Raw genomic sequence first — 72089 nt, 5'->3', positions numbered from 1 at the left:
GGTGTCGGACTGTGTCTCATATCCCCTGGATCAGGGACAATGGAGAGTTGTTAAACCTTGATGAGATGGTCACATAGGTAAATCCAATTTTCTCCAACCTCACTGCGTGGGAACTAGGGTTTGGAACGGTGGAATTTTCCCACAAGCAGAACAAAATATGTAGTGTGGGAAGAACTAGGTTTAGTATATCTAAATATAAGGTCAGTGCTCTTGGGTTCCAGGGCTAAATATAGCAGTGTAGCCATTCAGGCTTGGGCTAGAGCCTGGGCTCTAAAACCTGATGAGGCGAATCAGTTGACCCAGGCTCTGAGACGTGCTACAGTGCTGGGGTCTTTTGCTGTGTAGAAGTACCCCGAGCCAACTTGGGCGGAGAGACTCGCAGAGACAAGGAAGCTTGGGCAGGAGCAGAGGGGCATGCTTTCGTGGCAGAGGAGTCCTTCTGAACTGCAGGACCATCTGAGGAAGAGGGAACCTGACTGCAGCAGAGAGAGGCTCCATGATTGAGAGAAGAAGCCATGTGCAGGAGGAGGGATCCTGGATTCCTTAGAGGACTCTGACCTAAAACCAAAGAATGCTCAAGCAGTGAGGAAACGGAGACAGGGAAATGCATACAGCTGTACTATTTTGTCTTGGTTTGTCTATTTCTTGCACTAGCTAAAGTAAAGAGCAATTGGATTTTGGAAGCCTTACAAAGCATATGTGTCTGTCTGCTTCCACTACCATGTGTCCTGGAAGAGATGGAGTGTAAATGCAGAGTACTCACAAGGTTGGAACTCAAGGAAATGATGTGCTTACGCTATTGGGGAATCGGGGTGGGGGGGTCAGCAGTGGTCCTGGAGACCTAAGGCAACTGGGTTGCAAGATCCCATTTCTTTGAAGGGGTAATAGAGAGTCTGGTCCTCGGAATCGTGCCAGAGAGACCAAGAAAAGATACAGTGCTATAGCCTCCTCAGTCGAAGGGAAGCTTAGGAGCACCCAGCAGCCTGGTGAATGTTCAGCTGGGGGAACTCTATCAGAGCTGTGACGGCACTTAGAGTAGTGTGGGAGGAACTAGGTTTAGTATATCTAAATATAAGGTGCTCAAGGAACATTTTTGATTAATAGCTGCATTTATAAGATTGGTCTAAAGCAAACCAGAACAATCAGACGGGGCTGCGGAGGTCCAGGAACGGTTGCTGTGTCTGGAGTGGCTAACTCAGGAGAAATGCAACTATATGCCCTCTCACCTAGTGGTGACGGCTACTGATTTCAGTTATCTTTTTTCTAGTCAGTGGCTCTGTGCTCATGTCCCTGCCCAGAAATGCATGTGAAGAGAGAACAGGAATGGAGTGATGCCTCTCCTAGTGAAGGTCCTTCAGTCCTCAGTGTTCTGGTTTTGTAACAGTCTTTTCCCCTTCACTAGCAGTTGACCTTCCTCCAGATACTCTGTATATTGTTGCTTTCAAAGTTCAGAAGGCTCCAGATAAGATAGGCTGGATAGAGAGCCCCTGAAGTTAACACATTAAGTGGTTAACCCCTTTGTTATGTGCAGTCCTTCATATGCAAAATCCAATGGTTTAAGGACTGTTTCACATGTTGGCCCCTGGAGTATTTAATTTTTGGGATACAGTGTTCCCAGTGATTTTCATGGCACCTGTGTCTGTACATGTCTTGGAACATGTACTCTGAGTTAAATAAATGGTTAAGTGTTATTAATACATCAGAGCCACGTTTTGAGCCTACGGAATGGAACAGAATGAGTTTCACACCGGTTGTGGGTTTTGTGGGTACAAGTGTTCACAGAATTGCACTTCCCTTTAAATATATTTTTTATAGCGATTCAGCACTTTAACTATATGGCAGCCATATGGCAAATCATTCCCAGCCATGAAAGAAAATATGTGCTGGGACATAAATGTTGGGAGGTTAACGGTGAAAAATTCAAATGCGTAGCTCTTGTAACAGTTGCCACCGGAGATACTGTTAAATCTCTCAGATCATTTGGCTTTATTTTCTACGCTGTGTGCAAAGCATAATATAATACCTATTACCTTGTGCCTCTACTCAACATGTGGCCTCACAAAAGCCTTGCCCCAATGACCGTACAATCTAATATTGACCGATACAAACAAGGATTAGGAGCAAGGGAGGGTATGATGTTTTACATGTAGGAAATGGATATAATTTCAACTATATACCTGCCCCACTCATTGGTGTTTTCAGTGTGGACTGTGATTTGTTGGTTAGAACAGTGGTCTCCTAAGTGGGGTGCGCGCACCCTAGGGGGTGAGCAAGAGGATCCTTCGGGGTGCACGGCAGGAGGAGCGTCGCCGGAGCAGCGCTGCTTTGGCAGTTCGGGCGGGTTTTATTTTTTGCTTGGGGTGGCAGGGGGTGCGTGATCAAAAAACTTTGGAGACCACTGGGTTAGAGAAGGGAACTGTAAAGTGTGGGCCCTGGGTTCTATTTCTACTTCTCTTGCATATAACCCTATTAGGAGACATCAGATGGCACTGTTACAGATAATATTACAAGTTTTATTAATCTGAACATATAGGACTTAGACCATGATGAAATGCCTATTGTCAGATGTGGTACAGTTCTCCTTTCTGGTGATGTGCTCAGAACAGATTTTAGGAGCTGCTTTAATGTCTCTTTAAGTCAGAATCACTTTCTTAACCTATATGCAGAAACTATACTTATGTCCACACATATAACTGAAACATTACAGTCCTCAAAAATTACATCACTGGCTTGCTATGTGACCTAGTCCAAGTCCTTGTAGCCTCTCTCTGCCTTTTTGTTACCCTTCTGTAACAGAAATACCTATCTAACTACCTCATAGTGGTGTTGTGATGTTTACTTAATGTGTCTTAAAGCTTTGTGCAATCTTTGAATGAAATGGTTGTCTCTGTGTGCTCCACTTCAGGTGCACGGGTGCCCCATACACCTTCGATCAGTGATTTTTGCTAGCAGTGTCCATTCAGCCCGCACATATGCCCTACACAGTCTTGTGCCCCGCCTTCAGGCTGTGAGGGAAACTGCTCTCAGTCCCTTTACAACTGCTGTGGCTTGAGATGGAGCTTTAGTGTGTCTGCTTTGAGCCTGCCTCAGCTAAAAGTTTTTTTCTCCTGCTTGTAGTTTAGATTTAGATTAGCTAAGTTGAGATGATCCATTTTATTCCTCTCCCCTCCCTCCGGGAGTCTTGCCTTCATTGGAAGGGCATAGTCAGCTCACTGGGGTTGAAATGCTGCCTCGCTTGCCGGAAGCTATCCCACCCCAAGTGCATTCGCTGCCTCAAAAGTGTAACTTATGTCTGGCCCTTAAATCCAAAGCAAGGAAAAACTGGGAGATTAAGTTGAGGCTACTAAAGGTGGCGTGCTCCCTTAAGCTCACTTCAGAGCCAGGTGAGGAGAACTCCCCTGAACACTGGTCTCTGGGCAGATCCAATGCCCCTTTGACCTTGGCTCATCTCTCCCTGGTAAGGGAAAGACTCCAGACATGATCTTGAAAGGTCATAAGAAGAGGAGCTCTGACTCGCTTCCTAAGGAACTTCCTCCTAAAAAACCTCTCACAAGCTTCAACATCTCAGCTTGGTACGGTAGAGGCAAAGAACTTCTCCAGTACCAGCAGGGCTGGAAAGCCCTGAAGTTCCAAGAGCAAAAACAACTCTGACTGAGGCTCATGACAAAGAAGGCAAGGAGAAACATTCTTCCAGACTGGTACTGTAGAACTCAGCTTTACTGTCAGTACCTCCCCAGATGGGTACCATGCAAGCCTAAATGTCTGACCCCATCAGCACCCAACTTGGTGCATTCTAAATCTTTAGTATTGTCTACCCTAGGGACAAATACACTGTCAGGTTGGTACCGACTCTTCATTCGGTACCACAAGAATTCAAATACTCAAAAGATTTATTGGTGGCTGATGAACTGGAGTCTCCACTACTTATGGGTACCAAGCTCTGCTTGGTACCAAGACCCACTCAATCACTGTACTCCCGTATATCTCTGATTCACCACCCTTTTCGGCTGGGGCTCCTCCACTGGACGACACATCTAAAGGACAGTGATAGAAGAGACTGAAAGGTGCTCTCTATCTCAGTACAGGGCTCTCCTACCCGTCCATACAGGAAGCCACTCTTTGATACCTGCAAAGGGAAACAATACTTTTGGGGAAGACATCATGGGTGGTGGGACTAGCCTTAGATGCCACCTCCTCTCCCATATGGCCCCCCCACAACGGCCATACTGGGACCCCGGGTGGCATACAGACAACAATTTTCCAAGGCTCCAAGTCTTGCCCACCAGGAAGAGAGAGAGACACACACACAATCCCCTTCACCCCGGCCCATTCCTCAGGATGAGATATTTGAGGTGCAGGAAGCCAGGGCAGATAAAGAGGCTACCACTCCAACTTCTATATCCTTGTCATCTCCATATGAGGTGGTTATGCCTCCACCACTGTTTGTGGCTGATGATTTCCAGCAATTTCAGGACCACATAAAACAGGTGGCAAATGTTCTGCAGATACCACTTGAAGAGATCAAGGAATTATAACATAAGCTTGCGGACCAGAGTTGTGTTACCTATCAATGAGGTGCTTTTGGATCCAGCGAAGACCGTTTTTGGCAGACCCCAACAACAATACCGCTAAGTTCTTCGAGTGATTGCTCATGTGTATTCCACAATAGCTGTGCATGCTCGCCACGTGCACTGGTGCTGGAAGTTTTTCCCCTAGCAGTACCTGTAGGTGAGTGCCCTAGCGACCCCTGGAGTGGCGCCTCCATGGTGCGGTATAAGGGGTGCTGCGTGCTCCCCCCACTCTCAGTTCCTTCTTGCCGCCAGTGAAGGTGCTTCGGAATTGCTTTGCTCCAGCTTTGTTGTAGCTCGGGCCCCAAACCTGCTTGTTCGTTCAGTGCATGGTACCTGTCAGTACCTCCCCAGATGGGTACCATGCAAGCCTAAATGTCTGACCCCATCAGCACCCAACTTGGTGCATTCTAAATCTTTAGTATTGTCTACCCTAGGGACAAATACACTGTCAGGTTGGTACCGACTCATTTAGCTAGTTACATTTAGCTAGAGCGCCTGGGCCGGGGCATGCTCCGTGACCCGGGTTTTAAGTGGTGCGACACTTGTAGGCAATCTATGCCAGTGAGTGATCCGCACACGGACTGTATACGCTGTTTTGGGGGAACCCATCTCAGCGATCGCTGCAAGATTTGCAAGCCGTTTAAGCCTTGGACCAAGAGGGAAAGGGATGTTAAGCTCCGGGCTGTTCTGGAGTCAGTTCTGACCCCAGCTCCAGTGTGCCGCTCTGAGTCAGCACCAGGCACCGCAGTGTCAGTGTGCAGCGACCCTTCAGCGCCATCGACTAGTCGGCGCCGCTCCCCGTCCATGGGGCATGCCAAGAAAGCTAGAAAGAGGCCTTCTTCACCACGGCATTGGAGGAAACCTGGGACAGAGGCTAGACCCATGTTGGGCAGTCCTCGATCCCCACCGGCCTCTAGGCCTCCGACTCAAGTTGAGCGGAGTAGCCCGGCCCATTCGGAGCAGGCCTCCCGGGATGTCCGGAGGCCCTGCAGGCGGCCCGGGATGTTATGTCCATGCTGATACCAGGAGCACCGCCAATGTCGGCCCCGCACTCCAGTGGGAAGCTGCCGCTGGGATCTCCGTAGTCACCCCCGGCTAGGTACCGGTCTCGGTCGAGGGAACGTTCCCGATGCTGTTCGCCGCCCAGCGACCATTCAGGGCAAAGTCCACGTGGATCGCCCTTGATGCCCACCAGGCTGTCTGGTTGGGTTCCGTCTGACCAAGACTCTCGGCACCGCTCCACCTCGAGGAGCGAACACAGACGGGACCGAGGCAGACGTCGCCAAAGGTCCTCGTCTCAGAGGGGCTATCGCAGCCATTCGGCGTCCTGCTCCAGGACCCTGCCACGGCACCATCTCCGTAGCATCAATTGCCGGTGTCTCACCGTTGTGGGTCCACCCGCCAGAGCCAATCGCGGAGCAGCTGTTACCCATGGTACTGGTCCTCCACATCAGGATCGCGGTCCCATGGTCGGCATCACTCCTGGTGCTCCCAGTCCAGGGAGAGTGGCAGGTCATATGTCAGCCTGGCCTCCCTTTGTAGTCCATCAATGCAGTGGCACCGGGCTCTGTGGCCGGCCCAATAGTACCAGTGGGCACCATGGCCCCCGACGCAGCCTCCGGTGGGGGCTTGCCTGGTGGACAGAGCCTCAGAAGAATCATCGGCCTCCCTCTCCAGACCTCCAAGGAAGAAGTTGGTGGGATGTACATCCTCGGCACTGTGCTTGGAGACTGACAAGGTGGTCGACCCTCTGGTGCCGATGGACACACAGAGTACCACGCCGGCCTCCTCACCCTCCCCGGATGAAGTGATTACGGTCTCTCCTCCTTCCGTCCTATAGGAGGACTTTAGGGCCCACCATGAATTCTTAAAAAGGGTGGCATCAAACCTCCACCTCCAAGCAGAGGAGATGGAGGGGCTCTCGGACTCCCTGTTTAATGTGCTGTCCTCCTCGGCACTGGCCAGGGTGGCCTTGCCTCTCCGTAAATGGGTGGCGAAAATTTCAAATGCCCTGTGGCAAACCCCGGCCTCATTTGCCTCCATCTGTAAGACAGCAGAACACAAGTATTTTGTACCCACCCAGGGGTATGAATACTTATACACCCACCCTGCTCCTAACTCCCTGGTGGTCGAGTTGGTCAACCACAGGGCTCGGCAGGGCCAACCAGCCTCTACCCCGAAAAATAAAGATTGAAGGAGGCTGGACTCTTTTGGAAGAAAAATTTATTCGTTCTCGAGCTTCCAGTTATGGGTGGCAAGCCACCAGGCTCTCCTGGGCTGGTATGAGTTCAGTCTGTTGGGCTCCCTACCCAAGTTCAAGGACTCCCTCCAGGAGCGCAACAGGAAGGAGTTCAAAGCACTGGTGGAGGAGGACACAGCGGCTGCCAGAGCAACCCTGCAGGCAGCTTTGGATGCAGTGGACACGGCCGCGCAGTCCATGGCCTCAGCGAAGGCCATGAGAAGGGTGTCATGGCTCCTGCTCTCTGGGCTGTCCAGTGAGGCGCAGACCTCCCTGCGGGACCTCCTGTTTGACGGCAAAGCTCTGTTTGCGGAACAAATGGATACAAAGCTGCATAGCCTGAAAGACTCCTGCACGACTCTCCAGACTCTGGGTCTCTATGTTCCGGCTCCGGCTAAACCTAAGTTCAAGCCACAGCAGACTCCCGCTCAGGCCACCCATTCCGAATACGAGACCGCTTATAAGAAGTCACGGGACTATAAGAGGTGCCCACAGAAGCAGTCTCAGCCTGCCCCCCAGCCTGGGTCCTCCAAGGGCAAGCAAGCAGGGAAAAGGTGGTTTTGACAGGACACCTGGCAGCGCCCTGCCAGTTCTCATCAGGGATCCACCCTCAATAAAGCTTCTCTTCTCCAATCCGTTTTGTGTTTTCCTCCTGGAGTGGTTGCGGCTGACCTCAGACCGATGGGTCCTCAACACCATCTCCTGGGGCTACACCCTCCAGTTTACTTCCTCCCTGCCCAACCACCCCCCTCCCCATCTCTCCTGGGGACCCCTTGCATGAGGCTCTACTCGAGCAGGAGGTGGGGTGGCTCCTGGGCCTAGGAGTGGTGGAAACGGTACCCGGGGAGTTCAAATGCAAGGGGTACTACTCCCGCTATTTCCTTATCCTGAAGGCCAAAGGGGAGCTCAGGCCCATCTTGGACCTGCAAGGCCTGAACCAGTACATGGTGAAGCTCAAGTTCCGCATGGTCTCCCTGGCCTCTATCATCCCCTCCCTGGATCCCAGGGACTGGTATGCCACCCTGAATCTGCAGGACGTGTACTTCCACATTCATATATTCGAGGGGCACAGACACTTCCTCCATTTCACGGTGGGGCAGGAACACTACCCGGTGGTTGCCCCGATCTAGCTTATTCTGGACTACCTCCTTCACCTTAGAACCCAGGGCCTGGCGCCCTCGTCAGTCAAGGTGCATCTGGCAGCCATATCGGCCTTCCATCTGTCGGTGCAGGGCCACGCGGTATTCTCCCATGCTATGACTGGCCGATTCCTTAACGGGTTGGATCATCTCTTCCCGTATATTAGGCCCCTTGTCCTGCAGTGGGACCTAAACCTGGTGTTGGCCTGTCTCACGGGGCCCCCGTTTGAGCTGCTAGCCACGTGCTCCTGGTCACACCTCTCATGGAAGGTGGCCTTCCTGGTTGCGATCATATCGGCTAGGCAAGTCTCGGAGCTCAGGGCCCTGCCTCTGAGCCCCTGTACGCGGTGTTTCATAAAGATAAGGTCAAGCTCCACCCACACCCTTCGTTCCTCCCGAAGGTGGTCTCCGCTTATCACATGGGTTGGGATATTTTTCTGCTGGTCCTTTGCCCCAAGCCTCATGAGTCCAGTGAGGAGTGCTGCCTCCACATGCTGGATGTGAGACAGGCTCTGGCTTTCTTCCTGGAGCGTACTAAGCCATTCAGAAAGTCCTCGCAACTGTTCATCGCTTTGGCCGAGCGCCTGAAAGGTCAGCCGATCTCCACTCAGCGGCTCTCCAACTGGATCACCTCATGCATCCGTACCTGTTATGACCTGGCGGGAATCCCTCCGCCACCAATTGTGAAGGTGCACTTGACTTGGGCGCAGGCCTCGTCGGCTGTCTTTTTGGCCCATGTCTCCATTCAGGACATTTGTAGGGCTGCCACGTGATCTTCAATTCACACGTTTAGCTCGCACTATGCGATCGTCTCCCAGACCAGGGATGACGCCGGGTACGGCAGGACTGTGCTCCGTCCCGAGAGTTTGTGAACTCCTACCCACCTCCAACAGACATAGCTTGGAATCACCTATTGTGGAATACACATGAGCAATCACTCGAAGAAGAAAAGACAGTTATCTTTTCCGTAACTGGTGTTCTTCGAGATGTGTTGCTCATGTCTATTCCACATCCCACCCCTCCTTCCCCTCTGTTGGAGTTGTCTGGCCAGAAGGAACTGAGGGTTGGGGGAGTGCGCAGTGTCCCTTATACCGCATCGTGGAGGCACCACTCCAGGAGTTGCTGAGGTGCTCCCCTATGGGTACTGCTAGGGGAAAAACTTCCGGCACTGGTGCACGTGGTGAGCACCCACACCTATTGTAGAATAGACATGAGCAACACATCTCGAAGAACACGGAAAAGGTAACTGTCTTTTATAAACATGCAAATAAAAATATTATGTCCCCACCTAGGACTCCAAATTTTTATTCTCTCACAGCCCCTCCCCCCATCACCTAATTCATTGGTGGTGGATGAATAAGGGAAGGAACCCACACCAAGGTGACCGTGTGTGACAAAGACCAGGAGCACTTGAACCTTTTTGGATGGAAGTCCTACTCATCTGCAACACTATAGTTTCAGAGAGTGAATTACAAGGAGATCATGGCAAAATGTAATTACACAAGTTAGACAAAATTTACTGCTTTTATTGAGCACCTTCCATTGGTACAAAGAGAGCAATTTCAGGCCGTCATTGCTGAGGGACAATCACTGGCCAGGAAATCCCTTCAAGCAGCCCTAGATGCAGCAGACACCTTAGCATATTCCATCTCTATGGCAACAGCAGTTATGTGCAGGGTGTCCTGACTCCAACTGTCTGGCTTTCCCAGAGAGGTCCAGAGCACTGTAGAGGACCCTTTGATGGTCTGAAGTTGCCTTAAGAGGCAACAGATATATTCCTGCATGCTTTGAAAGACTCCATGGCTACATTATGATATCTGGGAATTTACAGCCCTACAAACAAAAGAAAATTCCTGTCTGGTTCAATTCTCTGGGTTCCAAAGACCTACTGAACCCCCAGAAAGAAACATAGATTCCAGAGAGAGAGAATCACTCATCCACCTGGCCCAAATACTCAGCTGGCATCAAAACGCGAGTTTTGATGAGTTGATCCAGGATTTGAATCTTCCCCATTCTTTATCTGAGATCTGCAGAGCCATTTACACAGCTTGAATAAACTTTACTTTGAGGGGTAACCTTCAGAAGAATCCATTTCAAAGGTTCACTGAGCTATAAAAGAAAGGGGCAGAGAACCCAAGTTCTCTCTTTCACCTAGGAAGACAAAGGAACCCCTAGGAAGACAAAGGAACCAGCACTTTAGACTTCTGGAGGGGATCCTGACCGAGAGGGTGGTCAGCCATTGGCTGAGGGACTGTGGGTGAGAAAAGTAATCTTGAACAAAGCCTGTACCTTGCTAAATTAAGTTTTAGACTCTTAGATGCGTGTTTTCATTTTTATTTGCTTGTAACCATTTGTAACTTTATCTTTTATTCTTGAACTTGCTTAAAATCCTAGCTTCTTTTGTTAATAAACTTTTTACTTTTAATCTAAACCAGTAGTGCTGTGTTTGAATTAAAGTGAATGTTAATTCTAGTTAATGTGGCAAGATGTTGGGTTTTGTCTTTTTAAATTAACAAATGGACCTTATTATTCCTCTGAATGTTGCAAGAGAGAGGTGAACATTGCAGAGCACATGGGTTTGGGAAAGTTCGGGACTGAGGGTATGTTGGGGTCACCTGCTAACATTAACCAAGTCTGATAAAGACAAGTGTGTGTCTGTGATAACTGCTGGCAGACTGTTGGATTCAAAGTTGTTGAATCAGAGCTATACAGCTCACAGAACACCGAGTGTATGCTGGCTGGGTGTCCCCTAGGCTGGGAGCCACAAGTAGCAGAAGCATTTTGGGGCATCTAGGGTTATAGTACAAGAGGTGACGCAACCTACCACGGGTCTGAATTGCATCCCAAAGTGTGACTCTACGGGAAGAAGAAGATAAGGTTACTCACCTTGAACAGTAACTGTGGTTCTTCTAGAGATGTCCCCCTATGGGGTTACCTTCACACTCTAGGACACCCCACCTTTACCCTTCCATGGGCTTAAGACATAACCCCATTGATTTAGGCACCTCAATTTACCTTTCCCTTCCGTGAGCTCCAGCTGAAAGGCACCCACCCTTAACTGTCCTGGGCTCAGGGCATACTCTTCTGCAGGATCTTTCACCAGTGAAAGAACCTTAGACGGTAATATCTTTATTCTCTGTTTATTAACAGTTACCAAAACAGAATCCACATGCTAAGCATACAATGGTCACTATTCCCAATAAGACAGATGAACTTTTCCTGACAGCCCATCAGCATCAGGTTTTCTGGGGACTCTAGCTTCTGCACAGTGTAATTGGCAGAGTGTTATCATAGAATCATAGGACTGGAAGGGACTACGAGAGTTCATCTAGTCCAGTCCCATGCACTCATGGCAGGACTAAGTATTATCTAGACCAGGGGTTGGCAACGTTTGGCACGCGGCTCACCAGGGTAAGCACCTTGGCAGGCCGGGCCAGTTTATTTACCTGCTGACGCAGCAGGTTCGGCCAATCACGGCCCCCACTGGCCATGGTTTGCCATCCCAGGCCAATGGGGGCGGTGGGAAGCCGCGGCCAGCACATCGCTCGCCTGCGCCGCTTCTCGATGCCCCCATTGGCCCGGGACGGCAAACTGCAGTGAGTGGGGACCGCGATCAGCCAAACCTGCCGCGTCAGCCAGGTAAATAAACTGGCCCAGCCCGCCAGGGTGCTTACCCTGGCAAGCCGCATGCCGAACGTTGCCGACCCCTGATCTAGACCATTCTTGATAGGTATTTGTATAACCTGCTCTTAAAAATCTTCAATGATGGAGATTCCACAACTTCCCTAGGCAACTTATTCCAGTGCTTAACCACCTGACAATTAGGAAGTTTTTCATAATGTCCAACCTAAACCTCCCTTGCTGCAATTTAAGCCCATTGCTTCTTGTCCTACCCTCAGAGGTTAAGAAGAACAATTCTTCTCCCTCCTCCTTGTAACAACCCTTTATGTACTTGAAAACTGTTATCATGTCCCCTCTCAGTCTTCTCTTTTCCAGACTAAACAAACCTAATTTTTTTCAATCTTCCCTCATAGGTCATGGTTTCTAGACCTTTAATCATTTTTGTTGTTGTTCTGTGGACTTTCTCCAATTTCTCCACATCTTTCCTGAAATATGGCACCCATAACTGGACACAATACTCCAGTTGAGGCCTAATCAGCGTAGAGTAGAGCGGAAGAATTACTTCTCATGTCTTGCTTGAAACACTCCAGCTAATACATCCCAGAATGGTTTGCTTTTTTGCAATAGTCTTACACTGTTGACTCATATTTAGCTTGCGGTCCACTATATTACCCCCAGATCCCTTTCTGCCGTTCTCCTTCCTAGGCAGTCATTTCCCATTTTGTACGTGTGCAACTGATTGTTCCTTCCTAAGTGGAGTACTTTGCATTTGTCCTTATTGAATTTCATCCTATTTACTTCACATCATTTCTCCAGTTTGTCCAGATCATTTTGAATTTTAATCCTGTCCTCCAAAGCACTTACAACACCTCCCAGCTTGGTATCGTGTGCAAACTTTGAGTGTACTCTCTATGCCATTATCTAAATCATTGTTGAACATATTGAAAAGAACTAGACCCAGAACTGATCCCTGCGGGACCCCACTCATTATGCCCTTCCAGCATGACTGTGAACCACTGAAAACTACTCTCTGGGAACGGTTTTCCAACCAGTTATGCACCCACCTTATAGTAGCTCCATCTAGCTTGCAAATTGATTGCTTAATTATTTGCTCCATTATCTTTCTGGGTACAGAAGTTTAAGCTGACTGATCTGTAATTCCCCGGGTTGTCCTTATTTCCCTTTTTATAGATTGGCACTATATTTATCCTTTTCTGGTCTTCTGGAATCTCTCCTGTCTTCCATGACTTTTCAAAGATAATTGCTAATGGCTCAGATATCTTCTCAGTCAACTCCTTGAGTATTCTAGGATGCATTTCATAAGGCCCCGGTGACTTGAAGACATCTAACTTGTCTAAGTAATTTTTAACTTGTTCTTTCCCTATTTTAGCCTCTGATCCTACCTCATTTTCACTGACATTCACTATGTTAGATGTCCAATAGCCACCAACTTTCTTGGTAAAAACCGAAACAAAGAAGTCATTAAGCATCTGCCATTTCCATATTTTCTATTATTATTTCTCCCTTCCCTCCCCCATTGAGTAACAGGCCTACCCAGTCCTTGGTCTTCCTCTTGCTTCTAATGTATTTGTAGAATGTTTTCTTGTTACCCTTTATGTCTCTAGCTAGTTTGGTCTCGTTTTGTGCCTTGGCCTTTCTAATTTTGTCCCTACATACTTGTGCTATTTGTTTATATTCATCCTCTGTAATTTGACCTAGTTTCTACTTTTCGTAGGATTCGTCTTTGATTTTTAGATAATTGAAGATCTCCTGGTTAAGCCAGGGTGGTCTCTTACCATACTTCCTACCTTTCCTATGCAGTGGGATAGTTTGCTCTTGTCCTTACTAATGTCTCTTTGAAAAACTGCCAACTGTCTTCAATTGTTTTTCCCCTTAGACTTGCTTCCCATGGGATCTTACCTACCAACTCCCTGAGTTTGCTAAAGTTTGCCTCCATTGTCTTTATTTTGCTATTCTCCCTCCTACCATTCCTTAGAATCATGAACTCTACCATTTCATGATCACTTTCACCCAAGCTGCCTTCCACTTCCAAATTCTCAACCAGTTCCTCCTATTTGTCAAAATCACATCTAGAACAGCCTCTCCCCTAGTAGCTTTCTCCACCATCTGAAATAAAAAATTGTCCCCAATACATTCCAAGAACTTGTTGGATAATCTGTGCCCTGCTGTGTTATTTTCCCAACAGATGTCAGAGTAATTGAAGTCCCCCATCACCACCAAGTCTTGTGCTTTGGATGATTTTGTTAGTTGTTTAAAAAAAGCCTCATCCACCTCTTCTTCCTGGTTAGGTGGTCTATAGTAGATCCCTACCATGACATCACCCTTGTTTTTAACCCCTTTTATCCTTACCCAGAGACTTTCAACAAGTCTGTAAAAGAGTCATATCCTCCTTCCCTGTTGGGGTGACAGCAATCCTCTGTAGCTGGATAGCTTCCTCAGCCTTGGATGTCTCCATGTGAATACTCTCGAGGAAGTAGGCACGAGATGGGCACGGATGCTCCTCAGCCTAGCCACCTCCTCCTGTAGCTCTCCCACCTGCTTTCTGAGAGATTCCACCAGCAGGCACCTTTCACACTGGATGGTCCCCCCAGCCTGGCTTTCTGAGAGTGGGAAATGCAGGCCACAGTCTCTGCAAATCCACACCAGGATCTGGGTAGAGGTATCCATGGTTAGGTTGTCTGTCTGGATACAGGTGCAGGTGGAGGAGACAGGAGCAGCGTTGGCCCTGGTAATGCGCCCTTCCTAGCCATGGCAATTATATTACAACTCCCTCCTATAAACTCCCCTGTTGGCGATCCCCTGTTCACTAGCTCCTCTTGGTCACTTAGCCTCTGGCTTTTAAGGCCTTCTCTCCTAGGTCAGCCCTACCCCCTCGTTAATCACACAGGGGAAGGGTGATTGTGAGGTTGATCAAAGATGATCAAGGATGATCCAGGGAACAAAAGCTCACAGTCCCCAGACACACAATCCCAACTAACCCAGTAACTGAAATAACTGACAGGTCTCAGAGTGATAGCCGTGTTAGTCTATATCAGCAAAAACAACGAGGAATCCTTGTGGCACCTTAGAGACTAACAAATGTATTTGGGCATAAGCTTTTGTGGGCTAAAACCCACTTCATCAGATGCATGAAGTGAAAAATACAATAAGCAGTTTATATATTACAGCACATGAAAAGATGGGAGTTGCCTTACCAAGGGCGGGGGTCAGTGCTAATGAGGCCAATTCAATTAAGGTGGGAGTGACCTATTCTCAACAGTTGACAACAAACTCCTTGTTGTTTTTGAAATAACCGGAAAGAGAGAGAAAAACAAACAGCCAGGCAAACTCACTCACCCCAAAGTTAGTACTCGCAACTTGTTCGTTCAGCAGGGGGATCTCCTTCTCCCCCTCTCACAGTCGCCTGTGTGTGGTCCCCTGTTCGCCCTGTTGAGGTCTGGCAGCTCTGAACTTGGGGCTGTGTCCTGGAGTTGGTTCCAAAGAACTTCCTTATGGACCTTCCTTTGTGGGACTTTGCAGTAGAGACTAAAGTAAGGGCGGCTTGCCTGCACAGCCCTATATAGGCTTGGTGCGGGGCACTAAGCTGTGTAGGGCACATGTGCTGGCCAAAGGGACACTGCTAGCAAAGAATGACAGTTACTGCACAGGGTGAGTAATCTTATCTTCAAGTGTGCACACAAGTAGGCCCACAACTTTAACTTTTTAAAAACTGCCTGACTTGGCCAGGGGTGACAGAAACTCCCTTAAAGGTGAGGGGGGGCCACCAGCGCCCGAAACATGGCCCTTCCCTCACACCGTCCCTTCTCCCTGAAGCCCCACCCCTGCCCCACCTCTTCCCCCAAGACTCTGACCCCTGCTTGTTCCTCTTCGCCTCTTTCCCCCCGTCACTCAACCTTATAACCAGTAAAAAGTGGTGGAGCCATGGCCCCTGGTCCCCTGTAGTCCGGTGCCCCTGGACTTCTCAGTAATCACTGCAGTCCAGATAGATGGCAGCTTGGATACTTAGAGAATGGCTATCACCAAAACAATAATCTTTGTCAATTAAAAGCTCCAAGCCATATGATGTCAGTATTGCCAAGGCTGGTCATCTGGAAAGCTGAAAACACATATTTTCCTTCACCCAGTAGTTTTTGTGCATAGGCAAGTCCATGTGAAAATGGGATAGCTCATTTTGGAATAAAGAGATTACCAGCTAGAATATTGGAAACTTACCATATTTTAATGTTTTACTCATGTCAAAACCATAAGTGTCAGAGGTAAGTCAGCAATTCTCAGTTACGTATCATGTGAACATTATGTTTTTTGTTCTTTGGAGTCCAGTGCAGCCAGATCTATCCCTGTTTAAATCCGAGTACATGATCCAAATTTTGGGCAAATGGCCTGCATACAGTGCTGATGGAAGCTAATCAGATGCTCTGTAGGTGATTTGTGCTTGCACAAGGCACAGTTCTCTTTACCCACAAAAACGGATATTGCACTTGAAAGTGGTATTTGTTTGTTTTGGTCCTGTGGCTTCATAATCACACTTCACCCTCCCCTCTCCATCACTTCTTACAAATACTACAACAGATCATTAAAAAAAAAAAAAATACCAGGCCAAAGATGGTACAGAAGCCTTGATTCATGAGCTCTCACTTTCTCCTTTACTGGTGTATGGTGATGTATAACTTTTTCCTTTGCTAGTGACTTAGTGTATGTCTACATGTATTGATGTTGAACTGCAAACTCCATTTTGTTTTGTGAGCACCATTTTGGTTGTAAGACTGTCCTGGGGTTTCTCTGATGTCTTTTTGCGTCCACCTTGGACTGGAATTCCATGAGGTGTTGAGAGAGGGTGAATAATGCAGCATGATCAAGGTCACTAACGATGCATGACTTTTCCCTAGCAATATAATAACTCTGCTAACGAGGGTGGGCAAGAATCCAATTTTTCTTGTCTGGACTTTAAGTGGGTGGTAACCAAGCAATGAATCACCTGATAGTAGCTTTGGGGCTCACCAGGGGGTCCAAGATAGAGTGGCCTGGAAGTTATAAAAGGACATGACTTGCTCTTAGTAGGTATCTCTTACCAACTAGAACAAGGAGGCAAGACTAGGCAGGAGGAAAGGAGGGACTTGGGACTCTGAAAAGACTGACCAAATCTCAAAGGGCTCTTAGAGTTGTGAGGACACTGAAGGGAAGAGTTTTATGTACATTTGTTTATTTTTGCTTGCATCTGTAAGGCTCTCATGCTTTATCTCACTAAAGTGTGTGTTTAGAAATCCGTTTCCAGAATCTCTATTACTTGCTTTCATTGTCACACGGTCCCCAAAGAGGGAAACAGTGAACGAGTGGGTCCACAGCTTTCGTGGAATTTGGGGAACATGTCCCAGCTACTAGGGAGGTTTAGGAGAACTGGCACTAGTTGTAGGACCCAGGCAATTGGACCACAGGGTTCCCACTGCCAATAACTGTGTCAGATACAGGGTCTGCACCTGGAATGTGTGCCTAGAGACCCAGAGCCTAAACTCTGCCCAGCCTCAGCAAGCCAAGAGCACATGGGACCCAAAGTTAGCAAGTGTTAACCCGAGGGAGCTCATGCAGGATTGTAACAGCTGTTCTTTTGGTTTTGCTGATACAAGTCACTTGTGTCAACTTCCCCCTGCCCAGATAACCATCATGTATTCACAGTTGGTTCACTGGGCGGCTATCTTGCTGTGATCACTGCCTTACATTTCACTAGAGTGTTGACAATTGCATGTCAAAAGTCTGACTTTCCAGTTGGCTTGCAGGTATGATTTGATTCCCTGCCTAAGTATGTTGCACCAACGTCATCCCTGGAATCGGTGTGGTCACACTGTGGATGAATTTGACCTCACTGTATTTGATCTAGACTCTCCCCAAAAAGAGGGTCTTTATCAGGCACAGTGGGTCTGATGGATGCTGGCAATCTGGCTAATGTCCGCCAAAGACCTTCTCATGGTTCTAATGTATTTCTATTAAGTACACTTACAATCATTGTAATGGTCCTTAGTCCTGTACTGTACCATATGTTTTTACTCAACATCTTTTCAGATTTCCCACCTTCCTAATAAATCTAGCTCAGAATTCACAGTGGTTCCTGAGGAACTGAGCAACGAGAGGGTCTGAGCACAAATTGCACATCAATATGCCAAGTAAGATGCCAAGCAAAGGGATGAAATTAGTGAAAGAATCAATTGCTGGTGGTCTCTTCTTCCCATTTCTCTTTAGAGAAGCTGATTCTTCCCATTGCTTTTGAGAATGAAAAAACTGCTTTGAGAAAAATAAAACCGTTTTAAAAGTTTTTCATTCCTACGAACTGAAATGGAAGCCGCGCCTACCCGTACCCTACCTGTTTGTATTTGGTTGGCTAAAGATCTCTTTGATCCTTTCTCCATCACTCCTGCATGCCTGTGGCCCCTTCCTTCACCCTCAACTCTCAGGCCCTCATCTGCATCCTCACAACTACCCTTCCCCCTGGAGATCTCATGGTAAGGTCCCACGTTTGTTAGCCATTTGCTGGCCTCTGGTTCTACTTTGGGGTATACAAACTCGGCGCACACAAAATTCACTCCCTAAGCCTAGTAAAAAGGCTAACCAAGCTGTAGAGCTTTGCAATGGGTTATTCAAAGGTGTATGGAATCTCTAAGTGGAAAGTGTTGAACAGAGGTGGGAATAGTGAAGATGGGGAATATGTTTATTGCAGGATTATCGGGGGGGCAGGAACGTAAAGTCAGAACAGTTGTGAGGCATTTCTTGATTAGGAGGAAAACTAAGTGGTTTTAGCTTACCATTCAGCACTCTTCATGCTATGCCTCAGCTTTCTGGATATGGGATCACTGAACTTAAACAACAATTCTCTGCTTATTTTCCTCTGCATGGAAAATTTGGAGCTAGATATTATGGAACGCTTCCCTCATAGTAACCTGAATCAAGCTAAGAAAGCAACAGAGGGTCCTGTGGTGCCACAGGACCCTCTGTTGCTTTTTACAGATTCAGACTAACACGGCTACCCCTCTGATACCTGAATCAAGCTAGCAAATCATGTGCTCTTGTGGACTTCAGGAGGAAAATTCATACAGACATTTTGCGGCCATCTACATTTTTATGTAGCAGTCACTTGAATTTTAACTCTGGACACTATGTTCCTTTATCAGGGCCGGCTCCAGGCACCAGCTAAGGAAGCAGGTGCTTGGGGCGGTCAATACAAAGGGGCGGCACGTCCGGGTCTTTGGCAGCATTTTGGCGGCAGATCCCTCAGTCCCTCTCTTCCTCTTTGAGCTGCCGCCGAAGAGGAAGGGAGGGAGTGAAGGACCCGCCGCCGAAGAATGGAGCGGTGCAATTGAGCTGCCACCGAAGTGCCATCGATAGGCTTTTTTTTTTCTTTTCCTTCTCCCTCCCCATCCTGCCACTGGGACGGCAGAAAACCTGGAGCCAGCCCTGTTCTTTATACCAGGAAAGTCTGCCATTGGTTCAGAACTGGAGAATTATCCTACCCTCAACAGCCTGTAGGTGGCCACTGCAGACTTTCTAGCTTTTCTGTAAAAAGGCCTTTCAGTTTTAGTATGTGGTTTATAGTTCTCATGAATATGCAAGTCTGATAGCAATGGGTACAGCCAAGCATGTGAACCCAGAGCTCAAGTCGTGCATGCTACTTTCTGCACTATTTAGCTCTACTGGTGAAATTTTACTCCAAGGGTTTCTGCTGCAACAATCCCTACCTATGATGCTATTCTTGCACTTTTGATCCACAGCCCTATGTACTTCAAATACGAAGGACAAGGTTATATAAACCATTTAATTAAAGCCATATTTGGACAGCTGAATAAATGTCCTGATGTTGAGAATTACTGAGGTCAATGGAAATTGTCTGGCATCTGTTGGGGCAGCCACTTGTTTAGGTGCCTAACTTTGCCCATCCAAGTTTGTTCAGTTTGGTTTAAACTCCTAGGAATGGCAACATTTTCCACATCTAAATTGATGAAATATTGCAAAAAGCCTCATTTGAAGGTTCTTCTGATCAGTTCTAGCAACCCTACATTTCTCCTTCAACTGCTTGTCATAGACTTTAAGGTCAGAAGGGTCCATTATGATCATCTAGTCTAACCTCCTGCACATTGCAATAGACCCCCTAACCTCTGTGCCCTGGTCTACGCTATGAGCTTAGGTCAAATTTAGCAGCGTTGGATCGATTTAACCCTGCATCCGTCCACACGACGAAGCCGTTATTTTCGACTTAAAGGGCTGTTAAAATCGATTTCAGTACTACTCTCCTGATGAGGGGATTAGCGCTGAAATCGAACTTGCCGGGTCGAATTTGGGGTAGTGTGGTCGTAATTCGACGGTATTGGCCTCCGGGAGCTATCCCAGAATGCTCCATTGTGACCGCTCTGGACAACGCTCTCAACTCCGATGCACTGTGCCAGCGAGCTTTTAAATGTCCAAATGCACATTCTACCACCATTCTGCACTTGCTCAGCCTATAGTTGAACAGCTCCTGACTACTGTCCAGGCTGCCTGTGTACGGCTTCATGAGCCATGGCATTAAGGGGTAGGCTGGGTCCCCAAGGATAACTATAGGTATGTCAACATCCCCAATGGTTATTTTCTGGGCTGGGAAGAAAGTTCCTTGCTGCAGCTTTTGAATCAGACCAGAATTCCTGAAGATGCGAGTATCGTGTACCTTTCCCGAACATCCCACGTTGATGTTGGTGAAATGTCCCCTTGTGATCCACCAGTGCTTGCAGCACCATTGAAAAGTACCCCTTTCGGTTTATGTACTCGCTGGCTTGGTGCTCCGGTGCCAAGATAGGGATATGGGTTCCGTCTATCACTCCACCGCAGTTAGGGAATCCCATTGCAGCAAAGCCATCCACTATGACCTGCACATTTCCCAGAGTCACTACCCTTGATATCAGCAGCTCTTTGATTGCATTGGCTACTTGGATCACAGCAGCCCCCACAGTAGATTTGCCCACTCCACTGGTAGCTGTCCGGCATTGCAAGCTTCCACAGGGCTATCGCCACTCGCTTGTGAACTGTGAGGGCTGCTCTCATCCTGGTATTCTAGTGCTTCAGGGCAGGGGAAAGCAGGTCACAAAATTCCATGGAAGTGCCCTTACGCATGCGAAAGTTTCACAGCCACTGGGAATCGTCCCAGACATGCAACACTATGCGGTCTCACCAGTCTGTGCTTGTTTCCCGGGCCCAGAATCGGCGTTCAATCTCATGAACCTGCCCCATTAACACCATGATGTCCACATTGCCGGGGCCCGTACTTTGAGAGAAGTCTGTGTCCATGTCCTCATCACTCTTGTCACTGCGCTGCCATCGCCTCCTCGCCTGGTTTTGCTTTTGCAGGTTCTGGTTCTGCATATACTGCAGGATAATGCGCGTGGTGTTTACAGTGCTCATAATTGTGGTGGTGATCTGTGTGGGCTCCGTGCTATGGCGTCTGCACTGAAAAAAGGCGTGAAACAATTGTCTGCTGTTGCTCTGATGGAGGGACTGACAACATGGCTTACAGGGTTATCACACAGAATGGCCCCCTCAAGGATTGAACTCACAACCCTGGGTTTAGCAGGCCAATGCTCAAACCACTGAATTATCCCTCCCCCCCACTATTCATGGAGGGAGGGAGAGAGGGGGGAACAAATGAATACAAAACAAATCTGGTCTCTTTATTGTTTTGATCCACTCCATCTCTCTTATACATCTTAGGCTGGCAGCAGACGGTGCAGTACAACTGCTAGCCATTGTTGTTTCCTGGCTGCTCGCCAGAAGACGGTGTACTACCACTGCTGACCATTGTCATCTCCCATTTATGTCCAGGTGCCCCCGACCGACCTCACCGAGGTCGGCTAAAAGAGCACCCAGGAGACGACGGCTACCAGTCATAATGCACCATCTGCTGCTAAAAGGCAATGAGCTGCTGCTGTGTAGCAATGCAGTACCACGTCTGGCAGCACCCAGGAGACATACGATGAGCTGAGCAGGCTCCATGCTTGCCGTGGTATATCGTCTGCATGGATAACCCAGGAAAAAAGGTGAGAAACGATTTATTGCCGTTGCTTTCATGGAGGGGGGGGATGATGATATTTACCCAGAACCACCCGCGACAATGTTTTTGCCCCATCAGGCATTGGGCGCTCAACCCAGAATTCCAATGGGCGGAGGAGACTGTGGGAACTGTGGGATAGCTACCACAGTGCAATGCTCCGGAAGTCGATGCTAGCCTCAGTACTGTGGACGCACTCCGCCGAGTTAATGGTCTTAAGTGGAGACACACGCAATCGACTGTATAAAATCGATTTCTAAAAGATCGACTTCTATAAATTCGACGTAATTTCGTAGTGTAGACATACCCTGTATGAGTTACTGAAGTCCTCAAATCATGATTTAAAGACTTCAAGTTATAAAGAACAGGAGTACCTGTGGCACCTTAGAGACTAACAAATGTATTAGAGCATAAGCTTTCGTGAGCTACAACCCACTTCTTTGGATGCATATATGCATCCGAAGAAGTGGGTTGTAGCCCACGAAAGCTTATGCTCTAATACATTTGTTAGTCTCTAAGGTGCCACAGGTACTCCTGTTCTTTTTGAGGATACAGACTAACACGGCTGCTACCCTGAAACAAGTTATAGAGAATCCACCATTTACACTAGTTTAAACCTGAAAGTGGCCCGTGCCCCATGCTGCCAAGGAAGGCAAAAAAATCCCAGGATCTCTGCCAATCTGACCTGAGGGGAAATTCCTTCCCAACCCCAAATATGGCGATCAGTTAGACCCTGAGCATGTGGGCAAGACCCACCAGCCAGACACCTGGAAAATAATTCTCTGTAGTAACTCGGAGCCCTCCCTATCTAGTGTCTCATCAATGGCCATTGGCAATATTTGCTGCTAGCAGTTGCAGATCAGCTATATGCCATTGTAGGCAGTCTCATCATACCATCCCCTCCATACATGTATCAAGCTCAGTCTTGAAGCCAGCTAGGGGTTTTGCGCCCACCTCTTCCCCCTCCCCCATTCTCCTTGGAAGGCTATTCCAGAACTTCACTCCTCTGATGGTCAGAAACCATCATCTAATTTCAACTAAACTTGTTGATGGCCAGTTTATATCCATTTTTTCTTGTGTCCACATTAAATAAGTCCTCCCTCCCTGGTATTTATCCTTTTGATGTGTTTATAGAGAGCAATTATATCTCCCCTCAGCCGTCTTTTGGTTAGGCTTAGCAAGCCAAGCTTTTTGAGTCTCCTCTCATAAGGTAGGTTTCCATTTCTGGGATCATCCTAGTAACCCTTCTCTGCACCTTCTGCAGCTTGAATTTATCTTTCTTAATCATGGGAGACCAAAATTGCACTCAGTATTCCAGATGAGATCTCACCAGAGCCTTGTATAATTACTCCTGGGGTAATTCTGTGCCACTGTGCACATGCAGAATTCATGTCCCCTGCAGAATTTTTTTCTCCACAGAAAATACATTCTGCCAGAGAGGTGCTGCTATTATGTTTTTTACCACTCAGGAGCTGCTGTGGTACCAGAACAGAGATGGCTGGAGAAACCAGCACCGATAAAGAGGAGGAGAGGCTTCTTTCCTCACAGCACCCTGCCTGCAGGGCCAGGTGAGGAGGAAAAGGATAATGGATGGGGAGGGGTGGGGAGAGACAGAGCAGGGCACATGGGGCTGCCAGTGGGTCACATAAGCTGAGGTTCAGAAGGGCTAGTGGAGGGGACATACTGGGACAGGGGCTGAGCGGGAGTGCTGGGAACATGGGGACTGGGGGAAGCGGGTGGCTGAGTGAGAGTGCAGGGACACATGGAGACAGGGGCAGCTGAGTGGGGTGCAGGGCCACATCGGGACAGGACATATGTGCCTGACTGAATGGGAAAAGCTAGGGGTCAGCCAGGGTCTGCATGGGGGGAGGTTTCCCAACTCCCTAACCCAATCCTTCTCCCCACAAAAAAATTGTTCCATACTTCTCCCACCCACATCCAACAACCCTCCAGGGTCACTCCCAGGCTCCTCAGCCCCTCCTATTACCCCTGACTCTCCCAAGCCTTTGCAATGCTTCTGGGGGATTGGGAAATATGTTTCTGTATTGTAGTTTAAATGAATTATAAAGTTCTGTATTAATATGCCTAGTAAGGAATCTATTTGTCAAAAAAATATTTCCTGAATCTTTTTTTGTTGTCTGTATTGTTACTGACATACTTGCTGACAGATATTTTGAAATAAACTGTATTATTTTGACAAAATATACAAAATTTTGCAGAATTTTAAATATTGTGTGCAGAATTTTTAATTTTTTGGCACAGAATTTTTAATTTTGGATGCAGAATTCCCCCAGGAGTATATAACAGTATTAACACTTCCGTATCTCTACTGGAAATACCTTCCCCGATGCATCCTAGGATGGCATCAGCTTTTTTTCACAGCCACGTCACATTGGAGGTGTATAGTCATCCTGTGATCAACTGACAAACCCAGGTCTTTCTCCTCCTTTGTCACTTCCAACTGATACATCCCCAGTTTAAAGCAAAAATTCTTGTTAGTCCCTAAATGCATGACCTTGCACTTTGCACTATTACATTTCATCCCATTTCTATTACTCTAGTTTACAAGGTTGTCCAGAACATCTTGTATGATATTCTGGTCCTCCACCATCCTGCAATACTTCCCGACTTCGTGTCATCTGCAAATTTTATTAGCACACAACCACTTTTTATATCAAGGTTAGTAATAAAAATGTTAAATGAGATTGGTCCCAAAACTGATCCCCGAGGAACTCCACTAGTAAACTCCCTCCAGTCTGATAGTTCACCTTTCAGTATGACCTGTTGTAGTCTCCCCTTTACCAAGTTCCTTACCCAACTTTCAATTCTCATATTAATCCCCATCTTCTCCAATGTAACTAATAATTTCCCATGTGGAACTGTGTCAATTGCTTTACTGAAATCCAGGTAGATTAGATCTGCTGCATTTCCTTTGTCTAAAAAATCAGTTATCTTCTCAAAGAAGGAGATCAGGTTGGTCTGACATGATCTACTTTTTGTAAAACCATGTTGTATTTTATCCCAATTACTGTTCACCTCTATGTTCTATGTGGTTTTCCCCAAGGGTCAGTCCTAGGACCAATCCTATTCAACTTATTCATAAATGATCTGGAGAAAGGGGTAAAAAGTGAGGTGGCAAAGTTTGCAGACGATACTAAACTGCTCAAGATAGTTAAGACCAAAGCAGACTGTGAAGAACTTCAAAAAGATCTCACAAAACTAAGTGATTGGACAACAAAATGGCAAATGAAATTTAATGTGGATAAATGTAAAGTAATGCACATTGGAAAAAATAACCCCAACTATACATACAATATGATGGGGGCTAATTTAGCTACAACAAATCAGGAAAAAGATCTTGGAGTCATCGTGGATAGTTCTCTGAAAACGTCCACACAGTGTGCAGAGGCAGTCAAAAAAGCAAACAGGATGTTAGGAATCATTAAAAAGGTGATAGAGAATAAGACGGAGTATATATTATTGCCCTTATATAAATTGATGGTATGCCCACATCTTGAATACTGTGTACAGATGTAGTCTCCTCATCTCAAAAAAGATATACTGGCACTAGAAAAGGTTCAGAAAAGGGCAACTAAAATGATTAGGGGTTTGGAACGGGTCCCATCTGAGGAGAGATTAAAGAGGCTAGGACTTTTCAGCTTGGAAAAAAGGAGACTAAGGGGGGATATGATAGAAGTATATAAAATCATGAGTGATGTGGAGAAAGTGGATAAGGAAAAGTTATTTACTTATTCCCATAATACAAGAACTAGGGGCCACCAAATGAAATTAATGGGCAGCAGGTTTAAAACAAATAAAAGGAAGTTCTTCTTCACATAGCGCAAAGTCAACTTGTGGAACTCCTTGCCTGAGGAGGTTGTGAAGGCTAGGACTATAACAGCGTTTAAAAGAGAACTGGATAAATTCATGGAGGTTAAGCCCATTAATGGCTATTAGCCGGGATCGGTAAGGAATGGTGTCCCTAGCCTTTGTTTGTCAGAGGGTGGAGATGGATGGCAGGAGAGAGATCACTTGATCATTACCTGTTAGGTTCACTCCCTCTGGGGCACCTGGCATTGGCCACTGTCGGTAGACAGGATACTGGGCTAGATGGACCTTTGGTCTGACCCAGTACGGCCGTTCTTATGTTCTCAATTACTTTCTCTTTCAAAATTTGTTCCAAGACCTTGCATACAATTGAGGTCAAACATACAGGCCTGTACTTTCTTGGATCACTTTTTCCCCCTTTCTTAAAAATAGGAACTATATTAGCAATTCTCCAGTCAGAAGGTACTAGCCCCAAATTTACAGATTAATTAAAAATCCTTGCTACTGAGTTTGCAATTTCATGTGCAAGTTCCTTTAATATTCTTGGATGGAGATTATCTGGGCCCCCTGATTTAGTCCCATTAAATTGTTTGAGTTTAATTTCCACCTCAGATGTGGTAATTTCTACCTCCAGATCCTCATTCCCATTAGCCATCCTGCCACTACCTCTAACTCTTCATTAGCCTTATTAAAAACTGAGGAAAAGTATTTGTTTAGATGTTGGGCTTTGCCTAGATTATCTTTAATCTCCACCCCATCCTCTGTGGCTAGAGGTCCCACTTCTTCTTTCCTTGTTTTCTTTTTATTTATATGGCTATAGAACCTTTTACTATTGGTTTTAATTCCCTTTGGAAGTTCCAAGTCTGCTTGGCTTTTAGCATTTCCCACTTTATGACCTCCAAGAGGTAGCTTTCCTTGCTGATCCATCCCCTCTTCCATTCCTTGTAGGCTTTCTGCTTTCTCTTAATAACCTGTTTGAGATGTCTGCTCATCCAGGTTGGTCTGCAACCCTTCTCTACATATTTTCCCCCTTGCTTGGGATGCAGGCTTCAGATATTTTCTGCAACTTTGACTTAAAGTAATTCCAAGCCTACTCCACATTCAGATCCTTGAGTTCGTCAGTCCAGTCCATGTTCCTAACTAATTCCCTTAGTTTGCCCTTTTGAAATCAAGGACCCTAGTTGCAGACTTATTTTTGTTTATCCTTCCATTTAGTTTAAACTGAATTAGCTCATGATCGCTCGAACCAAGGTGTCCCCTACAACCATTTCTTCTATGAGGTCCTTACTACTCACCAAAACCAAATCTAAAATGGCATCCCTCTTGTTGGTTCAGCAACTACTTGGTGAAGGAATCCATCAGCTATCGCATCAAGGAAAATTTGAGCCCTATCATTATTACTAGCACTTATCCTCCAGTCTATATCTGGGAAGTTAAAGTCTCCAATAATCACACAATTCCCAGTAGTATTTATTTCCTTAAAAATATTAAAGAGGTCTCTATCCATATCCAAATCAGATCCTGGGGGTCTGTAGCATCCCTTAGCACTAGCCCAGGGGAACCTCTAGTAGCTTTCTTCCCCAAAGTGATTTTGGCCCAAGCAGACTCTGTCTGATCCATTCCATCACTTCTAATTTCTTTATGGTCTACCTCATCATTAATATCCAGTGCTACTCCACCACCTTTACCTTTATTTCTGTCTTTCCTAAACAGCACATACCCTTCACTATCTGTACTCTAGTCATGACTACTATTCCACCATGTTTCTGTTATCTCTATAATATCTGGTTTCACTTCATGCACTCCTAACTCTACTGTTAATAGACAGGCATGTTGCACTATCTTACCTTTTATGCCACCTTCTTTATCCTTGTGCTGAAAAGAGTATAAAACCCAAACACTATGTCATGGGAAATTTTGTGGAATCAAAGATAGAAAAAGAGGTAAACTTGGTTTGAAGCTGTCAGTAATTCAAGTGCACGGGCACAAGCCGATGATGGGTGATTCTCCAAAAGATTAGTTGCTGTAATTTTACAAATGAGCCTGTGCTGCAGACATTGCCATCTGCCTGCATCCACCTGTTGGCTCTAGTCTCATACTTGGAGTGTAAGCGTTTATACCTACCCTTTGTTTCCTATCTTTTAACCAGTTTCTTCTACTCAACTCCCTGGGGGTGGCCCTGAACACAAGTGAAAGGTCGAGGGTGCATGCTGTTTGACTGCTGCTTCTGATAACATTTTCATGGTCAGAAAGGGGGAATTCAGGCTAAGACTCTTAAGAGAAGAGGAGTGGGCTAGGGGTGAACAGTTCAGGGCTGTGGGCTGGATGTGGGATGGGGAAATTTATTCAAAACTAAAAATGTATATAAGCTACATGTGTGCGTGGACATGAGAACCTTATCTCTGTAATAATCCTACTTCTCTTGGGTCTTGGCTTACCCGGACTGTAAATTCTGGTACAGGGAATGTGCCTTTCATGGTTTTAGGTGCTCAAAAACTAGTTAGACTGGCTGATGCCTTGTACCAAAATGAGTTGGTCTCACTCCAATACCCAGTCAGCGGGTATCTTAATCAGAAATCAGAACCACAACTGGTGAATCACTGGTTGTCTTGCTAGAGAGGAGATAGACTGAACGGGTGTGGAGCCTGAACTGTTCTCTCCAGTAATTCCAAGTCGGGTTCTGACACAGTGACAGAAGAGTGTGAGGTTGCTTGCACATGTATCTGTTTGGATAGAGGACTTCAGTACCTAGACACTCCACTGATAAGAGCGATAATACTAAACCCTAAGAAAGCCAGACTTCAGCCTTGAGGGCTGACTGGCATTTTCTGTGGTTCTCTCATGCATGCTTAGAAGGGGAAAAATGGCTTGTTTTTCAAAGATACTAAGCACTCACAATTCTAGGTGAAGTCAGTGGGCGCTCTGTGCAGGGCCGGATAAACTTTTTGTGGGCCCGATGCCAAACATATTTGTGGGCCTCCCTGGGGAATGAAGGGGTCAGGGGCAAGAGCACAGCAGACAGGGTGGATTTGCTTTAAATCATGATTTAAATCACTAGTCAGGAAGACTCGATTTAATCATGATTTTCTACATAAAAGTGCATTCTTGTTGGTTGTTATAACTTCAATACATATTCACAACTCAGAGATAGATCTAGGTTTCATTTTTAGAAGGTACACACTATACATTTTTAAACAGGGATTTATTTTGAAAACTTTTCAGATTAGCTTTACAGCTATATCAGAAAATGAATGATTGTTTGCTTATTTCATTTACCAAAGGTAATGGATGCGGATATTTATGAAGTCATTGGGAGGTGAACTATCTCCAATTCAATAGGTTAATCATTAATATTTGGAGGATTTTCTTGCCATGCTGTATTAGGAGGAGAACATCACCAGACAGACATTTAAATTGTTTTATTTAACTAAAACAACAACGTTAAGTATTCTGGATTTTTTTCTTCAACAGCAAACATAATATTTTAACAAAAAGTATATGTCCCTTGCTTCTCACATTTATCTCCAGGCTTCTTCTGCTTGTCCAGATCTGTTCCGCCCCCAACAATCTTTTATTCATTGAACTTTTTGACTTTTAAAGAGAGGTTAAGGGATTCACTCTGTGTACAGAGGGACAGTAGAGTTGAGGTCTGTTATTTCTCACCTCTATGTATTATTTATTTATTTAAAAACATGTTTGCTGTTAACAAGCATGTTACCTCTGGAGACAGAAATCCAGAGTTTGAGAACTGCAAAACTCAGCATCTCTGATGGTATCTTCTAGACTGAGCACTGAGTCCCATTGGGTAGATAGAAAGATTAATCTAAATAATCTATGAAGCCTGTGGAACCCAATAAGATTGGGTCCCTAATCCATGAACTATTAGAACTCATTTACAAAACTTTTTTTAAACATTACATGAATATATTGTCTCATACTATAGAATTGGAATTTATAATCCCTATTCCATGATGAGACATAATATATCTTAATTAAAACTATCTTTAGATAGGTTTTTTCCTCCAAAATCTGATTTAAATAAAAAAATCCGATTTTTTGATTTTTTTAAAAAAAAGTCATTGATTTTTATCCACCCTGACAGCGGGGCACGGGGGAGGGGGAGGATTGGTCCCCAGCTGGAGCGAGGCAGGGGCAGGGCCACCCAGAGAATTCAGGGGGCCTGGGGCAAAGCAATTTCGGGGGCCCCTTCCATAAAAAAAAAAGTTGCAATACTATAGTAACGTATTTGGAAATGTAAAAAATAACTGGTGAAATACATTCAAAAATTAATTTGCAATAATTTGAAAATACACTAAATACATTATTTAAAAACATTAAATGCTTTAATGGTGTATATATACATTTGCAATTACATAATGGGCTGTTGCTGGGTGATGGTGATGGTTGGTGCCAATGGGCTGTTGATGCCTGGGGGTGGTGCTGCTGTTGCCCAGGGCTGGGTGGGGAGCTGGGCTCTAGGTCGGGGGTGCCCGGCTCAGAGGGGCTGGGCTCGGAGCTGGGGGTCAGGGCAGTGGGGAGGATGGGGTCGGGGGGTGTCCGGCCCAGAGGTGCTGGGCTCGGAGCTGGGGGTCAGGGCTGTGGGGGAATAGGGTCGGGCGGTGTCTGGCTCAGAGTGGCTGGGCTCAGAACTGGGGGTCAGGGCTGTGGGGGGGATGGGGCCGGGGGGGTCTGGCTCAGAGGGGCTGGGCTCAGAGCTGGGGGTCAGGACTGTGGGGAGGATGAGGTCAGGGGGGTGCCTGCCCCAGCCCCTTACCATGCCGCTTACCCCCCCTCCCAGAGCCTTAGCGCGCTGCATCCAGGAGTGGCCCCAGACAGCGCTGCAGCGGCGTGGTGTCTCCAGCGGGGCCTGAGTTCCCGCCGCTTGGCTTCAGCTCGCAGCCCTGCCCCCTTACCAGCTGAGACGCCGGGGGATGGGGGAAGATGGAGGCAGGGGAGTCTCCGACATACTTGTGGGGGCCCCTGCGGGGCCCGGGGCAAATTGCCCCACTTGCCCCCCTCCCCCGGGCGGCCCTGGGCAGGGGCCAGGGGCAAAAGCACAGCAGGGCAGGAGCTAGGGTTGGTCCCTGGAGCAAGGGAGGGGTTGGGAGTAAACTGCAAGCGCAGCAGGGCTGGGGAGGAGGTAAACAGGATCCCCCCCGCCCCTGCCCACATAGAGCGGGTACCTGCCTTTTCCATGGTTCTAGCCCATTCTCTTCATCTCTCTCTGCACTGAGCTGAGGGTGGGGGTGCACTGAGCACAGGGCTGGGGGTGCAGGGTCTGGGAGGGAGTTGGGGTGCAGGGTCTAGCCAGGAGCTAGGGTAAGGGAGGGGGGCTCAGGGTTGGGGCAGGAGGTTGGGGTGTGGAGCTCTTACCTGGGGCAGCTCCCATTTGGTGCAAGGGGTGCAGGTTGGAATGTGGGGGGGAGGGTGCAGGAGCTCCCTTTTGGTGCTCAGAGTGGGGGTGGGGATGGGGGGGTGCAGGAGTCAGGACTGGGGTCTGTGGATCTGTGATGGGGTGCAGGAATCAGGGCATGGAGTGTGGGGGGCCTGGGTATGTGTGGGGGGTGCAGGAGTCAGGGCTGGGGTCATGGGTGTGTGGGGGGTGCAGGAGTCAAGGTAAGGGGCTAGAGGTTGCAGGAATTAGGGCATGGGGTGGGAGGACTGGGTATGTGTGGGGGGTGCAGGAGTCAGGGCAGGGGGCTGGGGATGTGTGAGGGGTGTGCAGGAGTCAGGGTGCGGGCTGGGGTCGTGGGGGTGGTCCCAGCCCCCTGCCCTGAGCGGCTCATGGCAGGGGGCTGGAGGAGGTATGTCCCGCCCCCCTCTTTCCCAAGGCTCCGCCCCCGCCTCTTCTCCATCTCCTCCCCCTCCCTTGTGTGGGCGAACAGCTGATTGGTGGGAGGGAGAGAGGGAGGGGCGGGAACGCAGCACGCTGGGGGAAGAGGTGGGGGAGGCACTTGGGCTGCTGGCGGAACCTGCCCTACTGCAGCAGGAGCCCCAGGAGCCAGCAGCACCAAGCTTCGGCCCCCTCAGGAGAGAGCGTGGGGTGGAGACGAGCGGGCCGGGCCGGGTCCCCTTTGGAGCATGGGCCCGGCGCCATAGTAAATCCTGTACTGGCTCTGTGCTCTCACCAGCTTCAGTGGGTTTTTCAGTGCTCTCACCTATCATTCAGCGGAAGATACTCAGCTTTCATTGCTGATTCAGCTGTGAGGAGTTCAATTGCCAGGACTGAGTTTGCAAAGCCCTAGCTGGCCTGTTCAGGAATAGAGTACAGTACTCAAGTGTTTTAAAACCTGAATATTTCTCTAAAAAACGAGGGCTGAGTCACCCAGTGCATTTTGGCTTTCACTCATTTCTGTGTTGGTGGCTTTTGAGATTTCACAGTGAAAATTACACTGACCTGATTCAAAGGGAGAGAACCCTGAGGTTCTTAGTAAGTACTCAGTTCTTCCCCATTACCTGTTTAGTGTGTTCATGCAAATTGGCAAAACCCCCTGCTGATTACAAATGTCAGACGTTGAGCAGTACAGCATGCAAGTAGGGGTAAGAGGATTAGATATTTATGTTAAAAACATCCACAGTTACATTAGATAGGATAAAACAGTTATGGACCTTCATGCTTCAGTGCACAAGCCAACAATTAACTGATGGGAGGGGGGTGTTAGGAAGAAACTTCCTCAATGGGAAGGCTCTTATAGTTAGGGTGACCAGATAGCAAGTGTGAATAATCGGGATTGGGGCGGAGGGGGGGGTAATAGTTGCTTATATAAGACAAAACCCCTAATAGCAGGATGGTCCCAATATTATTGGGATCTCTGGTCACCCTACTGGTAATACTCCAGGATGAAGTTGCTTGCACTTTCTTCTGAAGCATCTGGTGCTACTCATGACAATCTGCACCACAGGTCTGACTTGGCATGGCAGTGTCCCTATGTTCCTAAGTAGTGATGAAATAGTCTAGCCCTGAGCACACAGTTTTTGCCCTTTTAAAGGAACTTTAGACCAGGACTGTAAAAAGAATGTAAGTGAATGTGCTGCAATCTTTTTCTCAAAGTGCAGTTCCACTCTAGAGAGTGACTGTGTAAAAATGGCACCTTCCTGCTCCCAACTGTGTTCCCTGTATATTTGGAGTCATGGCTATTATTTCTGTTATAGTAGAACCCAAATTGTGCTGGGCACTGTACAGACATGTAGGAAGAGACAGTTCTTGCCCTAAAGAGGTTACAAGCAAAACACAACAGATGATGGCTGAGGAAAGATTTGCACAGCACAGAAGCAGTGCGGTCAAGGTAGTGACTGGCACTGGGCTTGTTAGTGCCACATCTTAATTTTTTTTTAAATGTTTTCTGCTTTCATTTCAGCTTTTCTCCTTTTTTTGAGGGTGCAGCAGATCCTAAATGTTGCTTAGTCCTGTCTGTACTTGCAGTTAAATTGCAGCGCTGCTTCAGCTTCACCCTCTTCTGTTACCTATTGTAACAGAAGCAGGTAAAAAGTACTAACATAGACAAAAATTAGAGGGTCCCTAGTGGAGTACTGAAATGTCCATGTCTGATGCATTGATTCCCTTCAGCTGATATGCCCCGCTTATCTCCTCTTTACTGACTAGAGTATGTTGCTCATTTGATTTTGTTTTTTTAACCTTCTTTTCCATTACACTGAACTTTGTCTCTGATTTTGCTAGACCAGATTTTCAGATATGCACATGCAAAGCTCTGTGCACTTAATGTATGTGCACAGATATCTGATACCCATGTATAAATCACACACACCCAACAGACATTCAGGTACATACATCTGGCAGATATTTTCACATACCTAACTGGAAATCTAGTCCATGTTTAGTCATAGTGTTGGGCTACTGTACAAATATGGACAAAAACAATAATTTTATTTTAAAATGGTTTACAATAAAATTATCAAAATAACAACGGTTTATAATATTGTTTGTGGTTTCACTGTATGTGTGCAAAGACATTCCTGCAATAGAAATTTCATATCAGGAAAATAAATTCTGCATCAGATTTCTGATGCAGTAAATAATGAAATATCACATGGGGATTGTTGACATTTTACATTGTGGTTTGTTTCATAAGGCTCTAACAAAATTACCTCTTAAATGCCAAGCCATCTAATGTTTTAATCTTTTATGTAAGTTAATTTGAGGTTTAGATCACTTAAATTTCCTGGACATTTTTTAAATAATCTTCAAAGCGGACACTTTTCAGAGCAGTAGCAAACAAAGTTAATTCACATTCTTCTGAACAAAAACACAGTGGGTGGCTTTTGGTAAAACGTAACAATCCTAAATATGCTCTCTGGGACTCTGCTGGTTCTTCAGCTCTCCCACGCGAAAATCTATCACTCAGTTGAAAAAGAGATGTGTCTGAAATAATTTTTTTATTCTATGAGTCATCTAACTGCTGTTGTATTGTTGCAGGCAGATATAACTGACTGCTAATGCATTCATTGTTTTATGCAGTAAAATTATTCCACCGCTGTATAAATTGAATAGCAACGATGAAAATATAATTTCTGTTAACAAAAGAAAAGAAAAGAAAAAAATGTTTTTTAAAATTTGTTTATTTAAAAGTTTTAACAGGCTCACAAATCATTACCATGTAAATATCAGAGACAAAATGATAATCACTGTAACAGCGAGCTTTAGTTTGTGGAAACATTTTACATTAACATACATCAGACATCTCTGTTTAACAGGGTTTACCATATTGCTGAGTGAGCCTCTGTGCTACCCCGGATATGTTATTTCTGCTGATTTTAACTAAAATGAGTAAAACTCTTATCAAATCAGGCATTTCTACCAAATGTTCATATTAAAAAAATTGGACAGGTGTTCTGTTTTTTTCCCCAGGTGAATGTGTTTTGTTTGAGTATTAAATAATTGGTACCCAAATAGCTAAGTATTTGTTTTCTGTCTGTTTTGCTGGGTACATAATTGGAACATTAATTTTTGCATAACCTCCCAAAATTTTGTTTTTTTAACCATTCCCCAGACCTACTGGGTTTTTTAATGTTCTTTACATATTTTTAAAAGTGAATTTAATGTGCAATTGGCAACTCTAAAATCCTCTAGCCATAGTACTGTCCTCAGTCCCCAACCTGGCATCTTTTCCCCCTAGGTTTCCAGCTCCCCTCCTTCCTAAATGAAGGGGTTTCACTTGTGATTGCCCCCCGCCCCCATAGAAGAGAAGAGAGCTATCAGTTTTGAGAACATATCCAACTTATGTGGTCCTCAGGCCATCAGCACTGCCTGCTTTGCCTATTTTTATTCTTTGATCTTCCCTCAAAACAGCCTGGAATGAACATTAGTAAACATTATTGTGAGATTGCATCCAGTTTTGGGTCCCCCACCACAGAAAGGATGTGGACAAATTGGAGAGAGTCCAGCAGAGGGAAACGAAAATAATTAGGGGGCTGGGGGAACTGGGCTTATTTAGTCTGCGGAAAAGAAGAATGAGGGGCGATTTGATAGCAGCCTTCAACTACCTGAAGGGGGGGTTCCAAAGAGGATGGAGCTCGGCTGTTCTCAGTGGTGGCAGATGACAAAACAAGAAGCAGTGGTTTCAAACTGCAGTGCGGGAGGTCTAGGTTGGATATTAGGAAACACTGATTCACTAGGAGGGCGATGAAGCACTGGAATGGGTTACCTAGGGAGGTGGTGGAATCTCCATCCTTAGAGGTTTTTAAGGCCCAGCTTGACAAAGCCCAGGCTGGGATGATTTAGTTGGGGTTGGTCCTGCTTTGAGTAGGGGATTGGACTAGATGACCTGCTGAGGTCCCTTCCAACCCTAATCGTCTATGATTCTATGATAGTAAACATACTGTAGGTAGAGCTGGTAAGAAAATGGAATTTCCATTCCGCAGGAAATTCCAGTGCTTGAAATTTGTTTTGTTCAAAATTGGAACAAAGTCAAAATTTCCTGCAGAACAGAAACTCCAAAACAATTATTCTGGGAAACATCAAAACATTTGGTTTTCATGATGTCACAACATTTTATTTAACATTTGATTATATATTGAAATATGTAATTTTATAACATTGATACCAAATTAACCAAAACAATAGCCAAGTTAAATGTTTTGACATTATCAAAAGAGGAAATTAGCAATGATTCTTTAACCTTTCTCCCATTTGGCCAAAATTGGCATGTTCCTGCAACATGCTTTGATTTTGATGAAACTGTGTTTTCCTACAGAAAACTGTTCTGTCAGATTTTTCAACCAGCTTTAACTCTGAGTAAAAAGGGTTAAGGGCCAGTGGCTGATGCCTTATAGAGAGAACGCACTACTGATAAGTTGTGGAATGCTGCTAGAGAAGGATGTAATCAATCAATCCCTTACCTTATCTCCCCCCCCCCCTTCTAAAACATGTTATCTTCTGCTTGTAGTGTTGAGAGGATTTCTTGCCATATCATTGTGTTTTTTGTTTTACCCTAAGATTGTTCTATTCTGAGAAATGCAGAAAGGGAGATTGCACTGATAGGGAAGCTGCAGAACATGAAGCAATTCTTGCTAAGCGTTGGGGTGCCAGCAGTCATGCTTATAGGAGACTACAGAGTTTGTTATCCTTGTTCCTTTCAGTCTGTCATCCTTGTTTCTTCTTTCCCTGTACTCCCTCTGTGGTGGTAAGTCCCTATTTGCTTTCAGTGAGTCCATGGATCATAAGCATTAGAAAAAGTTATCCCCTCTGCCCAATACTCATGCTCCTTCCCCAGGTGCTTTAGTAGCAAAATAGCCACTCTTTGTATGCAGGTTACGTTTATCAGCCGTACGCTTAAACTTGGCCACAAGCATACTCACAGGACTAAGCACAAGTGTCCACCTCTGGCTTTATCTTGGCTAGGTCTCTCTAAAGCAGGGGTGGGCAAACTTTTTGGGGCCACATCTGGGTGGGGAAATTGCATGCAGGGCCATGAATGTAGGGCTTGGGCAGGGGGTTGGGGTGTGGGAGGGAGTGTGGGATGTGGGAGGGGGCTCAGGGCAGGGGGTTGGAGTACGGGAGGAGTTCGGGGTGCGGGCTCCAGCCCGGCACCAGTGACCTGGAGCAGCTCCGGGGTGGCAGCAGCGCGCACTGGGGCCAGGGCAGGCTCCCTGCCTGCCTGCCCTGGCCCCGCGCCACTCCCAGAAGTGGCCGGCACCATGTCCCTGCGGTCTCTGGGGGAGGGAGGGGCAGAGTTCTCTGCACGCTGCCCTCACCTGTGGGTACCTCCCCCGAAGCTCCAATGGCACGGTTCCCAGCCAATGGGAGCTGAGGGGGAGGTACCCACAGGCGAGGGCAGCACACAGAGCCCTCTGCCCCCTTCCTCCCCCCAAGGGCCACAGGGACGTGGTGCCAGCTGCTTCCGGGAGCGGTGCAGGGCCCACGGTGCCATGGGTGGCAATCCGCAGGCTGGCTCCAAAGCCCTGGCGGGCTGGATCCGGCTCACGGGTCGTAGTTTGCCAACCTCTGCTCTAAAGGCTCAGCTAGCCAGTTCTGCTTTGTTGGTTCCACAGTGTTTGCTTAAGGTGACTCAGCATATTTTCAAAATGAAACAAAAAAAAACAAACAAAACCCCCCAGGACATTTCTGTGGAGATATTTTGAGGGTCAAGCATTGCTCCCTAGGAGAGTGACATACTTTTATAAGGCTATGGCTACACTTGCAAATGTAGAGTGCCAGGAGTTAAACCAGCCCTCGGAAACAGCATCAGGAAGCTGCAAGCCAGGACTTTCTTCTCAGACCAGAAGATCACGGTAGGGGAAGTTGAAATGCCCATTGTGATCCTTGGAGATCCCGCTTACCCGTTAATGCCGTGGCTCATGAAACCCTACACAGGGAGCCTTGACAGCAGCAAGGAGCGATTCAACAACAGGCTGAGCCGGTGCAGAATGACTGTGGAGTGTGCTTTTGGCCATTTAAAGGGCCGCTGGTGCTGTCTGTATGGGAAGCTGGACCTGGCCGATAACAACATCCCTACGGTTATAGCCACGTGCTGTACCCTCCATAACATTTGTGAAGGAAAGGGTGAAAACTTCACTCAGGCATGGACTGCTGAGGTTCAATTCCTGGAGACTGAATTTCAACAGCCAGAGAGCAGGGCTATTAACAGGGCACAGCGCAGGGCTGTAAGGATTAGGGATGCCTTGAGGGAGTGATTCGATGCTGAAAGCCACCAGTAATGTTTGGTGCCCTGCATGGGAGTGAAGTGCAGTGGTTCCAATGTTGTAGGCATCTGTGTTGGCTACGTATGATGCACTGACTAGCAGTGCCTGTTGCTTGTCTGGGCTATGCTATCTTTTACTTAATGCAATAAAGAATGTTTCCAAAGCCAAAAAAATCATTTATTGAAAAGAAACACAACTGCTAGAGAAACACATGTGGCATGACACATCTGTGCTGTGTGGGAGGAGGGAAGGGGGCGGGGTGGGGAATGGAACAATCACAGATCTGCGTATGTCCTGTTATTATATTCAGCCTTTCTGTTTGGAGTGCCATGCAATGAGTGCTGCACTGCAGGCTGGCTAAAATGCATGGTGATGGGGGTTGAGTGCAGTGGGTGAGGGTTGTAGTTTGCAGGGGTGGGCGGTAAAGCTAAAGGTGTTGGAGGTAGCTGGTGGTGATAAGAAACCAGATGTTGGGGAAACTGGGTTGGCGGTGACATGAGGGCGCAAGGGAAAGAGTTTTGGGACAAGGACTGCAGGGGTGGGCAGGTGCAGATCTGCTCCATCTGCAGTGCTACAAGCGCCTGCATCGAGTCCGCTTGGCGCTCCATAATGCTTAGGAGCCGCTCTGTGGTTTGTTGCTGGCGATCCACATTCTCCTGGCAGACCCTCCTTTCGGTCTCCCACCACTCCTGTAGTTTTTGATTTTCAGTAAAGGGGGACTGCTGCATGACTTCTTGCAGAAGGTCTTCCTTGCTTCTTTGCAGCCGCTTCCTGATTTTTTGCAGCCTTTCGGCGTTTGATAACAAGGACGGCTGGGATCTCAAAGTTTCATCTGTAAAGCCAAAATGCAACATTTAACAGAGGCAGCATTGTTAACACTAGACAGAGGAATGATTTGGCCGAACTTAAATACAAGCACAGTGCACACAACAGCACACGCTGCCTGTCCCAAGGCAAGCGCACATAACCCACAAGAGCCCCGAAATGGTGAGTAACCACAGGGGTGGGAGGGACTGATTGTTCCAGGGCCATACTGTCTTCTGGGGTCCTGTGTTTTGGGCAATGGTCCCCCCATGCCTCATGGCACAGTGACGCGGATATGTTAGCCTTACTGGGACAAGGAACATGGTAGCTCTGCTAAGTAACCTGTGCAAGCGGATTGCCCGGCTTCTGCATGCGACCTTCGATGAGATTGCCGAGGCCGATTACTGCAATGTGAGAGAGCACATCAACGCCCTATTCCGCATCTAGGCATGCATGCAACCCTAACCCTTCTTTCTGCAACCCTCCTCGCCCCAACAGCCCGCACCCAGCAACTCCCTTCTCAAAATAAAAGCTGCTTACCGGGCACCTCCTCTGCTGTTTGTTCTTCCCCAAGCACTGTCCGCTGCGACTGGCTACCTTCCTCCTGGCTTGAAAACAGCTCCTGGCTGCATGCATCTATGGATGCCGGGCCATCCTCTGGCTCTGGGCTCCTCTCCTCCTCAGCACCCTCACTCTCGCTTTCCTCCTCTGGCCTTGTTGCACTCTGGGCTGCCACAGCCTCTGAAGTGTCCATAGTGGTCTTTGGAGTGGAGGTGGGGTCGCCCCCAAATATCTCGTCCAGCTCTTCGTAGAACTGGCAGATTGTGGGGGCAGCATCAGAGCGGCGGTTTGCCTCCCACGCATTGTGGTAGGTATTCTGCAGTTCCTTCACTTTAATCCTGCACTGCTGTGCGTCCCGGTCATGGCCCTTTTCTATCATGGCCCTTGATATCTGCCCATAGGTATCGTAATTCCTATGGCTGGAGTGCAGCTGGGACTGGACAGCTTCCTCCCCCCAAACACTGATGAGGTCCTGCACCTCACCGTTGTTTCATACTGGGGATCGCCTGGCGTGTGGAGACATGTTCACCTGGAAAGATGCGCTTAGAGCACTCCCCGCCTGGCTGAGCAAACAGGAAGGGGATTTTCAAAATTCCCAGAGAATTTAAAGGGCAGGTCTGATGGTTGGTCACCTGAGGGCAGGGCAGGGCAGTAGAATTCAAAGTGATGACCAGAGTGGCTAAAACAGGAATTATGAGACACTTCCTGGAGGCTGATCAGAGCGCATTAATAGATCAGGGCATCCATACTGGTACCACGGCGCTCCGGCCGTGGTGCAGCAAGCTCTATTGTTTCTTGTGGAGGTGGATTACCAGGGGTGCTCCAGCCGCAGAGTCCAGGCGCTCTACGTGCCTTGCCAGTGTGGACACTTCAGGAGTTATGGCACCCGAGGCTGATTTAATGTGCTCTAACTTGCAAGTGTAGCCAAGCCATAAATGTCTGCAGGTGTTGACAGCCTGGCTTCTGACTCAGCAGCATGTGTGAATTTCACAGCATGGAGAGGGTTTTCTTCCAGTAACTTAGTATCTACCTTTAACATGAAATGCTGAGCGGGTGTAACTGACATACATTTTGAGCAAGAAAAGCAGCTTTGGTAATGTCTATACTTATTCAGCTTTTCTCTTCACTTCAGTCCCTCCCTGCTAATGACAGAAAGCACTCGCTGCAGTAGTGACTGTTCCTGATAAACAACTGCAAACTATTTAAGATATATTGCTTCAAAGAGAAGAATTTGCTCTCTATTTAAAAAACAAACAAACAAGCAACCAAACAACCCCCCCAGTCATTTCTGATAAAATGAAAAACTGGCACATGTCAGTATCCTGGGAGTTTTGGGAGCGTGTGTGTGGGCGGGGAAGTTGGGCCACCTGAAATCATGTGAAAAACTGAAATGTGTGGTTATTGTACACAAACTGCATCCTCTGTATTGCTCTGAGGCAAAAAGTTAACACCTGTTGAAACGTCACAAGCAGATTCTTCGAGATTAGTTGAAACAAAACCATGATAAGGAGATAGTACGAAAGAGCTTATCAGGTGTGAAAATTGACTCATGCATAGAAAAGAATTGGCAGGTGCTCAGTACTTTGCAGAGGATGAAATGATTTCTACCCCATATACATACATGTAACAAGCCCAGCCCTGGCTTACTTATACATTATAAAGTCAGGCAATACAGTTACAACACACTTAGCACTGATTTTAGTGAGAGGTCGGTTTACCCATGGGAGGAGGCAGGTTTTTACCTGCCTTTTAAAAAAAAGTGTGTTAAATGTAACAAGAAAGTGGCCCTAGCCACAAAGTTTGGCTTCCGAGTTCAGGGAAGCTCAGATTTGTGGTACCAGTGCGGGTGCGTTATAGAAAGAGACTTGATCAGCACACTTTGGAGTCAGGGTCCAGATCTGAATCAACAATGCCCTGTTGTGTTCTTGGTTGCCTCCATTTCTGGCAGTGGCATGTGCTTTCACTGTTTGTTGTGTTACAATAGGATTGTCCGCATTACTATGGCTATGATGTGGTGACAAGACTTTCTGCACCTGCAATCTTATAATGCTTATATCAACCATTCCTTTCCAGTCTTGTGCTTATAATCAGCCCTTCGTGTCTTTCCCTAATTAAATCATTGAGGTGCTTTTATGCATTTTAAGTGCTTTTCTCAACATTAGGCAACAGCATTTAAAACTAATTTTTAATTTATAGCAATAATGGCTTGAACAAATAACTGTATATTTAAACTCAAGCTAATAAACTGGGTGGTGGAGTGGGGAGATGCTGCTCTAAACGTAAGAATTAGGAGTCCTGGTAGAAAAGGAATGTATTTGTCCTGGAGTTGGGGTGAGTCACAGTTATGGATCTCCTGCTGGTGACAGAGGAGCACTGATGTTGCTGAGGCAGCCATGCTAAACAGATAACAGGACAGAGACAAGAATATGGGTATAAAATGAGCGATCTAGGACAAAGAATTGGATGGAAACCTTGGCTCCCAAAGCTGGAATTTCCCCTGGCTAAGAATAAGGGAGCCCGTGCTAGGATGCTTAAAGGGCTTCATCGCAAAATCGAAAGGGACAAGTACAATGTAATTTGATGGTTCAGAATAAAATTTATATTGTTGTAACTTTCCTTCGGTTTCTGTATAAAGAGTGCCTGAAATGACGCAAGCTTCTGGGAAAACCGCGCCAGAACCCCGTTTCTAAAACCACTGCACTTAGTTTTCTGTACCTTTTTCACATGGTCTTCAAGTCAACTGAAGAGAGGATTAAATACTACATAAAACACCACATGGGTGTTCTGTGGAACTGAGATGTGGAAACACCAGTCTAAGAATGACTCACTCAAGTGCCTGCTATGGTCCTTCGTGGTTCAGTAGGTCTGGACACAAAAGAATGAACTTCTTGGAAACTATTGTGTAGCTAAAGTGATTCTTCATTCACGTTCTTAGTGGTAGAGACACATTGAAAGCCATGCTTTATTTTTAGAACTGTTCTTAATACCTAGCTCTTATACGGTGCTTTTCAGCAGCAGATTGCCAAGTGCTTTACAAGGAAGGTCACCATCATCATCCCTATTTTGCCAATGGGAGGGATGATCACCTAGCTGGGACAGAGCCAGAAATAGAACTCCTGTTGCCTGAATTCCAATTCAGTGCTCTATCCACTAGGCCGCTCCCTCAGCTGTACAGAATTCTGGCTGCCGATCCAGCTGATGCAGTGAATAATAATTTACTCTGCTCAAATTCAGTGGTGCCCTTCCCTCCTCACCACTCTCCCGCCATCCTCAAGAAAAGCTGACAGTGCCCAGCTTTGACATATGTAGGTTTCTCTAGGATCAGTTTTACACTGAACAGTTTGGTGGTTGTCAACTTCATTGGCACCTGTGGTCCATTAATTACTGTGGCTGACATTCACCCCAGCAGGGAGATTGCACATAAAGCTGTCTCTGTGCCAGCTAAACCCTGTCATGCCCCAAATGAGTGAGTGTGTGAGGTGTCAGATAAAACTGCCATGGAAGTGGTTAACTCTGAGTTCTGGAAAGAAAAGGCTCTATTCAAGTCAGTGTTGAAATGGCAGGTTGGTGCAGGCCTAGGGAAAGGTTTGTTGAGTCCACATATGTGTGGATCCAGTGTTCCAAACTCCCCAGAAAAGTGTGTGCAGAGGGACTGTTGCCCCTATTTTGTCCATAGGCTGGAAGAACAGCTGGTGAGAGCCTGGATTTCATTCCCTGGTGGAGCTCTGGGCACAAAACCTTTTGATTTGATGATTGCACAGTGATGGAGGAACTTCAGCCTGTATGAATAATAATCCCACATCGACGGAGTTTTACCAGCCATTGACATCTGCTTATAGTCCATTGATTTCACTAATGACTATTTTACTATGAAGGGTAACAAGTGCATGATTTTTCTCAGCAATAAACAAATTCCATTATCAGTCCCAGAATATTTACCTTTCAAAAGAGCATGCTCATTCTTTTTTCACCTGATTATAAGGGTTGCAGAGTTAGGATTATTCTCTCTGGACCAATCTTGCAGTCCTGCTTGCAGGCTAGTCTTATTACAAAAATGGTAAATGAACGTATGCGTATCAGCATTTACTGTGGAGCTAATATCATGGAGCCAATACATCATTGGGGTCTTGCGTGTGTTTAGGAACATAGGAGTTGCCCAAGTGGATCAGACCCATAGTCCTTCTAGCTCAGTATACTGTCTTTGACAGTAGCCAGCATGAGATGCTTCAGAAGAATGTGCAAGAAACTTAAAGCTGAGCACTTATGAATTAACTTGCCCATAGTGGAGGTTTCTTCTTAACCCAGTAGTCAGTGGTTTGCTAATGCACTGAAGCATGAAGGGCTATAGCCTTTCTTCGGAAAAACATTATATTTAATGCGCAGTAACATACTATATGGAAATTCTCATTGCCCATATAATATTCTAATCTTTATGTGAAGATCTTGGTTTCAGTGATATCTGATGGTATCACAGGTTAATTCTGAAGTGGTTTTTTTTTAAGTCTTTTAATCAGTTTAAAATCTGTTGCTGCTGAATTTAACTGAATGGCCCCGTGCTACAGGGTGTCACTGGCCCTTTAAAGGGGAAGAGACCAGTGCCTATGACAGGTCAACTGACTTCCAATTAGGCCTCAGGCATCTGGGCCCTGGAGGGAGGAGAGATGGGTGAGTCAGACAGGAAATGGGCATAGAGAACTGCTGACATGGGGCACCCATTGCTGCTCCCTGGGAACAGAGAGACAGGCCAGAAGCCTGGGTAGTGGGAGAAGAAAGCGCTGGAGCAAGAGAAGCCACTGCCCTGCTCAAAGGTAGGGAGCTGGGAAAGATCCCAGGAGAGATGTGAGACTTCTATTATGCCCAAGGACAGAGTTTGCATTAGTGGCTTGTTTGAACTTTGCACACTGGTGGATAACCCTGGGAGCCCTCCAGCCTAAAGGACGAGTGAGTCTGATGAAGAGCCTGGTGTCACAGAAGGCAGTGGAGCCAGAATCCTTTGAGTAGTAGCGTAGCTAGTGGGGTGCAGGGGAAGCAGCTGCTTCCCCTCATCACATTTTTCAAAAGCGGCACCTGAGCAGGGCCGGCCGCGCCTAAAAGGGCCCCGCAGCTGTCCACCCCTCCCCTAGCACACATCCCTCTCCTCTCCTCCCCTGAACGCTCCACCCCCGGGCTCCTCCCCTTCCCCTGCTTCCCGCGAATCAGATGTTTGTGGGAAGTCTGAAAACAAGCAGGGGCAGGCCGGCGGCGGCAGGTAAGCTGGGGCGGGGGCGGAACGCAAGGAGGAGGGCTCCGGGGAAGCGCGACGTGGCCCAGTCCGGCCCTTGCCGAGCGGCTCCCTCCGGCCCCGGCCAAGCAGCTACAGCCCTGGCCGGCCCCAGCAGCGCCGACTCGAGCCGGGACCTGGGGCGCTGGCCCCGGCTGAGCGCGCCGGCCCCAGCGGCTCCAGCCCGGCTCGGGCCCCAGGACGCCGGCCCCAGTTCTGGCCGAGCACGCCGGCATGGGCCCAGCTCGGGCCCCGGGACACAGGCCCTGGCCCCCGCGGCTCTGGCCGAGTGCGCCGGCCCGGTTCCGGCCCTGGCGGCTCCAGCCCCGGACCCAGCAGCTCCGGCTGAGTGCGCGCCGGCCCGGTCCTGGCCCTGGACGAGTGGTGGCAGCCGAGCACCCCCGGCCCCAGCGGTTCCAGCCCGCTGGTTCCCGGAATGTGGCTGGAGCCATGCAGCTCTCCCCCCACCTCTGCCATGAGGAGCCCTCTGGCCTCCCCGAAGGCTGTGCCTGCTGCTCTGCCGGGGGGAGCAGCCAGCCCCAGCTAGCCCTCGCCGCCAGCCCGCCCCCAGCCCCTTCCCCCTGGACCGAGCCCCTCGGGGGGGGGGGGCGCCGCATGGCCTGCACCTGGGCGGGAGGAGCCAGGGGGGGGGGGGCGCGGAGCGGGAGGAGGAGCCAGGGTGGGCGTGGCCAGAGGAGGAGCCAAGGGGGGGGCTTCTTTTTTAGGTTTGCTCCCCCTGCACTTAGGACCTGGCTACGCCATTGTTTGAGTCACGGTATTGAGCTTCAATTTGTGATCTGAGCTGTCCAAATTAATAAATTAACCTGTTGCAAGTTCCTGTTGGAGCTGGAGAAGGATTCTTGAGGGGTCCTGAGAGGGGAAACTGACTGTGGGATGCCTGCAAGACCACCCCCACACCAGAAGAAGGCCTTTCCAGGTGGTAATCCTGTGACAGTCTGTCTTGTGAGAGAGGGTAGATAGTAGGGATGGGCGTTGTCCCCCAAATTGTATCGCTTGATAGTGGGGGGGGGGACATGTAAAGGTTCATCTGCCCCCTGAACAGCTCGAGTCACATACACACCCTAGACAGGACCCACCTTACCTTCAATCTCCCCTCCTGGAAAGCAGTGGCCCCTCCCTGCACTGCCCAGCTGTTGCTTCCCACAGGCAGCTTGCAGCACATTTCACTTGGTCTTCCAGGTCACTTATCCTGTGTCATTTTATTATGTTTATTACAGTAGTGCCTAAGGGCAGCTCCAGAGGACGAGGCACTGTGCAGGCAGAGTAGTGGAAGGTCCCTGCCCCCAAAGAGCTTATAATCTAAAGAGAGCAGAAAAGAGAGGGTAGGAAAAGAATTCTGGGATGCAAGCAGAATGACCCATGTGATGGCAGCAAATGCCAGGATAGTGGCACTATTTTTTAAATGGTTAGGTTTAGTTAGCAGGGGATTAGCTAAGTCACGCTGAGGGGAAGAGACTGTGAGGGAGAGGAAGGGTTGGAGCAAACAGCACAGGGCAGAGAAAGCCCAGTCAAAAGTGGAGAAAGTTCTCTGAATGTCTAAAGGTCCCTGCTTAGGAGCAGAAGCACCCAACTAGCTGTGCCACGGCCACACTGGGGCCAGGGGAAGAGGAAGAGGCATCCCCATGGTCCTAGTACTCCCATAATGGGGTGGTCTCTCCTGCACAGTACTTGGTCCAGGGGGATGTTGGGAGGAGGGGTGGCCCTGGCTGGGCCCTCTTTTCTCCCTCACCCCAATGCAGTGATTCCTGCTTTGGCAGCTTCTCCCACTGCCAACTGGATACTTTCGTTGCTTAATGTCATTTTGTGAGGGGGCATTTTTCAAAAGCTTATTAGTCTTGTTTTTTTAAAAAGGGTGTTTAAGTAAAGTAATTTCACTTAAAAACGTGACTAGGAACAAAATGTTTTAAATGATGTGCATAGGATGCATTGTAGGTTGTTTTTTTTTTTAAAAAACCTTATTTTTTATTTAAAAATATTTCTAACAATGTCCATGTTAATTATTATGTAAAACTGCTATTCTGGGTAACAACATGATGGCAGGTTCATTCATAATGTCTATATATGTGTGAAGACTTGTATAAAAAAGCATATATATGTGGTATTACATATGTGGTATAACATACTGTACAATTTAGATCTTGGTGAACAACAAGATTTTAAATATATCTTGTTTCAGTTTTCTTAGACACATTATCTAGGAAATATTCAACGAGAAAGCATGCTAAACAGACAATTATTACACACTAGGACTCTGATTTAACAAACCCTATGCCAATAACTGGAATACGCTAAGATTTCCAAAGCATTTTGTGATGACTGTTGATCTCCCCCCCCTCCCCCCCCGCCTTCCTCTTCCCCGCCCCCAGTGGGGCTCGCTGTTGGTGCTGATGAAGAACAAAAGGCACAGCATAGCACTGTAAATGCAGGTGTTGTTGGCACTGATCTGTAATATAAAATTAATTTTACATTTCCAAAAGCCTAGCCTAGGTTTCACTTCTCAAACATTTTCTCTTTTTTTCTCATTACATTCAAAAAAATCCAGAGGCAGGACTGAAAGCTTATGGTACATTTATTTTAAGGTGCTGGCTTATTTTTAAATGCATATCTGTTCAGCTTAAATGAGACACTTTTTAATGTTGTGATGTCTGTCAGTTTTTCTTGTTACTGTGGTAGACACTGCAGTATCTTTACAGAGCGTCTTGATCCCCAGTAGACTGTGTGTGGAATGAACTGGTTGATTCGGTGTGATAAGTAGTGAGAAGTCCACAGCGTTTAAAAAACATTCTAGGTACCGCCCAGCTCTTAAAGAGCAACTTCACATACTTCTTGAATTTTTCCCCCATAAAGAAATAGATAACGGGATTGAGACAACAGTGGAAAAAAGCCAGTGTTTCTGTCCCTTGCATTGCATAGTCCAGATCTTTGCTGATTTCACACTTTGTAATGATACCCAAGTCTACCAGCAATTGTAAGAAAAGCACAATGTTGTAAGGGGTCCAAAAAACAAAAAACACAATCATGACAGCAAAGATCATCTTCACAGCCTTATTCTTTTTCTCACTTCTACAGTACAGCAAGGTTTTAATGATCATCGAGTAGCAAAAAATCATAACCATTGAAGGTATCATGAGCCCTAGTATATTGACTTCCAAAGAGGAGAAAATTCTCCAGTATGTGGAATTACCAGGGTACCGTGGTTTGCAGGTGGTATGATTGCGTTCCTTATAGGATTCACTAAATATCATCTCTGGAACTGAGGCTGAAATGGCTACTAACCATACAATAAGACTGGTAAAGATGCCATAGGTGACGGTTCTTGCTCTCAAGGCAAACACAGCATGAACTATTGCCAAGTACCTATCAATGCTCATGAGCATAATAAAAAATATCCCACTGTAAAACCCAACCAGATAGATCCAAGAAATGATTTTACACAATCCGTCCCCAAAAACCCACTGATCTGCTGCATAATAAGACCAGAAGGGAAGGGAGAAAACAAACAGCAAATCTGAGATTGCAAGGTTGAGCAGATAAACGTCGGTCATGCTCTTCAGCCTCTTGTATTTGAACAGGACCAAAATGACTAGAGAGTTCCCTACCAAGCCAAGCAGGAATACCAGAGAGTAAAGTGTGGGCAGAAAGTGTGATCCAAACTTCTTGATGCTTTCTTTACTGCAAGGTTTTGAAGAATCGTCATAACTGTTACTATAGGTCTCATATAGAGGCGAATAGTCGTCGAATTCTGTGGTTTGGTTGTTCATTTTCCACTTCCTGAGGAGAAGCAGGTACAAATGTTAATAGATGCTCAAGGGGGAGTTAAAAATCTTTACCTAAAATAGAGGCGACTTTGAAACCGTATCACCAAAGAAGTCCTTGAAAAGAACTTGAATAAGAATGAAGTCTTTGCAGTTCTAATGCACGTTTCATCTGAGGTTTGAAACTCTAGGTTTTTGGTGGATCCAGATCTCAGTTAGCATTAAAGATTTACAAATCCATACTGGACAGAAATGGGGGCCACTCTCTGATATGTTAATGGACACTCCTAGCACTATGCAATGCTACATAAAAGTTTAGGGCATGCAGTGGGGCTGTTTGTTTTCAGTTGAAACTGCAGCTGGAAGGGAGGAAGGTGGAGTTTAATTAGTAAAATAAGTGACAGAAATCCTTCAAACCTTGGAACCAAATCATAAGAACTGAAATCCTAGTCCCAATGAAGTACATGATAAAACTCCAATTGACTTCCACCCACAGTATTTACACCAGCAAACATTGACTAAGGACTAAGTGAAAAATAAGCAAGGACCGCAGCACCTGACTCATTTTTAGAGCACTACTCCTTTTTAATGCAATGTTCATGCAGTTCCTGAATATCAACAATAGGACTCTCTTACTTAACAGTATCAGCACTTAACTTGCTGTCCAGAAAATATATTTGTATTTTCAGTAGTCTCTTTCTTCAGTGGCCAAGTGAGTGACAGGAATTTGTCACATTAATATGCATATTCTGTTTTAGTAGATGTATTTTAACTGGCATTATTTTAAGAAGGCTACGCTGCTCAGTTGGTGAACACAGCATAAAAAGACTGCATGTGAATGTAGGTAACAATAGCATTATTCATCCAAGCATTTCCTAGCTTTTTGCCAAAGTGAATTAAGTCTCCCCACATTTTTGGAGGTTGGTAAGTATCCCCATTTGTAGAAAAGGAGAAAATGAAACTGAGTAGGGTTAAGTGACTTGTCTAAGGTCGTGCTAGGACCAGGGACAGAATCTATAATGGCTGTTTCCAAGTTTTATGCTCCAGTCAGAAGAGAGAACTCCTTCCCACCCTGTAGTTGTGTTATATTGCAGATAGATATTGATTTGTTAAGCTGAAGTACAAATTACATAAAATACCAATAGTGGAAAAAAAGAAGGACCTTTAAGCCAGTGGTCTAGAAATTGCTTTTAGTGCTAGAGTATATACACTGAACAACTCACAAGAATTAGTTAGGAGTCACTGCAACTAGATTCAGACATTTTAATTAATTTTAAAATGCAAATACTACCCTTTTGTAATAAAATAAAAACTAAACATGAACATTTTGATTATGCCCATGTTTGAAAATTGTTCAATTTCAAAGTGAAGCAATATCAGAAAGAAAACTCATTAAAGTACATGAATATCTGCATAATCATATATATAAAACAAATGTATAAAATATACAAAATCACTGTTTATGAATTGCATTTTGTAAATTGTACCTTTTTTCTCCCCCTTCACAGTTGATCTGAAGAAACCCTTTGCCTGAAATTGCAGAGTCTCCTGTTTTCTGGGTAAGTCGGTGGCTTTCTCACTGCAGCTGTGAATGTGATGTGGCATTATCTGAAAGGAAGTACAAGGTTTTCTTTGGGGAGTCCGTCCCAAAGCAGAGACATCAAATTTTCGTGATAGTGAGGTGAGATAATGTGCCTTTAAAATATATATATATTGAAAAAACCACCACTTTCCTGCGAATGCCATGAGGCAGGGATTAGTGTGTCTTATTCCTTCTAGCTTTCTCCATTTCCAACTGGTGATTGGTCTTCTGCTTGTGTCTCTTTCTGAATTTACTTGAACACAGTTGCTCCTTTGTTTTCTTTTCTCCCAGCTATTCCTCAAGGACCTGAGAGGTCATGAAAGATTTATGGGATCTTCCTGATGTGAGTAGTTCATTGACTCCAGTGTAACATTGACCCCAAGAGGATTACACCTATGAAAAGGGACTGAAGGATGAGTTAATTAAAAGCTGAGAAAAGTGCCTATAACATACTCTTCGAGTTGTTTAATAATCTGTTTGGTTTTATCTTTGCACCTGGGCTTTCCACATTTTGCTCTAACATAATTCTCTAAAGCAGGGGTTTTCTAATGTGTGTACAATGTCTTAATAGGGAGATTGTCTCCCGGTTCGCCTAGCATGGCATTGCAAAAGCACTGATCGCCTCCCTCTTATTTATGGTGGTGCGGACCACTTTTCCCTCATTTACAAACACATCTTATTCCTTTGGCAGCTGCAAGAATTGCTTAAATGGAAAATAATATGAAGAAATTACTGTGTATTTCTAGCTGGCTTTAATGTAATACGTTGTGACTGAATGCTCCCCTGTATTCACACCCCACTCACTATTGTAATGATCTTTGTACAAAATATGCCTTGTGAGGTAGCATTTGAAAATTAGTGACTTGTTGGTAAATAGTATCATGGTGAAATGTACGTCGTCATCATCGTCATGTTCCTATTACGCCTCTGGCGTTTAGGGCAGTGATGAAGCTCCTCCACTCCTGTCTGTTTCTGGCAAGTCTTTCAATGGTTCCCCAGCTGTGCCCCAGGTTTTTCAGCTCGGCTTCCACAGCTCTTCACCATGTTGTTTTCGGGCGGCCTCGTTTTCACTTGCCTTCAGGTGTCCATCTTATTGCTGCTCTGGTGATGGAATCAGTTTCCATCCAAAGCACGTGGCTGATCCATCTCCAACGCCTCCTGGCAATGATGGTGCTCAGATCCTCTAGGCTGCACTGTGTCAATAGATCTTGGTTTGATATTGTTCTGGGCCAAAAGATACGGAGGATTTTTCTGAGGCAGGTTGTATGGAATGAAGACAGTTTGGACACGTCATACTTTCTCCTTCCCCAGCATTCTGCACTATAAAGTAGTGTTGAAAGTACGCAGCTCTGATAAGTCTTGAGTTTGGTTTTGGTGTTGTATTTTGATCATATCCAGACTGTATTTAAGCTCCTGAAGGTGTTCCTGGCTTTATTGATTTTGTTCCGGATGTCCTGGCTTGTTCCACCGATCTGGCTGATGGTGCTGCCCATGTATGTGAATGTTTCTACATTGGTGAGAACATAATCCTCTCTCCGCACAGATGATGGTAAGTCAATATTAAAGGTCATGATATCTGTCTTATTGCGATTGATTTTCAGTCCAATTTGCTGGCTGAATGCGTTGAGTCGAGTTGTTTTTCCTTGTATATGGTGTTGGGTATGTGATAGGAGAGTGACATCATCTGTGAAGTCCAGGTCTTCAAGGGATGAGAAGAGTGTCCATTTAATGCTTCTTGGCATGTCTTCTGTTGTACACCACTGTGATGTTTCCCTCTGGTGTTATCTGGACTGATGATCTACTAGGCCTCTCCAATCCTTGACTCTGGGAGCCAGCCTTACCCTGCTCTGCTGTGAGAACCCCCACTCCTGGGCTGTTCACGCACAGCCTCTGGCATGTAAGCTGCTCCCAGCAACTTGCAAGTGAATGGCACTAGCCAATATCTCCGGTCCCAGACACAACCCTAGGAACCTCCATCTTGCAGTGTCCAGTTATGCCCACTGCAAGCTTATATGAGTTCGTCAATTTAACAAAGAAATTGATATGTACCAGGCTTGTTTGCCCAAGAGGGGCCTCTGACATACTTCAGATAAAACACATTGCTTCAGGTACAATAAACAAACAGATTTATTAACTATAAAGATAGATTTTAAGTGATTATAAGTCAAAGCATAACAAGTCAGATTTGGTCAAATGAAATAAAAGCAAAATGCATTCTAAGCTGATCTTAACACTTTAAATGTCCTTAAAAACTTAGATGCTTCTCACCACAGGCTGGCTGGTTACTTTTCAGTCAGGCTTTCCCCTTTTATCAGCGTTTCAGTCGCTTGGTGGTGGTGGTGTCTGTAGATGTAGGTGGAAGAGAGAGAGCATGACAAAATGTCTCTCCCTTTTATCATGTCCTTTCTTCCCTCTTGGCTTTGCCCCACCCCCTTCAGAGTCAGGTGAGCATTACCTCATCGCAGTCCCAAACTGACCAAAGGAAGGGGGTGACTCCCTCAAGTCCATTGTTCCTGTAAGGCTGAGCTGGGTTTGTCCCATCCATGTCCTGATGAGGTGTGAACTGGCTCTCTTTTCTTGGAGAGTGTTTGCATGGGCTTGCTTTAAGCCACGAGGATACATTTTCAGCCTCATAACTATATGCATGAAATTATAACCTATAACCTTACTATAACATTACTATAACAATTACTATAACATCACTATAACAACCATGCTCAGTGCAGTATGAGCCTTCTGAAGACAGCCAACATGATAAACTTTGCATTGGATACCACATAATCATTTTATAAAGCTGAACATGGGGGTGTAGGGTGTTCCCACAAGGTACAGAGCATCACAGCCGCATTACCCAGTCGATGGGAATGTTGAAGAGGATTGCAGACATGACACACCCCTGACATACTCCTGTTTTGACTTCAAAACTGAGCTCACTGTGATCAACACTGCATATAAAGTTGAAATAGAAGCTTTTGATGACATTGATTATACAGAAAAGAATTCCATATGCCCGCAGAATGCACCATAAGCTGGTCTTGTGAATTCTATCAAAAGCTTCTCAAAGTCTGTGAAACTTCTGTAGAGTTGCAGTTGCCATTCTAAGCACTGTTCTATTATGTTTCGTAGATCTGGTCTGTCCGGCCACGCCCTTTCCGAAAACCAGTTTGCTCTTTTCTGAGAACGCTATCAACTGCCTCTGATATACACTGGACTATGATCTTACACAATACTTCGCTTGGCACAGATACAAGTGTGATACCATGCCAGTTATTACAATCGCTGAAAGTTCCTTTTTTTGGGTATCTTCACTATAATCCCATTGGTCCACTCATCTGGCACCTTTTCCCTTTCCCAGACTGATGTAAATAGAGGGGCCTGGATAGATGCTGCTAATTTAGGGTTTACCTTGAACAATTCTGGATTCAAGTTATCCTTGCCAGAAGCTTTCCCATTTTTTAAAGATTTGATGGCTTGAATGATCTCTTCCTTAGTTGGGGTGTCTGTGCTGATATCAAGATCTTCTTCTGCCTCCTAGATGTTTTCTTCCTCTTTAGGTGGATCCCTGTTCAGTAATTCTTTTAAATGCTCTGTCCAGCACATTTCTTATTCTTTTTCCTTTGTTCCTGATGAGAGTGTTTGTTGGTGTCTGCCGTTTACCACTGATAAGTCGTGTCATTTTGTAGATGGTTCCTTGTTCACCACGAGCAGATGCATCCTCTGCTTGTGTTGCGAGATTATCACTATAATGCCGTTTGTCCGCTCTCACAAGGTGTTTGACCTCCCAGTGTTATGCTTATAAGAAGCACATGGGATCTTTTTCAGGGGAAAAGGCAATACGCCGCATTTATTGAAGATACAACAATTAGCATATGCATTCAATCACACCACACACACACACTCTGTGTCCTGTCAGTCGATGTTATAGTTACCAGTCCAGAGTCTGGATCAATCTAGTGGCCAGCTAGGTTGATCATGGGTAGGTAGGAGCCGGGTTCTGTTGGTTGCGACACGATGCTCTGGGGAAGTCTTGGCAGGATGAACCCAAAGTTTCATGGCAAGGCACCCTGTTTATATAGTGATTTTTCTTCATTGGGACCAATGAGTTTTGCACCATCATGCTGTAATCAGTTGTTGTTTGACAAGTGGTTGTTTTCTTAAATTGTTGTTTTCATCCTTTATCTTGTTCTTTCATCAAGTTCCTCAGGGAGTTATCCCATGCTGGTTTTGATCACAGTTATCTTGTTCCCATTGATAGGTGCCTGTCTCATCTTTGGAATCGTCAGTCTGCCCTCCTCTGACATTTCAATAGGGGTGTGTTGCAGCCTCCTGGTGCCCTTGCATCTGTCTTTGGTTCCTCCCTAGATCATCTGGTTCAGCAATGACTTTCACACTTATCTTTTAACACACACATTCCTCATTCACATACAAAACAGAATTAATTTACACAGAACATTTTGAGCAGGAACATCAAATTGCAATGCAAAAGAAAACAATCATGGCATTCTTTTACTTATTTTAAAATGCTAAACCTACAACAAATTGGTGACCCTCAAAGGTCTGTTTCTGCCTTGAAATCAGCTCAGACACAGATTCTGGCTGATGCATCTTTACCAAATGGCTCATTAGGCCATTCCTTTCTGCTATTCTCAAAAATGGTGGCTGGCAGGATATGATCAAATCATACACCAATACATTTAATACATGCTATTATTCTTTATCCTTCATTCTAAATTATATAAAATACAAACATAAAATCCTACTACTACACTGGTGTGCCTTGCTATACTGCTCATGGTATTTGTCCTTTATCTTCTGGGATTTTGTGTCTAAAACTTTTTTCTTCAGGGCCCATCTGGTTTCGATGGTGTTCCATGTGCAGGGTGTAATCCACTCCTTCCTTCTCTTCTGCATGTAGCCTAGACAGGCTTCATTGCTCTGTTTATAAATTGCTGTTACTTTGTTCCACTTCTTGTTGATCTCCTCATCTGCATTCCCTCCTCTTCATCAAGGTTTGCAAGTGCTTGAGACCTGTTCTTTAACTGCCAAACGAAGGCTTTCTGTATTTCAGTGGACTTTAGCTTGTCAATATCATAACGTCTATGTCCCTTGTTTGGTGGACCCACACTTCTCAGTTTTAGCTTGATGGAGGCTGTTACAAGGTGCTATTCATTGCCAACATCTGCACCCCTTCTCACTTTCACATCTGTCAGTGAGCGTCGCCATTTGCCATTGATCATGATATGGTCAATCTGGTTCTTATCTCTGCCATTTGGAGAACACCATGTCAGCTTGTGACTTTCACGATGTTCAAATAGGGTTCCGCCGATGACTAGGTCATTTATATTACAGAAATCAATAAGCCTTTCTCCGTTTTCATTCATAGTGCCACACCCATGTCTTCCCATTGCTATGTCCTTGTTTGTGTTGTCCTTACCAATCTTGGCATTCAGGTCTCCCATGATGATAGTTAGGTCATGGCGTGGTACTCTCTCTAACTCTGCCTGTAGTGTAAGGTAGAATTTGTCCCTTACTTCGTCATCACTGTCATTTGTCAGAGCATAACACTGAATCAGGATATTATTACGTTTCTTTTTCAGTCTGGCTCTCATAAGTCTGCTGCTGGTGGATTTCCATTCAAGCAGGGAATGCTCCACTCTCTTCTTCAAAAGGATGGCAATACCCTCATGGTGTTGTCCATCATCCCGTCCACAAAACCGCAAAGTTTTTCCCGAGGCTGCTGTTAATTTTCCTGGTCCCGTCCATCTACTCTCGCTGACACCCAGGATGTGTAAGCTGTAGCGTCTCATCTCTGCTGTGACCTGAGCTAGCTTCCCTGCTTCGTACATTGTCCATACGTTCCAAAAACCAAGTTTGGTTTTTGTCTTGGTGTTGAGCACTTCAGTCTTCATGCCACTTCAGCACTTCAGGCTTCCTTTCGGCTTTCACCACTGGCGATCATACAGGTCATTGACTCCTGAAGGCCATTACACACAGTAAAGGTTGATTTCTCCATCACTGTTTCCGTAACATATTTTGTTTTTTACAGGACAGTATTGTTAGCCCTGTACCTAACCCCCAACCTGGGTGTCTGTTTTGTCTGGCCTGTCCCCCACAGACCAATCTGGCATGATTGAACCTACCAGGAGCAAAAAGCCCCTGCTGACACAGACTCTGGGGATCGTTAGAGCACGCAAGCTGTCCCGCCACGACAAGGCACGGACACCAGATGCTCAGAGAAACAAGTTTGTTTATGTGTGCAGGAGATAACGCTGCCCGCTTCTTGTTTACAATGTCACCTGAAAGTGAGAACGGGTTTGCAAGGCACGACTATAGCTGGCATCGCAAGATATTTACGTGCCAGATGTGCTAAAGATTCATATGTCCCTTCATGCTTTGGCCACCATTCCAGAGGACATGTTTCCATGCTGATGACGCTCATTTAAAAAAAATAATGTGTTAATTAAATTTGTGACTGACCTCCTTGGGGAAAAATTGTATGTCTTCTGCCCTGTGTTTTACCCACATTCTGCCATATATTGCAGATGTTGGCAATGAAGGTAAGGAACAACACAGATAAATGTCACATTACTGTGGGTCATTGATGAAACTAGTTTTCAAAGTCTCACAGAGATGCAGTGTGCCTCGATGTGCTCTTCTTATTGCCCTGATGTCTGGCTCCTCAAAATTGGCTGCCAGGCGACTTGCCTCAACATCTCACTCCGCAGGAAACTTTTCTTCCTTTATTTCACAGATATTATGGAGCACGCAGCAACAACAATGGACATATTGCTTTCACTGAGGTCTAACCTAGTATGCAAACTACGCCAGTGGGCTTTTAAACTTCCAAAGGCACATTCCACCACCATTCTACACTTACTCAACCTATGGTTGAACTGCTCCTTAATGTTGTCTAGGCTGCCTGTGTATGGCTTCATGAGCCATGGGAGCAAGGGGTAGGCTGGGTCTCCCAGGTTCACGATTGGCAACATTCCACTCTGCTCCATGCACTGTGGGATAGCCATGGGCGGCGGGTCACATAGGCTGGGGGAGGCTTGGCTCCCTAAACTGCCAGGCCTGACCCCAACCCCTTCCCTGACCGCTCCATGCCTGCGACCCCAGCCCCCACAGTGGTCCGAGTTTGCTGGGGCTGCGTGCTGCTTGCCTTCTTGCGCTCCGGAGATAGGCAGGCTGTGGCCAGCGGCTGCCCGCACCCTGGGGCTTGGGAGGATAGGGCCACATGCCACCCACCCTCCCATGCTTTGGAGCTGGGGAGGCTGCAGCTGGCTGGCCACCTGCCCTCCCCCAGGCTGGAGAGGCTGGGGCCACCTGCCGCCCACCTTTCCGGTGTTCCTTTGGGGCCGGGGGCTAGCCGTCAGATTTGGCCGGTGGCCACGGTGTGTGCGGGGGCAGCTCTGGGGGGGGCAGAAGGGGAACTTGGCCTCCGGCAGGGGGCGGTGGAAGAGGCGGGGCCTCAGGAAGAAGGGGCAGGGCTGGGGGCTAGCCTCCCCCCGCTGGCTAGCACTCCATTGGTTGATGCAATCCCTGCTTGTGAGATGTGCTCCACTGACACGATGATCATAGTGGGGACAAGCAAAATCGACTTGCTTAGAATGGAGGCTCAATGTCGACTTAAATAAAATCAACCTAATTTTGTAGTGTAGACATACCCTCAGGGTGTGACCTGGATGCTGTTGTGCTAATTTGAACTTTAGAGTATAGGTCTGATGGGTCAGCTAACTTGAGTTAAAAGCAATACCACACTTGAGTTAAGAGGATGAGACTCAAGTTAGGGGCAACACTTGAGTTATAACCTGAGCTAACTTTGCAATGAGGACAAGCCTGACACAAGGTAAAGTCCTAGAGAAGATAAGGCAACTTGTAGTTTTCACACGAGTTAACAAATCAAGTTGAAGACTGTGGAGGAGTTTAGGGTTTATATTCCCCTTGTAACTCATATTTAAAATTTTTATTAAAGCTAATGTTAAAAAAATTATATCATACATAGGTGGAGAAAAAAGTGTCTGTACATCTGGGTATAGTGCTTAGATTATGTTGTACTTAAAGTACTGCACAGGATCTTTTCAGGGGGAATAAGACAAAACGCCACATTTATTAGTAATACATGTATTCATTAACACTGTATTGTATGCATATAATATATTACACTTACACTCACACACACACACAAACACACTCCGTCTTGTTGTTACCAATTAGTTGCTCCCCTTAACTGCACTGGCCAGGTGAGTTAGATGGGGGAGGGGGTGGAGCCGGGCTTCTGCCGATCCGGATCCATGCTCCCATGTTGACAAGACGAGACCCGGGGTCCTCTGCAAGACACCTCACTTTTATAGCAGCTTTTCTCTTATGCAAATCTAGAGCAGATTCAAACTCTGTGTCTGTGTCCATTGGTCCTTTGTGCTGCTTTCTTTTGAGTGTTGTCCCAATGCTGCAAAGAGGGTGTTTCCAAAAGAAGGTGCTTGCTTCTAACCCCCGAGGCTGTCGATATATCTGCTTGTCTTTAATGAGCCCACTTGACACGTTTTATTGTCCTTGGGTCTGGCTCCCAGCCCCTCTCCAACAGTTGAGGCTGTCTGGAGGTGCTGCCTTCCATGCCTTGCTCATCCACACCTCATTCATTCAACAGGACAATTGATTAAGAGTGAGGGGAGGAGGAGAGTTCTACTTGTTCTACTGCTAGCAAAAAGAAATTTTTCTTCTATCTTATTCTATCCTTAGGGGCTATAATATTATACCAAGGGCAATGCAAAGTTTCTAAATGAGGCTTTGATACAAAGTCCCATGAAAACAGAGGTCACACGTGGGTAGACCCACCACAAGGTTATATGAAGAGGCACAATGTAAAGTCATATGAAAATTATCAGAGATTTATCTACAATTATCCACAGATACAAAGTTTGTTTTTAAAGTCATAAGATACATATAGTGCATAATCAGCAATGACCCAAATTTAGGTGAATGAATTTAAGAATACAGGTTAGATATTTAGCATCCATGCATTCGGGTACATTACTCATGAAAAACGTTATACAGAGAGTTGGTTGTGGAAAGCACATATATCAATGAGTGAAGATTGTCCCTCAGTAATTGAGAATTTAGGGTGGTTGTCCATTTAGAAAATACAATCCATCAGGAAAGTATTTGAGTTACTTTCTCAACTGCGCTTCTCATCGGCATTCCAGCTCATCCCTTCTGGTATTGCCACTGTCCGGTGATGTGTTCTATGTAGATGTCCCTTGACCATCTGATGGCATCCTACACCATGAATTGCCGCATCTGCCGAGCGTAGCATTGACTGACTCCACATTCTCTCAGCACTCGCTCGTTACCAGGGTCCCATGCACCCAGGGCTCTGACGATCAGTGCGTGTGTCTGAACCTGGTAACCCTTAGCTCTCAAGGTTTCGGCTAGAGTGGTGTATATCTCCACCTTTCGAGATCGGGCATCGTGGAAAGCCCGGGTCCTGTTTTCGAAGGGCACTGTGGCGTCCACCGTGATGATCTTCTTCCAGTTCTCATTGATGATGACGATGTCTGGTCGCAGTTGGCTGTCTGTTCCAGGGATGGCGGAGTTTATTAAAACTACAAACTGTCTTCACTAGGATTTTACCATGTGTTCATTACCATGTGTTAATTAGCACAAGTTAAGAACACACTCTTTTCCCAGTTTTTGTTTCATTAAAGAAGAGGAGGATTGAATTGGTAATTCACTGGCCTATTGGCCCCTCATTTTGAGCCACAATTACCAGACTTGTTGAGATCCTCCCACCCCATTGACTCCATAAAGCGATGTTGAGATTAGAGCAGACTTACAGACTCCCTTTTCAGTGCTCTTTGGGGCAGACTGAGATTTATGAGCACAGATTTAGCCTGAGTGCAGGGCTCCACCCCACCTAAGGAGCATCACAAGGGGTCCAGGCAGCAAAGAACTAAGGCACAGGGAGAGAAGAAGCTGGCCGCTCTGCTTTCAAGGAAATGGGGTGTATAGAGATGTTTGTGGAAGATGATAATTTAGAGACGCTTTCTCATAAGGGACAGTATTGTGAATATAGGAATTTAGAGATGTGCCTGGAAGCTGGGAGGGGGGGGGGTGAGAATACAGTGTGGTAGCTGTGTACAGCAAGTCCCCACCGAAGCGCTCTAGTTTGTTTTATTAAAGTTTTATTCCTTTCTCCTTCACTAGTCTGTTGTTTAACAAACCCCAAGATCATTGCACAGTGTCAGAGGTGCTGAATGAGAAGGAGGCTGCAGTCAGTTTGAAGTTAACTCCTGTGTTTGCAACTGAAAGCAGAGGCAAGGGGAGCATGTGGAGCAGCAAACAGAGGCACACTGGAGCAGCAATCAGAGAATAACAAAAGCTTTTGTAGGTATTTTTTGAGCATAATAGTAGCTTGACTAGCTTAAGAAGGGGAAACAAGTAAAAAAATGGCTGTGTAGCAACCTCCATCCAGTCTTCAATTGTCAGGCAATGCTGCAGAGAACTGGAAAAAATTCAGACAGAGATTTCAATTGTATTTAGCAGCGATAGGGGCAGAGGAGAAAAATGATAAAGTGAAATCATCAATCTCTTTGCATGTTGTTGGGGAGGAAGCCCTGGCTATTTATAACAACTTTAAGGTTGAAGAAGGTGAAAGCATGAAGTAAAATACTGACTAAATTTGAGGAACATTGCATGCCAAAAAGGAATGAGATCTTTGAAAGAGACAATTTTTTATATGCATGCAAAAAACTGATGACACCATAGAGTAATATGTCTCAAAATTAAGGAAACTCAGTAAAACCTGTGACTTTGGGAGTTGGCCGTCTCAGGTTAGAGATAGAATCATTTGTGGCCTTAAAGATAATATGTTAAGAGAGAGACTGCTCTGTGAAGGAGATTAAATTTTAGAAAAAAACTTTCCAGACATGCAGGGCAGCAGAAACTCTGAAAGCACAAGCCAAAGAGCTGAATTCACCAAAAGGGCTTATCAATGTACTGAGTACAAAAAAATATAGTCAGAATGGGTCAAATCAAAAAGTCCAACCACTTGCTATGAAAAAAACTGCTAGGGAGAAGACTGGGTACAGACCGTTATGTGGAAGGTGTGGATCATAGCATGGCCCCAAACAGTGTGGTGCCTTTGGGAAACTCTGTCATAAATGTGGGGGAAATACTCATTTTGCAAAATGCTGCAGATCCCAAATGCAGAAAAGATAAGTGCATTCAGCTGAAGACAACCTGGCTGAGGAGTTTTTCATAGATGTACTAGGATCAAGCAGTCCTGATGAGAGGGACTGGATACTGCCTGTCAAGGTTCCTTCCCCACTCTGAACTCTAGGGTACAGATGTGGGGACCTGCATGAAAATCTCTAAGCTTAACTACCAGCTTAGATCTGCTTTTGCTGCCAACACCCAAATTATTTATGAGTTATTTGGGAAACGCTGTCTACCTCCCGCCCAGAATATCTCCCCCCCCCAAGTACTATAACCCTTCCCTGGGTAGCCTTGAGAGACTTCTCCACCAATTTCCTGGTGAACACCGATCCAAACCTTAGGATCTTAAAACAAGGAGAAATTAACCAGGTTCTTAAAAAGAAGGCTTTTAATTAAAGAAAGAAAGGTAAAAATCATCTCTGTAAAATCAGGATGGAAAATAACTTTACAGGGTAATTAGATTCAAAGAACCCAGAGGAACCCCCTCTAGCCTTAGGTTCAAAGTTACAGCAAACAGAGGTAAACCCTCTAGCAAAAGGAACATTTACAAGTTGAGAAAACAAAGATAAACCTAACATGCCTTGCCTGGCTGTTACTTACAAGTTTGAAATAGGAGAGACTTGTTCAGAAAGATTTGGAGAGCATGGATTGATGTCCGGTCCCTCTTAGTCCCAAGAGCGAACAACCCCCAAAACAAAGAGTACAAACAAAAGCCTTCCCCCCACCAAGATTTGAAAGTATCTTATCCCCTTAATGGTCCTTTGGGTCAGGTGTCAGCCAGGTTACCTGAGCTTCTTAACCCTTTACAGGTAAAAGGATTTTGGTGTCTCTGGCCAGGAGGGATTTTATAGTATTGTACACAGGAGGGATGTTACCCTTCCCTTTATAGTTATGACACTGCCCATGAAAGTGAATGAAACAATTATTCCACTGAAACTGGACACAGGAACTCAAGCTAATATTCTGTCTGAACAAGATTAAGAGAGACTGAAAATAAGACCAAAACTGGGACGAACAAAAATAAAAGTAACTGGTTATTCTGGAATAAATATACCAGCCAGGGGAAGGTGCATTGCTAGCATCCACCATAAAGACACTATATACAGGCGCCTGTTCATTATAGTGCCAAAGGAGGTGACACCAGTTTTAGGCCTGTCTGCCTGCGTGTGAAAAACTCAGTCTGGTAAAACAGGTGATCTCACTACAAGGTCATATTGAATCAGGCTATGAGTCACTCATTTGGGAATATCATGATTTATTTCAAGTGTTGGGTTGCTTGCAGGGTGAACATACAATCCAGGTAAACAAGCAGGTCCCTCCAGTTATCCATCCATGTAGAAAGGCACCATATGCACTCAGAGATAAACTCAAGGCTGAGTTTACAAAGATGGAAGCGATGCAAGTAATACAAAAATTGAGGAGCCAAGGAATGGGTGAGCTCCCTAAGCATTGTGGAGAAAAGTAACGGCCAGCTACACATATGCTTAGATCCGAGAGACCTCAACAAAGCTAAAAAAAGAGATAATGTTTCAAAAAAACAATCAGAGAAGAGATTATGGCTCAATTTGCAAATGCACAATATTTTAATAAATTGGATGCAGCTTTGGGTTTTTGCGGCAGTTAAAATTAACTGAAGAAAGCTCAAAACTATGCACGTTTGATACCATTTAGAAGGCACAGATTATTACGCTTACCCTTCAGCATAGCTTCAGCACCAGAAGTGTACCACAAAACCATATATATGATCTATGATTAATGTTTTTGATGCCACAATGGATGACATCATCATCTGGGGCTCAACAAAAGAGGAGCATGATTGTAGACTTCGGGAAGTCCTGGATGCAACTAGAGCTGCAAACCTCAAACGAAATAGGAAGAAATGTGTGTTAGGGGTTATAGAACTGACATTTGTTGGGGGCGTTGTTTCCAACGAAGGTTAAATGGACTGCAAGCCTCTTATAATGTTATTTAGCAAACTGCTCCATGACTGTAACTTAAGGATTCAAAGAATTATGATAAAGCTGCAAAAGTATGATTTGGTGGTGACCTACACGGCCAGTAAGTTCATGTTCACTGCAGAGGCACTTTCCAGAGCAGTGACTCCCACTATGAAACCAGAGAAGACTTTAGAGATAGAGGTGCAAGCCTATGTTATGTCAATTCCTGTAGGTAACAGGAAACAGAAACAAATAAGAGGGGAAACAAAGACAGATGAATCATTGGGGATCCTTGAAGAAATGATAATTAAAGGGTGGCTAGAAGAAAAAAGCGGTTGCTGTCAAGTATAAGAGACTATTGGAACTGCAGACATGAACTTACTATGATAAATAGGGTGATTTTCAAGGGCAACAAGGTTATAATTTCAATGAACCTCCAAAAAGAAATGCTCCAGAAGATCCATGAGGGTCATTTAGGAATTGGGAAGTGCAAACAACGAGTATGAGACGTGTGGTATTGGCCACGGATCAATCATGACATTACTAATGTGGTAGGAAACTGCTTTTCATGCTTGAAATACAAGCCATGCCAACAGGCAGAGCCACTGAGACCTCATCCAGTTCTACAAAGGCCTTACAAGAAGGTAGGTGCTGACTTATTTATCTGGCAATCTAAGAATTATTTAGTATTTAGGATTACTATTTTCTGTATCCAGAAGTTTGCACACTGCACAGTACTAATAGTAAGTCAGTGATAGCCAGCATGAAAGGAAACTTCTCCAGACATGGAATTCCAGATGAAGTCGTTAGTGATTGTGGGCCGCAATTTTCCAGTGCAGATTTTAGGCCAGTGTTTCTCAAACTGGGGTCGCCGCTTGTGTAGGGAAAGCTCCTGGCGGGCTGGGCCAGTTTGTTTACCTGCCCTGTCCGCAGGTCTGGCCAATCGCGGCTCCCACTGGCCGCGGTTCGCTGCTACAGGCCAATGGGAGCTGCTGGAAGTGGTGCAGGCCGAGGGACTTACTGGCCACTGCTTCCAGCAGCCCCCATTGGCCTGCAGCGGCCAGTGGGAGCCGCAATCAGCCAAACCTGCGAACCTTATGAAAAAGACTTATGACAGAGGACATGATTTGTATAAGGCTTTATTGGTTTACTGAAGTACATTTCTGGAGAAGGGCTTTTCTCCAGCTCAGCTGTTAATGGGCAGAAGGATCAGATCTAATTTACCAATCACTAGTAACTTGCTGAAATTTCCTGACAATGAAACCATACGGAAGATGAAAGAAAATTAGAAGTGAAAGCACTTTAGCGTTGCACTTTAGACTAGTCCTCACTCCAGAGTGACATGCTGGTAACCTCTGCTCTCTAGGCAGTTAACACATTGGGTTTATGGAAATGTACTGGATGGGTTGAAAATTTCACGTATGTATTATTAGATACTTGTTAGCTGTTTATATATATGTATATGTGTGTGTGTATATAAGAGCTAGTTGGTTTTTCTATAACAGGGAGGATATGTTTGTGGAAGATTATAATTTAGAGACGCTGCCTCAAAAGGGACAGTATTATGAATACAGGAATTTAGAGATGTGCCCTGGAAGCTGGGTGGGGGGTTGTTGTTTAATGACTTCCAAGATCATTACATTGGGTAGTAGAGTGCAGGGCCATCCTTAGACATACGCAGCATACGTACCAGCCCCAGTGACCAGCCCTATCCCTCGCCCGGCCCCCCCTGCAAGGGGCAGGGCCGTCCCTACGGGGGCGTGGGGCCCCGAACAACTCCCTGTGCCCTGACTCTTACCCTTCCTCCTACTTCTCCCCTGGCCCACCCCCATTCCATCTCTTCCCCCAGCGACCCCGCACTCGCCGGCAGCAGCGGGAAGCGGAGCAACCAGGCTCCAGCCCGCTCTACTCCACCAGCTCCCAGCCGCGTCTCTCCACTTCCCGCCACTGGTGAGTGCGGAGGGAGATTCTTTCCCCACACTCACCGGTGGCGGGAAGTGGAGAGACGCGGCCCCAGCCCGCTCCGCTTCCCTTGCCCCAGCCCCAGCCATGTTGCTTGGGTTGGGGAAAGGACAGCCCCCATCTCTCACTGGCAGTGGGAAGCGGAGTGCCATGGCTGGGAGCTGGCAGAGTAGAGCGGGCTGGGGCTGGGCTGCTCCGCTTCCCGCTGCTGCTGGTGAATGGGGGATCCCTTCCCCCAAGCCCTCTTTCCCGAGCGACATGGCTGGGGCTGGGGCAAGGGAGGCGGAGCAGGCTGCTCCCGGCCCCCAGCTAATCCCTGGGGCCACTCTGGGCCTGTGGGCCCCCCAAAAGTGCCTCCCAGCTCCTGCCTCCCAGACCCGCGTAGGGCACCCAAATGGCTAGGGATGACCCTGGTAGAGTGGCAAGGGGGTGAAAGGGGTAGAGAGGGGTAGTCTGCGTGACCCAGCAAGGGGAAACTGCCTGTTTATTTTCAGGAGCCAAGGGGTGGTGGTGCTGTTGGGGGAAGGGTGGAGCCTGGGATTCATAGATTTTAAGGGCAAAAGGGACTATTAGATTATCTAGATACAGCTCCTGTATAACACAGGCCATAGAATTTCATCCAGTTAGTGAACTCGATAACATCCTGTCTTTATGTGAAGACTGCAAGAGATGGAGAATCCATCACTTCCATCAGAAGTTTGTACTGTGCTTAATCACCCTTATTGCTAGAAATTTGTGCTTTGTTTCTAATTGAAATTTGTCTGGCTTTAACTTCCAGCCCCAGTCCTTCTTGTTATGCCTTTCCCCCACTAGATTAAAAAAGCCCCTTAGTACCGGGTTTCAGTTGTAACTGTGTTAGTCTGTATCAGCAAACAAAAAAACAAACAAACAAACACCAACGAGGAGACCTTGGGGCACTTTAGAGATTAACAAATTTATTTGGGCCTAAGCTTTCGTGGGCTAAAACCCACTTCATCAGATGTATGAAGTAAAAAATACAGGAGCAAGATTCTTATCCACTCTTATCAAGACACCTCTTTTTCTTTTTGACAAACTATACAGACTGAGTCCTTTAAGTTTCTCACTGCAAGGCATTTTTTCCCAGCCCTTATATGATTTTTCTGGCTGTTCTCGTCACCCTCTCCAAATGTTCACTCTTCTTTTCAAATTATGGACAACAGAGCTGTATACAGTATTTTAATCTCCATCTCACCAATGCCACATACAGAGGTAAAATCATCTGCCTACTCCTATTTACTACTCCTCTGTTTATACACCTCAGGATCACATTAGCCCTTCTTGCTACAGCAACACTGGGAGCTCATGTGCAGCTGCTTGTCCATTATGACCCCTAATTCCTTTCCAAAGTCCTTTCCAGGAGACAATCTTTCATTCTGTAGGTATGGCCTTTCTTTGTTCTTGGGTGTATGATCTTGCAGTTGGCTATATTAACACACATTTTGTTTGAATGAGCCCAGTTTACCAAGAGATCCACATCACTCTGTATGACTGCCCAGTTCTCATAATTATATATCACTCTGCTAATCTTTGTTATCCACCAGTTTGTCAGCAGTAATTTTATATTTCCTTCCAGATCACTGAAGAAAATATGGAATAGAGTTGGACTTAGAGCTAATTACTGTGAAACCCCAGCAGAAACACCCCCATTCATTGCTGATTCTCCTTTCTGAGCTGTCAGTCAGTTCTTAATCCATTTAATGTGCTTTATTTTATAGTACTAATGTTTTAATCAGAATGCCATGCGGTACTGACGCCAACTATCTTACAAATATTAAGTATATTACATCTACACAGTTGCCTTTGTGAGCCAACTTGTAATCTCATCAAAGAAAGAAATCAGGGTTGTCCAAGAAGACCTATTTTCCATAAAACTAGGTTGACTGGCATTCATTATATTTCCATCCTTTAGTATTTTATGGATTGAATCCTATATCAGCTTTTCCATTATTTTGTCCTGGACTGATGTCAGGCTAACTGGCCTGTTGTATCCCACTTGCCCTTTTAGAACATTGGCACCGCATTACTACTCTTCCTGTCTTCTGGAACTTCCCCAGAATTGTTTAGTTGGTTGGCTGTGGAGTCAGATGTAATTTCTGTGGGGTGGGGGGTTGGAGGAGGGAAGGGTCTCTTGTCATCAGCCCCAGTTCCACCACTTATTTTGGCACGAGCCACCACTGGGCTGTGGAAGATAAGACAGGTGGCAAAAGTAGAGTGTGAGCACTGACCCAGATATGGAGATCCTCCAGAAAGATGTCGGTGACTTTTGATAAGAGATGATAAACTTGTGGGTGTGTATTCAGAGCTCTTCAAAAAAACAAAACACCCCTCCCCGCCAGACTCCCCTGAAACATAATGTCCTACACAAGATGTAAACAGTGTTTGTTTTTGCCAAATTTTACTAAACATACAAATTCACTGATGCAAAAACACAAGCTGTACGCTTGTGAAATACCTATTAACCGCATAAAGATCTTTATTTGTGGTTGCTTACTGAGGCTGTATCTACAGGAAGACAAAAGCTACACCACCTCCCACCCTGACAAACTAGTGACAATAAACACCTGAGATACAGGCCTTTTCCCTCACTATACACACTTTTTCTCAGCCACTGCCCAAAAGCTACTTTACTATTTAGGTCTGAGGGCAGTCTACTTCATTCATTGCTTCCTTTCTCTCTTTCTACAGAAGAGTTTAATTCTTTGTCAAGAGGGGAGCTGAAAACATTTTGGATACAATAGGCTGCTGGTGTAAAAAAAAGAGCAGGTGGGGGCTCAAGGTATGGTTGTTTTTTTTATTATTGTTTTGCAGTATTGAGTAGGAATCCTAGGCATGGAACAGGACCTGATAGTGCTAGGCGTTGTACAAACACATAGCAAAAAGACAGTCCCTGCTCTAAATAGCTGCACAATAGGTGTCTGTATTAACTCCATGTACATGATGTTCAGTGGGGACTTGAGCCAAGACTTCAAAAAAGTAACTAATGTGAATATTTGTACTGAATCAAAACTGATGGGGAACCCAGGGCATCACCTTGGTGATACCAGTTATTGGTGGAACACTCTTTGTTTTGTGGTAATGCAGACCTAATTACTATAAAATAACATGCTAAAAATCATTTCAGTCTGAGCTCTGCTGGTGTCAAAATGGGATAGATAATATGCATACCAATTTATTTCACTTTACTATAGAAGAAGCAAACCACACAGTATTGCATAACTGTGGATTCTGGTAGGAACAAAGGGAAATGCTTTGTATGAATGTGTTGCCTTTTAATGCAACTTATTTTTTTTGTAATTCCTAGGAATTTTCAAGTGCTAAATTAGCTGCAAGCGGACTCCCCAGTCATTTTCAGAACAATAGAAATTTTCTACCTATCCAACCTGGCATCTATAGTGAGCCTCTCGCCATGGTTAGCAACCAAAGACATGAGTGAATGACAATGACCACTTAAATTACAAACTCTGTTACAATTGTACTTGAATTAGTATTTCTAACAACTTTTTTCTGCCATTGGAGGGATTTATAGATTAATTCTTCCTACTTGTATAAAGACAAATATTTTTAAAAATAATAAAGCTGTGCAAAAATTACTCTCATCACAAGACACTCCAAATCCAGGTGTCCTGTTTGTTAAGGGATTACTATTAACTGCTATTAGTAGTCGGGTAACAACACAGTCAGGGCTGCCGGAGTTTAGCAGCTCCATCTTGTGGAAAAGCACAGAAAATAGCAGCACTAGAGGTGACCACGGTGAACCCTGAACACAGCAAAGATGTGGTTTGAGCAAACTTGAAACAAAGGGTGATGAAATGAGCAAGATGAACTTCAAGAATGAGGTGAGATTAATGGAAGTAGGTTATAATGCTGGAGCGTCCTGGAATGGCTTGAACTCTTTGGCTCTACAGTGGTGACACCTTTAGCATTAGATCGAAAGGGTGCTTTTGATGGGATGCATTAGTGTCAGCCCCTGGCCTCTCTGCTGCTCTGAGGCTGCACCACTTCTTCCACTCCCTCAAACCAGCAGCTTTTATTCATTTCATGTTTCCCTCTTCTGGCTCCATCTCCCATGTTCTACTCACTGGCAGCAGTCTTGCTTTAGCTCAACCTCTCTAGTTAATTCATAGAATCATAGAAATGTAGGGCTGGAAGGACCTTGAGAGGTCCCCTAGTCCATCCTCTCTGAGAGGCAGGAACAAGTAAATCTGGACAGGTGTTTGCCTAACTGTTCTTAAAGACCTTCATTGACAGGGATTCCACAACCTCCCTTGGTAACCTTTTCCACTCTACCCTACCCTAACCTTAGCTACCCCTCTAGCTAGAAAGTTGTTCATAGTATCTAACCTAAATCTCCTTTGCTGCAGAATAAACCAATTACTTCTTGTCCTACCTCCAGTGAACATGGAGAACAATTGATTACCATCCTCTTTATAACACTCCTTATCCTATTTGAAAACTGTTCTCAGGTTCTCCCCTCAGTCTTCTTTTCTCAGGACTAAACATGCCCAGATTTTTTAACCTATCCTCAGTGGTCAGGTTTTCTAAACCTTTTATTATTCTTGTTGTTCCCCTCTGGACTCTCTCCAATTTGTCCACATCTTTCTAGAAGTGGGGCATCCAGAACCGGACACAGTACCTCAGCTGAGGCCTCTCCAGTGCCAAGTAGAATGGGTCAATTACCTCCTTTGTTTTACACACAGCACTCCTGTTAATACACCCTAGAATAATATTAGCCTTTTTTGCAACTTCATCACATTGTTGGCTCATATTCAGTTTGTGATCCACTATAACCCACAGATCCTTTTCTGCAGTACTACCGCCTGTCCAATTATTATTTGTGCATTTGATTTTTCCTTTCCTCCTACAGTTCTGCTCCATTGTACACAGGCCCAGACCACAGCCAATCTTCTTTCTTCATTGAATCCAACATTTCTCACATTTCCCACTCCATCCAACACTGCCGTCCTTTCCTCAGACTCCCAAGAGTGGCCAGACCCAACTGCCCCTTCCATTTCCCCCAGGCTGAGCCTCCTGCAGCTAGAATCTCTTGCTTTATGCATCTTTACTCTTTCTTTCTCTGCAGGCTGCTGCTCAGGGCACCCTTTATACGCCTTCTCCTGTTTCTCCATTGCTGCTGTCCCTCTTCTTAGGCTTTCCATGTCCCACCCACTCATGTAACATTTCCCACTCTAGCTGGCAACCATATAGACTCATCTGTATTAAATTCAGGAATGAGGGGGTTAATAAAACAAATGACCTCTTACACAGGGTGCAACCTTTACAAGCTTAGTGAACGGCAGAGAAGTATTTGTGTATTCTCAGAATGGCTTCAAGGTAATGGTGATAATGACTCTGTGTAGTGGGTTATTAAGCCTCTATTACAACACGGCTTAATTTCTGAAGGAGAAGTCTATTTATTCTTGGAATTATGACCTTCTTTGGGAGTAGGGAGCAGACTGAGTCTCCCCAGTGCCCAGCTACATTTAAATCATGAAAGTAAAGTTTTATGATTCCTCTAACATTATCATTGTGCAAGCCAGTCAAAACTGACTAAAAACTGACTTGGAGCCAGTTCAGGCTAGTATTTTAGTGCAGAATCTGCCTCTCTGATGCAAAGATAATTCATTGATGAATATACATTGCATGCCACAGGAAGTCCTGTGAAGTCTCTCTAGGTTTTTGAGTTGCCTTAGGGAGTTTTTGATAGAGCTCTGGGCCTTTGTTTTGATAATATATTTGAAGGATCAGTTGGGCGATGTGAGATCCTTGCCCTATAAGCAGGGCTTAAATTCAGCCAGAGCCATCTGGAGAGGAGCTCTGATAAATATTTTCAAACCCACAGGAGCCCCAGTGTGCCTTGTGGGGCTGAAGTCGCAAGCCCTGGCATGCCCCATGGGGCTGAAGACCTGAACCCCAGGGCTCTGGGAAATACTCAGTGAGAATTTAAGCACTGCCTACAAGTAAATTCTGAACTTTAATCCTGGACTAATTGCATAGACCAGACCGTCTGTGATTTCTGACCCAGGAAATCCTGTCTTTAATCCATTTTCAATTGCTATTCTAGACTTCTAAAACATAATTTTTCCTTTTTGGTGGAGTCACCAACATGGTCTGTAATTCTAGAATGTCTTCTACATTATAATGGCAGGTTTAGTTGGATCTGAGACTGTCTCTCTCTGTATTAGTTTCACTTTGAATAGGCTGTGTTGATTCAATTTGTGGCAGTTTAGCTTTAATTTCTTTTTTTGTTGCAGAAACATTACTTGTTCCATATCCTGCTGTGATGTTATGAATGTAATATAATATCTCATTGAAAGGTGACAGGGCCAAAAAGAGTTAATTAACTCACAGACTAACCTGACATGGCCAAACTTTAAAGACTGGTTAGGAAGATATGTAAATGAATAGAGCTTTGAAATGCAAGTATGCATTGTTAGAGATAGAAGGGTAGGTGTTTGCTCAGGTCTTGTGATGTAAGCAAACAAGTCTTGTCTATTACTATAGCTTTAATTCAAAGATCAAAAAGGGAATATTAACATTTATGATGATACTTGAGTGAAATAGTATTATTGTCTATATGTCTCTTTGAAGGTTGTGGTAACCTGTATCTGAACTGTTTAATGGTTAAATTACCCTGTGCTAATTGCCAGGATGTTTGGGAGAAGGAGAGTTAAGCCTATTGTTTTCTCAGGTCAAAAGGCTCCTGGAAATGTATAAGAACCTTGGGACACGATCCTACTTCATCTCAGATCTGCTTTGGGTTTCAAGAGGGGGGAAACCTTAAGCCACAAGGATTGAGATCCCCAGTCAGTGACTGGAGTCACCCTGAATATGGACATTGGACTATAACCTATGGACTATATCTAAAAGGACTTTTGGCAACTACAAGCTCACCTCTGCTATGTATCTGAACCTCAAGAATTGAATTCAATGTATGTATATTGATCTTTTAACCAACACTTTCTCTCTTTTCTTTTTTAATAAATTTTAGTTTAGTTAATAACAATTAACTATTAGTGTGTATTTTGGAGAAGATCTAAGTTATAATTGGACCTGGGTATGTAGCTGATCCTTTGGGATTGGAAGAACCTTTTCTTTTATATGATGAGATAAGATTTTCAGTAATCATCATCATATCTGACAGGTGTGTCTGGACGGAGACCTGAGGCTGGGCACTTTAAGGGAACTGCGTTGTTTGGACTTCTGAGTAACCTTATGGTAATATAGAAGTTGTTTTGTGCTGGCTTCGTAAATCTAAGTATTGGAATATCCACTAGCTTTTGGGGGTTTGTCTGCCCTGTTTTGTTTGCAGTTCATCCTAATTGAGTGACCTCAGCTGG

At 45.7% G+C, this 72089-nt stretch overlaps 1 protein-coding gene and 1 long non-coding RNA gene across 2 annotated transcripts; one reads left to right on the top strand and one right to left on the bottom strand.

The window, feature by feature from the left end:
* Positions 1-46244: 46244 nt before the first annotated feature.
* CCR4 (C-C motif chemokine receptor 4) lies at positions 46245-51964 on the bottom strand. The gene is made up of 3 exons (XM_034761021.1): positions 51887-51964; positions 49524-50024; positions 46245-48052 (listed from the first exon to the last, which is right to left on the bottom strand). Exon 3 carries the CDS (start codon positions 48040-48042, stop codon positions 46969-46971), a length of 1074 nt encoding a protein of 357 aa, XP_034616912.1. The 5' UTR covers positions 48043-48052; positions 49524-50024; positions 51887-51964; the 3' UTR covers positions 46245-46968.
* A 7827-nt stretch (positions 51965-59791) lies between these two features.
* Positions 59792-68661, top strand: LOC117871563. The gene is made up of 3 exons (XR_004644280.1): positions 59792-60001; positions 67438-67528; positions 68054-68661. It is a non-coding gene; the product is annotated as an uncharacterized LOC117871563 (long non-coding RNA).
* Positions 68662-72089: the final 3428 nt, after the last annotated feature.

Source organism: Trachemys scripta, chromosome 2 (assembly GCF_013100865.1).
Source record: "Trachemys scripta elegans isolate TJP31775 chromosome 2, CAS_Tse_1.0, whole genome shotgun sequence".
In the NCBI taxonomy this organism is placed as follows: Eukaryota; Metazoa; Chordata; order Testudines; family Emydidae; genus Trachemys; species Trachemys scripta.
Note: the sequence above shows the minus strand (reverse complement) of the source record. Positions and strands in the feature narration are given on the sequence as shown.

Bases quoted from the DNA above. Each gene is read 5' to 3' on its own strand.
- CCR4 (XM_034761021.1), bottom strand. From the start codon at position 48,042: ATGAACAACCAAACCACAGAATTCGACGACTATTCGCCTCTATATGAG.